The 69254-nt window shown below is 57.3% G+C and overlaps 2 protein-coding genes and 1 non-coding gene across 5 annotated transcripts in view; 1 reads left to right on the forward strand and 2 right to left on the reverse strand.

Annotated features, from left to right (window-relative positions):
* Positions 1-259: 259 nt before the first annotated feature.
* Positions 260-23240, reverse strand: FAM131C (family with sequence similarity 131 member C). 2 transcript variants are annotated; one of them, XM_070379137.1, is made up of 7 exons: positions 23099-23240; positions 6844-6947; positions 5435-5470; positions 5129-5222; positions 2784-2969; positions 2243-2353; positions 260-1052 (listed from the first exon to the last, which is right to left on the reverse strand). In XM_070379137.1, exons 1-7 carry the CDS (start codon positions 23118-23120, stop codon positions 808-810), a joined length of 798 nt encoding a protein of 265 aa, XP_070235238.1. In that variant the 5' UTR covers positions 23121-23240; the 3' UTR covers positions 260-807. The 2 variants fall into 2 exon arrangements, with proteins under 2 accessions (XP_070235238.1, XP_070235244.1); XM_070379143.1 differs by lacking the exon at positions 23099-23240 and adding an exon at positions 19089-19214.
* LOC138985074 (U6 spliceosomal RNA) lies at positions 13411-13517 on the forward strand. The gene has a single exon (XR_011462319.1). It is a non-coding gene; the product is annotated as a U6 spliceosomal RNA (small nuclear RNA).
* A 41376-nt stretch (positions 23241-64616) lies between the features above and the next one.
* EPHA2 (EPH receptor A2) overlaps positions 64617-69254 on the reverse strand; it is a 26753-nt gene continuing 22115 nt past the window's right edge. For both annotated transcript variants that reach the window (XM_070381796.1, XM_070381805.1), the window contains exon 17: positions 64617-65580. In XM_070381796.1, the coding sequence (XP_070237897.1) occupies positions 65475-65580 (106 nt within the window). In that variant the 3' untranslated portion in view covers positions 64617-65474. The remainder of the gene's footprint in view (positions 65581-69254) is intronic.

A 69254-nucleotide genomic window follows, 5' to 3' on the forward strand; every position in this document is an offset into this window, starting at 1 on the left:
CCAGCTACCTCCACTCCAGCCTCAGCCTCCTCCTTGGCTGAGCCGGGGCTGACAAAGCAGGGTCCCCAGGTGGGGTTCCTCAGAGTCCACAGAGCCTTAAGTCTCCTCCATGGGGACCATCCTGGCCACCAGCAGCAGGGTGACCAGCAGTCTTTGTGTTGAGGGGTCAGGGCCCTCTCCCGTGAGCTGGGAGCCGAAGGACGTGCCATCCCCTGCAGAGACCAGGCCAAGGTCATCCATGGAGAATCCACCACTTTAATGTCTGCTGAGAACCTTCCTGGAGGTGGAGGCGGGTGTGAGGAGGGGAAGCAGGGCCCCAGGGAGTGGATCTGGAGAGTGAGGGGCCAACAAACACCCCGAGACAGAGTCCTGTGAAGAGCGCTGAGCAGCAGGGGTCAGCGCCCCGAGAAGCAGGGGTCAGCACCCCGAGGAGCCACCGCCTCTGATGGGGCCGGAGCGCAGGCAGAGGGCGGAGGGCTGAGCCTGGGGCTGAGCGGGGTCCCCACGCCCTTGCGTGGCTGTCGGCTCCTCTGGGCAGTCTGCCCGGGTGTCTGCTGAGAGTCCTCGAGCCTGCCCATGGCAGACACCCTTCAGGGAAGGCGCCCTCCTGAGCCAGGTAGAGAGGGGGAAGGGGATCACGGCTCCCACGGGGGAGGCGGGGGAGGTCCGGGAGGCACAGAGTGTCCACAGGAGTGCCGCCCCAACCCCATGCCTGCCCCGAGGGGTCACAAAACGCCCACCCAGCGCCCGGGGTCCTGATGGCTCCGGGCTGCCTGCCGGGCCACAGCGGGAGCGGCCTGGCCCTCCTCAGTTGTAGAACACCTCGTCCTCCTCCTCAGAGGGCAGGCCACCGTCCCCGGAGCGGAGGGGGCCCTGCGGTCTGGCCCCCGCCTCAGGCCCCAGGGACCCCGGGAGCCGCGGCCGGAGCTGCCATCCGGGGCTGGGGGGCTCGTCAGGGGAGGGCCAGGCGTCGGGGGAGGAGAAGGCCAGAAGACTGTCATCCTGCGAGCGGACACTCAGAAGGCTGTCCTGGAGGTAGACGCTCCCCAGGTCTGCAAAAGCAACGGGGGGTTGGGGGTGAGGATGGAGCTGGGAAGGCCCTGCCCCTTGCCCTCCCCGGGGTAGGAGGTGGGGGCCAGCGGCAGAGGACCTGCCTCGGAATCCTGCTTTATCAGCACCAAGCTGTGTGGCCTCGGTCATGTCACTGACCCTCTGAGCCTGTTTCTCCCTGGGTGATGGCGTGGTGGTGGCAGTGAGCAGCATGGTTAACAACAGACTCTGCAGCCAGCCTGCTGGCCTCAAATCCTTCTGTGCTCTGAGAACTGGGCTGACCAGTGCTCTCCCCAGGCCTCCGCCCCTCCCCTCACTCATGTCAGGAGGAGGAGCACACAGTGGGTCTGCCAGCTCCACCCAGGACCCAGGCTCCCTGAAGCCCTCAGGGGTAACGGGGTATCTACAAAGGTGACTGATGGTGCCTGAGGTTGAGGTTCAGATCCTGATGCCTTCAGCTTGTGTAATCTGAGGCTTCCCTGGAGTCTCAGCTGGAAAGAACCGCCTGCAGTGTGGGAGACCCGGGTTCCATCCCTGGGTTGAGAAGATCCCCTGGAGGAGGGCATGACAACCCACTCCAGTAATCTTGCCTAGAGAATCCCATGGACAGAGGAGCCTGGAGGGCTACAGTCCATGGGGCCACATAGAGTCGGACACGACTGAGCGATTAGCACACAGCACAGTCTGAGGCCAGTCTCCTTTTGGCCACGCCATGCAGCATGCAGGGCCTTAGTTCCCGACCAGGGGTCAAAGCCGTGTCCCCTGTAGTGAAAACGCAGAGTTTTAACCACCAGGGAAGTGTCTGAGGCAAGTCTCCCAATGCCTCAGTTTCCCCTATTTGTGAAATGGAGATAATAGCCGCCCTGCTTCTCAGAGTATCACAGGATAAATTGAAATAACACGTGTAAAGCGCCTGGCACAGCGAGCACCTGATGCACGTTGTCTGCCGCCTACTTACTGTCATCTCTCCGTCCCTCATCTGACCTATCGCCTGCCTCTCGATCTGTCATCCCCTTTATGCTCATGGCGCTCTAGGGCAATGGGCAGGGCAAGGGTCACCAGCCCCCTTTTTCAGATGAAGAAAACCTAAGGCTGAGGGTCGGGGGGCTTCTCTGAGGCCCCAGGACACAGGTAGCAGAGCAGGCCTGCACGCCGGCTCCGCGGCATCCCCCCCCCGGCCCCCAGGCCGTACCCTGGAGCTGCAGGATGTCCGCGGGGCCGCTCTCCGGGCCCAGCTCTCCATCGTCCAACGAGGACCAGACGCTCAGTGTGGCCTCCGTGATGGCAAACTGCTCGGCAACCCCTGTGGGGATGGACCCAGCTCAGCAGGGGCGCAGAGGGTACGGGTGGGTGGGCACCACATGCTGGCTCTCGAGGCTGCCCATCCATGGCCCGGGGGATCGGAGTTCCCATCAATGCCCCCACGCTCAGCACTGTAATTCCCTGCTCAGACCAGTGGTAAAGACCCCGCCTGCCAATGCAGGAGACATAAGAGATGCAGGTTCAAACCCTGGGTCGGAAAGATCCCCTGGAGAAGGAAATGGCAACCCACTCGGTATTCTTGCCTGGAAAATCCCATGGACAGAGGAGCCTGACGGGCTACAGTCCATGGGGTCACAGAGAACTGGACATGACTGAAGCAACTGAGCATGCCCCGACAACACACGGGGTACCCCGGGGCCTCTCAAGACCAGACCCGGCCAGTCCGTCCCCCAGCTCCCGCCCCTGCTGACCTGCGGCAAAGCGGGCCTCCCGAAGCTCATCCGGGAGGCGGCAGTAATGCTCCTCGGCGGCGGCCGGGGGCAGCTCCCAGCCCGCCCGCTGCGCGCTCCAGCCCTTCCACTCGATGAGGTGGGCCACGCGGCCGCGGGCCATGGCCGTGGGCTTTGTGATGTGGTCCTTGATGCTCTGCACCACTCCTGTGGAGATTGAGGGCGGCTGAGTCAGCCCCAGCCCTCCCAGAACCTCCAGCCGGTCCAGTGCCCTGTACCCCATGTCCCTCCAGAGCCGTGTCCTCAGAGTCCCACCCGCAGTGCCCGTACCCTCCCCGTTCCTCACGCCCCGCCTGCCCACACCCTCCCACACCCCGAGGTCCCCTTGCACAGACCTTCCCCACCCACCTGCAGGCCCCACGTCCTCCCAGCGGTCTGCTCCCAGGCAGTGTTCCCGCCCGCCTGGCCCTTCCTCTCCAGACCTGCCACACCCCTTGCTCTCTTCTGACCAAGTTCACACCCGTTTGCTCAAGGAGATTCACTTGTGGATCCTTCAAGACCCACCAGCTGTCCCTTCCTCCAGCAGTTAACAAGCTAGGGGACAGCATCTTCTGTGCCTAGACACTGCCTGCTCTTCCCAGGGTGAGGCCTGCAGCAGGCAGAGCCGGCTTCCTGGAAGAGGTGGGCTGGAGGCAGGCTTTGAAGGCAGTTTGGGTTGGATAAAAAGAGGCAAGGCTGGAGGCTATTTCAGAGCTGAGAAGAGGATAAAGGCATAGAGGAGTCTGGGTGGTTCCGGGACCACCAGGGGGCAGCCACAGGGCAACATGGGAACAGGTGGCACAAGAGCCTGGGAAGCTCAACACGGTCCAGCCTGGGGCGGACCAGCCCTGTCCTTACGGCAACGGCTCGGTGACAGCAGGAGAGCAGCACAGGGCGGACCCACTGTTGAGGGAGAATGTCCTCAGGGAGGACTTAGGGCCAAGGGTGGGCCTTAGGGGCCACCGAAGGGGGTCAGTGAGGGACCGGACAGGGTGGGGAGATGGGGAGCAGGGCTTGGGGGGCTCTGGGGAGCAGGCTGATGGACAACATGTTGTCAAGGACGATCCCCAGTATCTCCTCGAACCCAGGCTGAGAACACAGATCTGCGGATCACTGGTCCCAGAAAGCAGGACATGAGGAAAAGCAATATTTAGGAAAGAAAGGCGACCTCCCTGGTGGTCCAGCGGCTAAGACTCCACGTTCCCAATGCAGGGGGTCCAGGTTCAATCCCCAGTAAGGGAACTAGATCTCACATGCAACAGCTGAGCTTCCTCACGACCCAACTAAGAACTGGCACAGCCAAACAGATAGATACATAATTAAAAATAATAATTCAAAAAAAGCTAATGTTAACTTGCTTTAGAAAAAGGAAGGAAGGAAGGAAGGAAGGCAGGCATCCATGAAGGAAGCTGAGACAAAAGTCTGGGAGAGTTTCTCAGGCTCCTCCATCCAAGTGACAACATCTGGGAGAGATGAAGGCAGGAAAGAAGGTGGGGGCCCCCAGGTTGGGGAGCTCTGGCAACCGGAGGACGTTTCTGGAGGGGGTGGTTCAGTGGCCCCCGAGGGGCAGGTGAGGCAGAGGGAAGGGATTTCGGGTGGAGGAAATGGGGGGCACTTCGGGGGGGCTGCGAGGGGCTGAGGATGTAGCAGCCTGTGAGCAGAGCCAGCTGAGCAGAGCCCCGAAGGCCCCGCGCCAGGGCGACCACCCCCTGCTGCTGCGGGCACCACGGGAGCACACCTGTGCTCACACCTGCACCCTCGGGAGCCTTGCCCTTGGCTGACGGGAACGGCCTCACCCAGAGAGGCCCGGAAGCTGGAGTCCTCCCGAGTGGCAGCCGACACTGACGGAAGGAGGAGCCGTGTGAAATCAGCCACGGCCTCAGAACCGCGGGTTCTGTGGGTCAGGCTGGGAGAGAAGAGACCTACAAGCAGCCCTCCGCAGAGCCCCGCCCCGAGCCCCGCCCCTGTCCTGCCCCCCTCGCTCCCTGAAGGGTTCCTTCGAGAACAACCCCTCGGTGAATCCCCGGCACAGTGCCCCTCTCGGCTCTGCTTCTAGGGAACCCATCACAAGTTGGCTGCTTTCATGTGCTGCAGAGAGGCAGGGAGACCACCGGGGAGACACCCAGAACTTCAGGAGAACCCAGCACTGAACCCCCCGAGGGGCAGGAACCCCCAAGTCCTGCAGAGCCCCGCACGGAGCCGGGCGCTTAGAAAACTCTTGCGTCCAACAGGGCTGCAGTCCCTCCAGCTGCCATTCTGCCCTGACCTTCCCACCGCCAGTGGCCAGGGTTAGATTCCCAGGGCAGGAGGGGGCAGCCGGAGCTCACCCACGAGGGACGAGGTGGCCAGGGCTGCCACGCTGTAGTTGCTGCAGCAGGACCTGGAGTCGGGCAGGTGGCCATTGGTGGTCTGGAAGCACCTCTGTAGGAAGGGGAGAGGGTGAGCGGGGGTAGACGGGCGAGATGGCTGCCCACCCCTCCCACCCCACTACCCACCCTGCCCAGGTCCTGGGCAGTCCTGCCGACCCCCACAGGACCTTCCCCAGCCCTGTGTCCATCAGACCCCCCAGGGCTGGCAGCGCTGTGTGTCCAAGCTGGGGCTAGCCAGACTGCAGGAGGGGCGAGCGCACTCACCTGCCAAGGATCCCAACAGAAATCCATCCGTTTGTCCTGCAACAAGAGGGGGAAAAAGGAACAGGCTGGGCCAGGCACGCTGTGCCGGCAGAAGGCACAGCTCCTGCAGCCCCAGGAGGCGGTGCTCCCTGACTGAGCAGGGGTCTGCCTGCTCCTGGGGCATGCCCTCCTGTCCCCTGGCACGCAGAGAGAAGCGGGTGGGTACGGGGCGACCATGACTATGCAGGAGAGACAGCGGCGTGGGGGACCGAGCAGGCCTGGGCTCAGACTGTGACTCTGCCGCTTCTCCTGGACATCCCTGGGCTAGTCACCTCACATCGCAGAGCCTTACTCTGCGCCTCTGTAAGCTGGGACAGTGCCGTTCATCCCACAGGCTGTGGGGAAGCATAAACGCCATAATGTAGGCGAAGGGCCGGCACAACACTGAGCACGTGCTGTGTGGGTTCTCTCTGTATACATATGTACACACACACACCAGTTCTTTACCACTGAGCTTCCCAGGTGGCTCAGTGGTAAAGACTCCGCCTGCCGGTGCAGGAGATGCGGGTTCAATCACTGGGTCAGGAAGGTCCCTTGAAGGAGGGCATGGCAACCCACTCCAGTATTCTTGCCTGGGAAATCCCACGGGTGGAGGAGCCTGGCAGGCTATGGTCCATGGTGTCAAAAAGAGTCAGATACGACTTACAGATTAAACAACATAAGTACGTGCTAAGTAGCTTCAGTCATGTCTGACTCTTTGCGACCCTATGGACTGTAGCCCACCAGGCTCCACTGTCCATGGGATTCTTCAGGCAGGAGCACTGGAGTGGGTCGCCAGGCCCTTCTCCAGGGGATCTTCCAGACCCAGGAATCAAACCCGCGTCTCTTACGTCTACTTGTATTGGCAAGCAGGTTCTTTACCACTAGCGCCACTTGGCAATCGTGTGTGTGTGTGTGTGTGTGTGTGTGTATACACTTGTTTATGATATACATATCATATATATATATTTGTGACATATATATCAACTTGTCCGTTCAGGCCACAGCTTCTGGGGCAAAGGTCAAAATTGTGCACCAGATTTGAGGCCCCTAGCAAGTTCGGCTTGATCTGTCTGAACTGAGGACTCATTCCTTTACTCCCCAGCCTGCAGTGCAGGCGGCCAAGGAGTCGTGGGCTCGTAACAATATCTTTTCTGCAGGACTGAGTGAATCTGGGTGGGAGGCCCTTCATGATGGGACTCTTATCTATATAGACCAGGTTCAGTGCCTGGATGCCCCGCTCCATTCAGAGCTTCATCAGCTGAATACAACCCTGGGTGGCCTGACCCTGCAGGAAGGAGCCAGGCCCAGCGGGGAGAGAATGAGGCTGAAACAGTTTCTGCTTCCAGGGCACAGCCCAGGAACCAGGGGGACGAGGCATGACCAGTTACCTTGCCAGTGACATGGTCTGGAGCCACGATGGAGGGCAAGTCTGGGTTCAGGGGGGCCATGCCCTGGGGCATGGGGCAGTCCTTGTGGGCACTTGTGAGCAAATCTGGAAAAAAGGAAGACACGAGCCCACAGCTCTGTTGATTACGAAGCCCATTCAGGCCAGTTCAGAGAGATGGCGTTACTTTATTATTACATCATCTCATCGAAAACAGACTCAGGGGCTTCCCTGGTGATCCAGTGGTTAAGAGTCTGCCTTGCCATGCAGGGGATGTAGGTTCAATCCCTGATAACAGAACTAAGATCCCACACACCCTGGAGTAACTAAGCTGGCGCAGTGCAGCGAAAGATCCTGCGTGCCGCAAGTAAGACCCGACACAGCCAAATAAATAAAATTTTAAAAAAAGAAAAAGAAAACAGACTCAGGCCCACAGCAGGTGAGGAGTCCAGCCAGATCCCACCAGTGGGATTTTCCCGACCTCTCCTCGTTACTCCATTTTTACTACCTGTAGTCCTCACACTCCCGCGACTCCTTGACCTCACGGAGACCTCCAATCCGTTTGTTCGCCTGTCTTTTGTAAGACACTCATGTCCCCGCTTCCCTCCAGGCCCAGCCTAGACTCCTTGGCATATCCTTAAAGGTCTCCTTTGCAGATGTCCTTGACTCGCCTCTCTTAACCCTGTTTTGGCCTAACCCTCCGCCCGCTTTGTGGGGACCCTCAGAGCTGCTGGCTGCCAGGGAAAGTCACGGGTGTCAAGTTAAATCAGTGCCCACCGGTCTACCCAGGGATCCCTCTACATGTCTCTGATTCCTGAGAGTTTGCATCCTGTGAGGCTGACCACTTGCTCCTCTTCCCTTCTCGAACTTTCACACTGACACCCCTGTGGGTTCCTGCACCCTACTGCCGGCTCCTCTCCGGCTCTCAGTGCAATCCAGGAGCCTTTGGCAGGTATCACCCATTCTCTCCGCCTCAAATCACTGCCCCGCCCGCATGCCACACCGTCCACTTTCCCTCTTGTGACAAAGGAAGAACCGTCCGCCCAGTCCAAGCCCAGCCCGTCCACTGGGGTCTTGTGCCTGCCCTCCTCTGGGGCCCCGTGCTCTCTCTTCCCATGTTGTCCGAGTCTCTCTCCCCAGAGTCGGCCCACCGGTGTGGCTGCGCTGCCTCTGGGCTCAAGGGCTCTTGCCGGCATCGCCTCTCCTGTCTCCTGCTGTGTGGGGTCCCCTCACCACTGGGCTGGCCCCCAGCCCCTCCCGTCCTGGCAACCCAAGCCTCTCCACCCTTGGAAGACATTCTCCCAACCCCTGTCCCTCCGCTCCTTGCTTACGCCTCTGACCCCAACTTAGAGCTGTCTCCAGCCTCTACTCCCCGTCTTCTCCTGTTCTCCTGCACCGGTTCCAACCAGCCTTCCTTGAGACAGCCCTTGGCAAGTGGCCAGAAAGCTCAGAGGGAACCTCCGGCCGGTCCTCAGCGGCCCCCCAGCAGGCACGAGGGCGCCCCCCCTGTAGCCGCACCCTCTCCTGACCCCCCACCTCCACGGCCGCTCCTCTTCCTCCTCCTCTGCTCAACCCCGAAGCCGACCCACCGCTCATCCCGGGCCCCTTCTCACCTCCCGTCTCCCCTCTGCCAGGAGGTCTCACCCCTGCGGCTGACACCCACATTTATGCCTCCAGCCCCGACTTTGCTGGAGCTCCTGACTGAATTTCCAGCTCCCTACATGGTTGCCGACTAAGCATCTCAAGCAAACGCAGGCAAAACGGAATTTGTGAGCCATAATCCATCTTCCTTTCCTTCCCCAGCTTTAGAAAATGATGCGATGGTCCACCCAGCTGTCCCAGTGAAAAACCCAGGCACTTTCTTGGAGTCCTGCTTCCCCAACTCTTTCCACCAAGCCCAGCCATCAACCAGCATGTCCCCGGGCCCTCTCTCTGACCTCCGCCCCAGATTTAGCCCTCTCCATCAGCACAGCTGCTCTCGCTTTGCCCCGCGAGAGCTGTCACCTTCCTCCTCCCTCCCCTGCTGGGCCATCCATTCTCCACCAGCAGCACGGGACGTCACACCCCTGGTCAGGCTGTCTCCATCTGCCCGGCTCCCTCCCTTCCATCACCTTTAGGGACAGAGCCAGCCCCAGCCTCGCAGCCTGGGGGCCTCCAGCCGGCCCACTCTGACCGCAGTCCCTGGCCCGCGCCCGCGCTCACTGTCCTCGGCACTCTGCTCAGTGCTGCTCTTCAAATGGCCAGGCCTGCTCTTCATCCTTGCTGTCCCCCCCATGCCTGGAACACTCGTTCCCCAGATCCTCCGGAACCTCATCATCCAGCGCTCAGCTCAAGAGAGGCCGTCCCTGGCCACCTCCCTGTCCCCGTGTCAGCCACCAGTCACCCCCCACAGTCATCACCCCGATATTTGTGTTTATTTAAGTGTCCAGCCTCTCCCCCCACAACAAATGTAAGCGCCGCGAGAGTGGAGCCCATGGCAGCTCTGCTTGGGGCTCTGCGTCCACAGCACCTGCATTTAGTAGGTGCTCTGTAAACACCCGGGGGATGACGTCTACCGTCTGGTAAAAGTACTTACATGTGGGAGGGCCGGATCAGCCCGCCACTGACGAATCATCAGGGCCTACCACATACTAGGTTCACAGTCGCTGTTGAGGGAGTGAACACCTTGAACCAAGCAACTAGAATTGCTGGACTGAATCCTTGGTCTAACTAAGAGGAATCCTCCAATCCCCCAGGATGACAGGGAACACTCTGTCCGATTAATGTGCTACTTGCTCTTCTATTCACTGAACGGTATTAGCTGAGCAACTGCTATGCGGCACCACTGCTCTGAGTCCTCCCCAGCGACTCAGATGGCCAAGAACCTGCCCACAGTGTGGGAGACCTGGGCTCAGGAAGTCCTGAGGTCAGGAGTCCTGAGGTCAGGAAGATCCCCTGGAAAAGGGAATGGCTACCCACTCCAGTATTCTTGCCTGGAGAATTCCATGAACTGAGGAGCCTGGGGGGCTACAGTGCATGGGGTCACAAAGAGTTGGACACGGCTGAGCGACTTCACTTTTACTTTCTTTCACTGGTGTCCGGTGGTTAAAACTGCACTTCCACTGCAAGGGGCGTGGGTTTGATCCCTGGCTGGGAAACTAAGATCCCGTATGTTGTGCAGCATGATCCAAAAAAAAAAAAAAAGAGATGATTTCTCTGCCCTCGTGGAGCTGACATTCTAGTGAGAGAGACAGACAGTTAACCCAGAACTCACAAGCTCTGAGAGCTGCTCAGAGCTGAAATCTGGGTATCCAGAAAAGTCCAGTTATATGAAGAGCTGTAGACTGCTCATTCATTCATTCACCCATGTAGCCATTTATTCCTTCAGCCACTAAGCACCCATCTCCTGGATGTCTACACTGTGCAGGCACCTGGGGACCGAGGTGGGACCAGCTCTGTCCCTGCCCTCAGGGAGCTCACAGTTACATGCAGGAAGCCCTGCAAAGCCCCTCACTCAAACCCAAGGCTGAGCGGCAGGAACGCCAGCACCCGCCGACTGCTGTTCTCTTCACCCTCCTGTCCGGGCATGACGGCAGAGTCCTCACTGTGACCTAGAGAAGGGGCTCCGTGGTCAGCCTGGCAAGTGAGGAAACCCAGGGCAGGTGGGGGTGGGGGGAGGTCACAGCCCCAGGCACACGGCCCGGCATGGGCGGTCAGGACCTGAACCCTGCGGGTCTAATCCCAAGGCTCCTCCTCTCACAAAGCACAGGAGGAGTTGTGATGATTTTCGGTGGGGACTAGGGGCTGCATGGTAGCGCTGATGGGGCAGCTGGCCAGGAGGGGGTGTCTGGAGGTGGACGGTTTGGGTGGGCACAGAGATGGTGGGGAGGGGAGGGGTATGATGGGGAGGGGTATGGTGGGGAGGGGAGGGGTGAGGTGGGCGGGGAGGTGTTGAGGCGAGTGGGGAGGGGTTGAGGCTAGTGGGGAGGGATGGTGGGCGGAAGGGAGGGGGGAGGGGGGCGGGGAGGGATGGTGGGGAGGGGAGGGGTGAGGTGGGAGGGGAGGGGTGAGGTGGGAGGGGAGGGGAGGGGGGTGAGGAGGGAGGGGAGGCGGGGGTGAGGCGGGCGGGGCTTGCGCCAAGCCACGGAGTCTGGAAGGAGCGTCTGGGGCGATGCCGGGAGGGGAGCCTCTGTAGGACGCTCGTCCCGGCCTCCACCGTCCTGCCCTGGGCACTGCTCCCATCACCCTTTCTGGCTGGGAGCCGCCTGGACAGAAGCAGACGAACGGATGGCGTGGACACAGATGCGGCTTCCTGGAGGAGGCGGAGGCCAGAGAGGGTCTGAGGCTGGAGATGGGAGGCGCCAGGCAACCCCAAAGGCAGGGCTGGGCGGAGGAGAGTGGGCAGAACTGGAGACAGAGCTCGGGGTTAACGAGGAGGGAAAGCAGGCAGCGGAGGCTGTGGGCGCCCCACCCAGCCCCCCAGGCCCCGTGGACCCCCTCTGCTTCTGTCGCCCACAGTCCCGCCCCGCGGGCTGCGCTTCCACCAGGCAGCTCCTGAGGCTCTTCCTAGACGGTTGCCCAAGGGCGACTGGGCTGAAACTAGCCAAGAAGCGATGCTGCTCCCAGCGGAGCAGCCCTCGCCCGTGAGTGGAGGGGCGGGGCCCCAGGTACTTTATTTCGGGTGGGAAAACTCTGAGCTTCACTCTCATCCGAGTCCCCGGTGGGATCAGGCTGAAACCACCCCTGCAAGACGGCGGACATCTCTCCTGGCTGCGTCTCCTCCGCCCCGCTCTCTCCACTTCTGCACTGGTTTCCTCTGGAAGGTTCCCTTCACATTCCAGTCGCACCCAAATCCCAGTTTCAGGGTCGGCTCCCAAGGAACTGCCCTGAAGACAGCTGGCTGAGGCTCTGGTGCCAGACTGTCCAGTTCAAATCCCTTTATTCCCGTGAGCCCTGAACAAGTGACTTCACCTGTCCTAGGCTCCACTTCCGTATCTGTAAAACGGGCAACTGAGGGAGGTGGTTCTCATTCCTCAGGAATTGTCTACTAGGATCCAAAGCTGAGACCCAGGAGGCTTTCAGGGCCCCGCTTTTGAAGAAAACCACTCAAGAGGGTGGACGTGGAGTGGAGGGAGCGAACACCCTCTTCAAAGCGGCTGAAACCAGCTCTGCCACCCCAGCCGTCAACCCCCTTCTGACTCTTATTGTTCAGTCACTCAGTCGTGTCCAACTCCTTCGGACCCCATGGACTGCAACACACCAGGCTTCCTGTCCTTCACTGTCTCCCAGAGTTTGCTCAAACTCATGTCCATTGAGTCGGTGATGCCACCCAACCGTCTCATCCTCTGTCATCCCCTTCTCCTCCTGCCTTCAATCTTTCCCAGCATCAGAGCCTCTTCCAAGGAGTCAGCTCGTCACATCAGGTGGCCAAAGCATTGGAGCTTCAGCTTCAGCATCAGTCTTTCCAATGAATATTGAGGACTGATTTCCTTTAGGATGGACTGGTTTGATCTCCTTGCTGCCAAGGGACTCTCAGGAGTCTTCAACACCACAGTTTGAAAGCATCAATTCTTTGGCACTGCACATTCTTTATGGAGAATCACATAAAGAATGAAAATCACACCCATACATGACTACTGGCAAAACCATAGCTTTGACTGTACGGACCTTTGTCGGCAAAGTGATTATCTCTGCTTTTGAATATGCTGTGTAGGTTTGTCACAGTTCCTGCCCCCCCCACCACAAGGAGCAAGCGTCTTCTGACTCTACCCATTTCTCCCCACAGGCTGAATGAGGGGATGTCACGGACTCACTTGCAGAGATCTGGGAAGCCTGCAGAGGAGAGCCCACCACATCTGCCCACTTCACCCCTTCCTGCTTGGATGTCCACGACTGGGGCAGGGGCAGCCTGCCCTCCCACCTCCAGTAAGGCAAGGTTTGTGTTGTCACGGGTCAGGCAGACACAGAGAGAGGGGCCAGGTGTGAGTCTTGCTGGTGCCCCCTAAGAGGGCCGCTTGCAGGCAATGGGACCCTAGCCCCAAGAGGATGGAAGGTGGACCACTGTAGGGAGAAAAGCGAGTTGAACGGGGGATGAAGAGGTCAGAGCAGATCAGATCTCCCATGATGGGCCCACCCTCTCCCACTGCCATGGGCTTGGAGAATCTCCCGTGCTAACCTGGGAGACCCTGGCTGCCACCCACCCCCAGCCCTCCTCTGCCCCCTCACTCCAGGTGTTCCTGCCTCGGATCCTGTGAGCCGGCCGCTCTTTCCTCCACCTGGGACTCTCTCCCCATCCACACAGTTCACGCCTCACTCCGCCCAGGTCTCTGCTCAGATGCTATAACCTCAGTGAGGCCTCCCCAACTGTCTCATTTAACAGGACACCCACGCCTCTCCAGCCCCTCATCCTGTTTTACACCCATCACTCCACAAAGCGTGTGTCTGTTTCCTTGTTCACGGATTCCCCTAAAACACGCACTCTGGGAGGGCTGGGACTCTGTCTGTTTTATTTGCCACAATGGCCCTAGCACCTGCCCAGGGCCTGGCACACTGTAGGTGCTCGTTAAATATTCAATGTAAGAAGGAAGGAATGGTGCTCGCTTCGGCAGCACATATACTAAAATTGGAATGATACAGAGAAGATTAGCATGGCCCCTGCACAAGGATGACATGCAAACTCGTGAAGCATTCCATATTTTTAAGACAGCCTTCAGAATGGGAGAAAATAATAGCAAATGAAGCAAATGACAAACAACTAATCTCAAAAATATACAAGCAACTCCTACAGCTCAATTCCAGAAAAATAAATGACCCAATCAAAAAATGGGCCAAAGAACTAAATAGACATTTCTCCAAAGAAGACATACAGATGGCTAACAAACACATGAAAAGATGCTCAACATCACTCATTATCAGAGAAATGCAAGTCAAAACCACTATGAGGTACCATTTCACACCAGTCAGAATGGCTGCGATCCAAAAGTCTACAAGTAATAAATGCTGGAGAGGGTGTGGAGAAAAGGGAACCCTCTTACACTGTTGGTGGGAATGCAAACTAGTACAGCCACTATGGAGAACAGTGTGGAGATTCCTTAAAAAACTGGAAATAGAACTGCCATACAACCCAGCAATCCCACAGCTGGGCATACACACTGAGGAAACCAGAAGGGAAAGAGACACGTGTACCCCAATGTTCATCGCAGCACTGTTTATAATAGCCAGGACATGGAAGCAACCTAGATGTCCATCAGCAGATGAATGGATAAGAAAGCTGTGGTACATATACACAATGGAGTATTACTCAGCCATTAAAAAGAATTCATTTGAATCAGTCCTAATGAGGTGGATGAAACTGGAGCCTATTATACAGAGTGAAGTAAGCCAGAAGGAAAAACACCAATACAGTATACTAACGCATATATATGGAATTTAGAAAGATGGTAACAATAACCCGGTGTACGAGACAGCAAAAGAGACACTGATGTATAGAACAGTCTTATGGACTCTGTGGGAGAGGGAGAGGGTGGGATGATTTGGGAGAATGGCATTGAAACATGTAAAATATCATGTATGAAACGAGATGCCAGTCCAGGTTCGATGCACGATACTGGATGCTTGGGGCTAGTGCACTGGGACGACCCAGAGGGATGGTATGGGGAGGGAGGAGGGAGGAGGGTTCAGGATGGGGAACACATGTATACCTGTGGCGGATTCATTATGACATTTGGCAAAACTAATACAATTATGTAAAGTTTAAAAATAAAATTAAATTTAAAAAAAAAAAGAAGGAAGGAATGAACATTTGGGTGCCAACCACACAGAGGAGTCACCAGTGAGCCAGGGGTAGCCGAGGGAGACTGTTCGAGCTCCAGATAGATACAAATACAAAATGGTCTCTGCCCCATTTTTTCTCAAGTTTTTTGTGCCCGACTCCAGCATGCCGCAGGAGAATGGGACCCAAAGGAGAGAGGGGCCAGCAGAGCAAAGAGCAGACCATGACCCTTGGGTACGGCCAGCCAAGCGCCAAAGAATTGATGCTTTCAAACTGTGGTGCTGGAGAAGACGCTTGAGAGTCCCTTGGAATACAAGATCAAACCAGTCAATCCTAAAGGAAATCAGTCTTGAATATTCACTGGAAGGACTGATGCTGAAGCTGAAACTCCAAATCTTTGGCCACCTGATGCAAAGAGCTGACTCATTGGAAAACACTCTGATGTTGGGAAAGATTGAAGGTGGGAGGAGAAGGGAATGACAGAGGATGAGATGGTTGGATGGCATCACTGACTTGATGGACGTGAGTTTGAGCAAGCTCTGGGAGTTGGTGAAGGACAGGGAAGCCTGGCGTGCTGCAGTCCATGGGGTCGCAAAGAGTCAGATACAACTTAGCAACAGAACAACAACAAGCCTCAGCCACAGGGGATGAGGGGAGGGTCAGATGGGACGGGAGAGGAAAGCTGTCATCCAAACTGGATGGACTGACTTGTGTCCAGAAGGGGCGAGAGGGTTCTGTGATCTGCCCAAAGGGGGTTACGGGCTGGCAGGTCGGGGCGCTTCAGTGAGACTGTCTGGGGCAGGGACCGGAGAAAAGGGGAGTGGAGTCAGGTGAGGTTCCAGCCCTGGATCCAGAGCTCAGTGACCCGGGTGCTAGGAGCAGTGGGGCAGTGCGGGGCCATGAGCATGGGGCCGTGTGCCCCGGGGCGTGCAACGCACTGTGCTCCTTACCCTCAGCTCTGGCCGTGTGACCCTGGGCAGATCTTGTGCCTCACTGGGCCTCAGACTTTCCAGTGTACAGACGCCACGTTCCAGGCCCTTCAGAGTTGGTGTTCAAACCAGGCGGAGGGCAGGGGGAAACCTTCAGTGGGTCAAGCAAGCAATTTCCTAGGTCGTATTTTAAAAGAATGAAACAGAATGGTGTAGAACAGAAAAACATCAGAACCCACTGCACAATCAGGCTAAGCCTTATTTCGTGAAGCCTCTTTTGAATTGCAAAGACACCTGTGTGTATACAGTGAGGATTTTCTGTGTGTGTGTCCTGGGTTATGACACAAAGCACATTTATTCTTACGGGCCCAGTCAAAAAAGTTTGAAAGGACCTCTGAGGGTCCTGCACCCACCAGCCGGGGCCTCCAATGTTCAGGCCGGGTGACACTGGCTACCAGCTGCCCCGGGAACTCCCGAGGGTGCAGGGCTCCCTCCAGGCCCCTGCCCGTTGCCAGAAGCTGCTTGGAAACTGGGACCACAGAGTGGAAACGAGGGGAGATGGCAAGTAATGCTGAAGCCTGGAGGAGATGGGACTCGGACAAGACTATCTGTCGACGTGGTGCAGTCCTGGACTCCTGCTCCCAGCCCCTCCCTAGCTTTCCTACCCCCCAGCTCAGGAGGGGTGCAGGCGCCTCTGCCAAAGCCGCCTTCTCCCCTCAAGGACTCTGGCCCCGTGATGGCACAGGCTGGTTGCCATGGAGACATCAGGTAATGAACCAGCCCCGAGGGAAATCACAGGCTGCTCTTCGCCCAGCTGGGACCAGAGGCCACATCACCACAGGCAACTGGAAAAACACAGCGTTTCATGCAGGCGGGGGCTGGGGGACAGCCTGCGGAGACCCCCAGCCTGCGCTCCTGGGGTGTCTTCCTCTCACCCGGGAGCCGTGGGGCACCCGCTCTTTCCCAGTGCACAGCCCACTCCCCTGAACCCAGAGTCTGAGGTCCCTTCTCTGACTGCCCTTCCACCACGGGCCAGGCGCAGAACAGGCCCCGGTCACTGTGGCAGCAGGGCCTTCTGGCCCTGCAGGGTGGAGCCATCCTCTCCTTCCGTCCCCCCCACCCCCTGCCTCCACCAGAGCTGCTCAGCACGCCAAGGATGCCCCCTGCCTTCCCACGCCGGCTCCTGAGTCCGCCCACGTCCAGCCACGCAGGCAGCTGCTCCCGATGCTTCACCCTCTTGCGGCAAAGCTCCCACACTGGTCCTCTCTGCTCGTGCCCGGGGTGAGGCCGCCACGTAACCCTCCAGACTCCTCTCTCTGCCTTCCAGGCCCTGAGCTGGGCCTTGGCGCCCCTGCCCATCAGTCAGTGCCTGCCATCTGCCCGGGTCCCACGCCCTGGGGGGCACACTGGTCCCAGGCTTCACCCTGCTCCAGCTCAGCAGCCCAGAGAGGGTGAGGCTCCTCTCGAAAACACACAGGATCTGAGACACAACCAAGCCCGAAGGCCCTTGTGACGCTTTCCCTGGGCCGTCTCGGGCCTCCCCCATGCGTCTCAGGGCCCCAGGACTGAGCGCACAGGGCGGACCGCGGCCACCGCCGGCCATGACATGCCAGGCTCCAGCCCCGCCCTGGAGATAGCATGGCAGGCACAGCCTTCCCCCCAGGGGCCTGCCCCGAGCACGAATCCCGGCCCCTCACTCCCTGGGCTGGTGTGCCTGCGCGACAAGAGCCCAACTTCTCTGAACACCCTGCTCTAGCCTCACCTCCTCCACGCAGCCTGCCTAGATCAGCCTCGGCTGCATCAGGCTGTTACCTAACCAGCAACCCTACTCAGCGTAGTCTGGTGTACAGTGATTTCCTTACACTGGTGACTGAACACTTCCTCTGCTAGGCCTTGCCATCCGTTATCTCCCACTTTATCTTAACAACAGCCCGTCGGGGAATTCCCTGACAGTCCAGGGTTAGGGCTCAGTGCTTGCACTGCTGGGGGCCCAGGTTCAATCCCTGGTCAGAGAACTGAGATCCTGCAAGCCAGGTGGCCAAAAGAGAGTCAGAGAGGGAAACAACAGCTCGACAAATCGGGCACTATTACGCCCATTTTCAAGCTGATTCAAGCTGGTTTTAGAAAAGGCAGAGGAACCAGAGATCAAATTGCCAACAACCGCTGGATCATGGAAAAAGCAAGACAGTTTCAGAAAAACATCTATTTCTGCTTTATTGACTATGCCAAAGCCTTTGACTGTGTGGATCACAATAAACTGTGGAAAATTCTTCAAGAGATGGGAATAGCAGACCACCTGACCTGCCTCTTGAGAAACCTGTATGCAGGTCAGGAAGCAACAGTTAGAACTGGACGTGGAACAACAGACTGGTTCCAAATAGGAAAAGAAGTACGTCAAGGCTGTATATTGTCACCCTGCTTATTTAACTTAAATGCAGAGTCCATCATGAGAAATGCTGGGCTGGAAGAAGCACAAGCTGGAATCAAGATTGCTGGGAGAAATATCAATAACCTCAGATATGCAGATGACACCACCCTTATGGCAGAAAGTGAAGAGGAACTAAACAGCCTCTTGATGAAAGTGAAAAAGGAGAGTGAAAAAGTTGGCTTTAAGCTCAACATTCAGAAAACTAAGATCATGGCATCTGGTCCCATCACTTCATGGCAAATAGATGTGGAAACAGTGGCAGACTTTATTTTTCTGGGCTCCAAAATCACTGCAGATGGTGATTGCAGCCATGAAATTAAAAGACGCTTACCCCTTGGAAGGAAAGTTATGACCAACCTAGATAGCATATTCAAAAGCAGAGACATTACTTTGCCAACAAAGGTCCATCTAGTCAAGGCTATGATTTTTCCAGTGGTCATATATGGATGTGAGAGTTGGACTGTGAAGAAAGCTGAGCGCCGAAGAATTGATGCTTTTGAACTGTGGTGTTGGAGAAGACTTTTGAGAGTCCCTTGGACTGCAAGGAGATCCAACCAGTCCATTCTGAAGGAGATCAGCCCTGGGATTTCTTTGGAAGGACTGATGCTGAAGCTGAAACTCCAGTACTTTGGCCACCTCATACGAAGAGTTGACTCATTGGAAAAGACTCTGATGCTGGGAGGGATTGGGGGCAGGAGGAGAAGGGGACGACAGAGGATGAGATGGCTGGATGGCATCACTGACTCGATGGACGTGAGTCTGAGTGAATTCCGGGAGTTGGTGATGGACAGAGAGGCCTGGCGTGCTGTGGTTCATGGGGTTGCAAAGAGTTGGACACGACTGAGCGACTGAACTGAACACCCATTTACTTCCCTGGTGGCTCAAACAGTAAACCGTCTGCCTACAATGCAGGAGACCCGGGTTCGATTCCTGGGTCAGGAATATCTCTTGGAGAAGGAAATGGCACCCCACTCCAGCATTCTTGCCTGGAGAATCTCCATGGACAGAGGAGCCTGGCAGGCTACAGTCCATGGGGTCACAAAGAGTCAAACACAACTGCACAGCTTCACTCACTCACTCACTCACTCACACCCATTTTACATATGGGGAAACTGAGGCTCAGAGAGGTTCAGGGCACCTACTCGTAAGTGGCAGAAATGAGGCTGAAGCCTGGGCCAGTCAGACCCCAGAGCGTGTGCCGTGCCTGCTGGCCAGTGCTGAGCTCCTGAGCGGCTCCTCAGGCTGTTTGTCCCAGTGTGTGTGTCCTGCCTCCCCTGGAGACAAAGCTGCAAGGACAAGGTTGCGTTTCCGCATCAGACTGTGAGCCTCTAAGGGCAGGGTCCCATCCACCCCTTCCTCAGTCCCCCCACGGTGCCCAGAGGGACTCTGCTCATGGGCCTGGGGTGCTGGGGATGGGGGGGCACAGTCAGGAGTCAGAGCACTGGGGGTAGGGGGATGGGGGGTCACAGTCAGGGGTCAGAGCACTGGAGGTGGGGATGGGGGGTCACAGTCAGGAAGGAGTCAGAGCACTGCGGGTGGGGATGGGGGGTCACAGTCAGGGGTCAGAGCGCTGCGGGTGCTGGGGGTTCTCCGGTCGGCCCCTTAGAGCTTGCAGCCCCTCCCAGGCATCATCAGATACTTGACCTTCCAGAAGGAACTCCCCAGTCTCACAACTCACAGCTCCCAGGGCACTGGACCCAGGGTGGGGCCAGGAGGGTGACGGGTGGTCTGGAGCAGTGGGCAGGGGCAGGCAGAGAGTTTCAGCCCCAGGGGCAGGAGATGGGCCCGGAGAGACCTGGAGCTGGATCAAGGCGGGCAGACACAGATCGCTCGGTACAGACCGTCGCTGCGGGTGGCAGCAAAGCCAAAGCGGACGCCGACATGGGCGTTTTCCAGAGCTGACTGCCTCAAGCACGGGCCACCTGCCCGGCACCCTTTCAAGTGGGGACCCGAGAAAGCAAAAGGCAGGGCTGCTTTGCTCAGGCTCCAAGATCAGGCAGTCCTGGATTCAAATCCTGCCTCTCTGGGTCCTGCCTGTGTGACCTCAGCCAAGACCCTTCCCATCTCTGAGCCCGACACCCCCCTTTCGGGGTTGAATGGGGTCTAACAAGGTCAGGAGAGTGAAGCCCCAGCCAGCTCAGGATAAGCACTCAAGACAACACAAAACAGCTCTGAGGAAAGGCGTTTGGTGCCTCCATCTGGGCCCAATCACTTTCCCCACGTCCTCAGCCTCTCAGGCGTGTCTTTTCCTACAAGGCGGGATGCTGCTCAAAGCCCCTGTAGCTTCCCCTGTCCCAGCCAAGAGGATCTGGATTAGCTGTCTGCACAGAAGGGTAATAATAAAAATTAAAAACTAAAGTGACAGCTAACACTTAGAGGGCTGGCTACATGCCAGGTAGCGGTCTGAGTGCTTTACATGAATTAAGTCATTTAATCCCCTCCTAGTATCCCTGGTGGTTCAGCTGGTAAAGAATCTCCTGTAATGCAGGAGACCTGGGTTCAATCCCTAGGTTGGGAAGATCACTGGAGAAGGGAATGGCAACCTACTCCAGTATTCTTGCCTGGAGAACTCCACAGACTGAAGAGCCTGGCGGGCTACAGTCCATGAGGTCAAAGAGTCGGACACGACTGAGAGGCTCTCACTTTCACTTTCAGTCCCCCTAAGACATCCATAGCAGTATTATTCCCATTTTAGAGATGAGAACACTGAGATACATACACAGGTTAAGTAACTTGCTGAGGTGGCAGAGCAGGCTGGCCGGCTCCAAAGTTCACACTCGGGCCTGGCTCGAGGGGGCTAACTGCTGCCCAGGGCTGGGCAGCGAGGCTCTCTCAGCTGTGGCCCGAAGCCTGGGCTTTGGCTGGGCAGCGGCAGTCGCCTGCGGGCTCTGGGTGTCTATGGGCAGCAGCAGGATGCAGTCTCTGGCCTGGCTTCGGGCTGCGAGTTTGGCACGTGGAGTACGGGGGGCTGTTGTTAGCAATGGGGGCGGGTGTGGAGACTCCCAGGGCTTCCCAGGTGGCGCCAGTGGTAAAGAACCCGCCTGCCAATGCAGGAGACATTAAGAGATGTGGGTTCAATTCCTGGGTCAGGAAGATCCCTTGGAGGAGGGCATGGCTACCCACTCCAGTGTTCCTGCCTGGAGAATCCCGTGGACAGAGGAGCCTGGAGGGCTACAGCCAGTAGGGTTGCACAGAGTCAGACACGACTGAGTGACTTAGCACGTGGAGACTCAGAGGCTCTTGGAAGCCAGAGGCCGGGGGCTGGAGAGGAGCAGGCCAGGCCAGCCCTGGGTCCAACGGCTGGCTGTGTATTACAGAGAACAAGGGCGCAGGTTCCGAAGCCAGCATGACCACGTTCAAGCCTTGCTTCTGCTCTTTCTTAACCATGCAGCCCCAGACTCTGTTTCCCTGTCTGTAAAATGAGGGCTGTGCTAGTACAGACCCCGGACTGGCGAGTTGAGCCTGGAACATTCCCTGGTGAGCCAAGCGCACTCTGGGAGGAGCAGTGACAGCTAGAGGGGCAGGTGGCCTCCACTCAGGGGTTCAGACCCCCAGAACCAGAGTAATGGGACGATGGTTGTCCTCTGCTCAAGGGGGCTCACACTTTCTGTACCTGCATCCAACTTGCCTGCAGGCATGTTGGCACTGGGAGTGGGCAGACCCCCTCAGGAGGGTACAAGGTCAGGATACACAACGAGGAGCCCAAGCCATTGCAGGAAGGGTGGAGACCTCAGGGTGACCTCACACAGAGGGCACTGCAGAGGGTCCCAGCACCAGCTACAGGGGCGTCAGAGGACTCGAGCCCCCGCCCCAGTCCTGACAGCACCACCCTGGTCTGCGGCTAATGGGCAAGTCCCCTGGGGCCGGGCCTCCGGCACCTGGCTCAGGACGGCCGAGTGTGCGGGAGGGCCACAGGAAAGGGAACCCCAGGACCCCAACACCAGGAGCCTGCCCAGCCTTCCGGGCTTCTGCAGACACACCAAGAGCCTGCCGGTTCTAAAGAAACTTAAGTACTCTCCACTCTAAACAGTACCTTCCCCTCTGGCCAGGCTGGAGGTCTCAGAGCTGACACTGTGCTGGGCTCACCACCTCTCGGCACCCAGCGTGTACACAGTGGCTGGCACACAGTAGGTGTCAGGCTGACGTCCGTTTAATGAATGAACCAAAGAACCTCACCCAGCCCGGCCCCCACGCACGATCCCACCCTCCTGAGACATCCTGAGCGGCTTACCCGAAGCCCAGGGGCCTGGTGAGCAGAGTGCCCAGGCGGCACCCTTTCCCCACCGCCTCCCACGGCGGGTCCCCTGGAGCCGGCCCAGCCCCTTCCCAATGCCTGGTTACCCCTCCACACCTGAGGAGGGCTGGGGTGCGTGATGAGGCGGCAGTCCCCCAAGGCCGTGCCTGGGGTCACTGGGTTTGGCTTCATACCGCAGAGTGGGAGCCAGGGTCTGTGCCCCCTCCCCTCAGCCCAGCTGCTCCAGCTGCGGGGTGAAGGGACCAGGCGCAGCCTCCCACACCTGCCCACCCCTTCCCTGCCCACCCCACCGCCCCCCAGGGCAGCTCCGGGGGCTCCCTGCTCCACCCCGGGGACAGCCAGGGGTCAGGCACCGGCGGGCAGCAGAGATCCGGGTGGAGACACAGGCCGCAGCTTCCTGGGGGCCCGGCCGCCTGTCCCCACCTGTCCCCGGACCAGGCTGGGGGTGGGGTGAGGCGCCGGCAGGAGGGAAGGGGGCCTTCTTTAGACCCTGTTCATCCCACTAACCCCTGCCGTGGGTGTTCAGGCAGTCTGAAGACAGGGAGTGGGGTTCGCGGACAGCGGTGGGCCCTGCGTCTCGGGGGGCGTGGGAACGGGGGTCGGCTTGCGCCGCGAGTGCCCCGAGTCCCTCCGGAGAGGCCGGGGGCGCTCAGACGCTCCGTGTCCCCCGCCCCAGGTAGGGGTGTGCGCCGCCGGGAAGAGAGAGACCCGGCTCCCGCCGCCTGCTGGGGTGTGGATGCATGCGGGGCACCGCGTCCCCGGGGCGCCGGTGGGGTGCGGCCGCCGGGAAGGGCAGGTGGTTCCCCCACCCCCGCCCAGACCCCTCGGAGCGGCTGAGGGACTGCGCGCGACCCCGGCGCGGGGCCCCTTCCCCCGGCACGGCCCCGGCCCCCTCACCTCGCGACACGCAGGAGCCCATCACGGGGCCGCGGGGCCGGGCCGCCGGGCGCTCATGTCTCCGCGGGCGCGGGGCCCACGCGCGGCGCCGGCGCGGACGAGCGGGGAGGGGTCGGGCCCGCGGCTCCCGCCGCCGCCCGGGCGTCCGGATCGCGCCGCCCGCTAGCCTGGCACCGCCCCGGCGCGGTCAGCGCGGGCGGGGCCGAGCCCCGGCGGCCGCGCACCTGTGGCCGCGCGGCGGGGCGGTGCTGAGCGCGGAGGCGGAGCTGCGCTGGGGACCCGGGCCCTCCGGCCGCCGGGCGCGGGGTGAAAGGCAGGGACGGGCGGCGGGGGCGGGGAGGCTCCAGCGTCCGGCCAGCCGGGCGGAGCGCAGGACCGGCAGTGCACCGCTTTGCAGGGAAGAAACAGGCGGTCACACGCCTTGCCCAGGGCTCCTGCGCGGGGAGGGACCGCGACTTTTGCCCGTCAGCCCCTCACTGGGGGTCGATGGGCCAGGCCGGGGTTGTAGACCGTGGGGATGGTGAGCCGTAGGTCAGGGTCAGGGCCTGCGTTCCCCTCCGCGTGAGGGCGGGTGACCGGGGCCCCTCTAGTCACTCACAGTCACCCTCTCACATGCCCACCCGTGAATACACGTGGGTACAGTTGCACGTGTGAACATATGCTTCACCCACACGCTCACTACCGCGCACTCCCACATCCTCACACTCCATCCACACGCAGTCGTGCTCAGACACCCCAGCTCCCCAGCCCGCGGTCCCACACAGCCCTCAGGCACCGAGCGCTCACTGTCGCCTCCTTCCATCTCCATCCATCCTGACACCTCCGTGTGCGCCAGGCAGGGCAGATGGCACGGTGCCCCTTTTATGAGTGAGCAGGCCAGGTGCCCTTGTGCCCGCCCAGCAGGGCTCTGAGGGATGAAGGCAGCTGGGGTGGCTGTGTGGTGGGGCTCAGGGCCTGCAGCCAGGCAGGATCCGGGCCTGGGGTGGGCACTGCCGCCTCCTCTTTCCTCAGGCCTGGCGCCTTCTCCGGAGAAAAGTCCTGGTGGGGAGCGACCCCAGCCAGGGGTGTCCACCGCTGGTGAGAACGTGGGCTCAGCTCACACCCACTGCATTGCTTCCCTTCTCTGAGCCTCAGGGTTTTTGCTTGTTAACTGGGGTAGAAGTCTTACCTCACGGGATTGCTGCAAGGATCCGTGAGGTAATGTGTGCAAAATGACTAAGCCGTAGTAGGTACCTAGAGCTAAAAATAGCAGTGATGGTGAACACAGGTGTGCGGCATTTCCTCACGCAGTGGGAATGCTGAGGAAACTCCATTCAGCGGACGCGTGCGAAGCACCTACAAGGTGCCAGCGTGACCACAACAGACACGCTGGTCCTGGAGCCCAGCACGGCCCTTGGACTGGGCTGCTCCAGGCCGCCATGCCTTGCCTGCCTCAGACCCCCAGCCTGCCGCCGAGCCTGCTCTGGAGGGGAGCTCTGACCCGCCGTGCGCCATGTGCCCTCGCCCTTCCGCCTGCAGCCAGGCCCCTTCTGTGCTCTGCGGCCCAGGCTGGGAGGGGGGGGTCCTTTCTCTTCCTCCCCATGCTCCGGCTGGAGGGAGGGCTGTGACTCACCCTGACGCAGGACGCTGGGTCACAGCCTCGGAGGCTCCCTGCTGGTGGCCCACCGCTCTGGGGGGAGCGGGGGTGCCAGACTCACGGGGGAGGGTGCCTGGGGAGCCCACGGCACCCCTTCAGCCTGAGACAGAGGCCCGCGGGGAGGCTGGGCAGTGTGCCACCCCAGGTCGCTTGCTCCCAGCCAGAGACATGTCCAGGGTGGGGCTCTGGCCAGCCCAGCCTCAGCATTCACGCTGGTCAGCTCTCCACTGACTGCTGCTCTCCTTGTCCAGATGGACGCTCAGAGAGGGGCAGGGGCCTGCCCAAGGTCACAAAGCCAGCTGGTAGCCGAGTGAGGACTGGAACGCAGGCCTGCTGCCCGTCAGCCCAGCCCTGGCCCTCGGCTGAAACTGGGCCTCAGGGGGTGGGCCGCCCCCAGCACACCCACATTCACCTTCCCAGTCCTTGGAATTCTGCTGAAGCGGACGATTCCCCAACAGCGCCAAGATGTGTGGCTGTCCTTCCCCCGGGGCAGGCTGTCCTTTTCCGGCTCAGCCCAGAGCCCATCTGCCTGGTGACTTTCCACCCCCCACCCCCAGCCGTGCATGGGGGAGGGGGCTCCTGGTGGGAGAGGGGCCAGAGGAGCATGCCAGCTGTGCTCTCCCGACATGGTGTGGGGGGTCCAGCCAGCACCCCTCTGCGTGGCCTGCCCCGCTGCTCCTGGTGGACAGTGAACATCCACCATGCTCAGTGCCTGGCCCTGGGCGGGCGCTGGAGCATGGAGAGGAGACACTGCGGCGTTTGGTGGGAGAGAGGTCAACCAACGGGAGGTTAGGGATGAGTCGGACTCAGTCCCCGCCCAGTCCCAGGAGGGGGAACGGCGCAGTGCGGGGGAGCCACGTGCATAAGTAAGGGGCACCCCACGCCAGCGAGGGGTGGTCGGGGGAGAGCTGCTTCTGCCAAGGGTCAGGAGGACGGTGTCAAGGCAAGGGTGAGCCCGCAGTGGAAGTTTGAAGGTTAAGAGGGATGTTGGCATGCAGAGATGAAGGAGGGCTCCATGTCCACAAAGACTCGGAGGCAGGGTGCTGACGGGCCCACAGGGACTGGCATCTCTGACACCCAGGGTCCAGTGGGGGAGGATGAGACTTCAGACTGGAGGTGCCCACCTCCCAGCCTCAGACATGTCCTCAACACCGGTTTTCTCAGGAAAGACAGAGCTGGATAAGCGGAAAGAGGACAGAACCTGAGACTTCTCCGAGGCCACACATCCAGAAAGCGGTTGCAGCCAGGGCTGTCTGATTTCACTCTCCTTCATCCTGCAGATACTCCCAGAGACCTACTATGTACCCGGAGCTGTGGGGTGGTGATAGAGACACATTCCCTGGGGAGGGAGAACAGATTGGTGGGGGAGGTTGGCATTAACCTGATAACGGCCCAGGCAAATTGAGACCCACCGCCCTGGAAGGTTCTAGACAAGAGCTCTTGAGAGGGTGGAAGAGGAGGACTTGATATGGCCTCTCAGGTGGATGGAGCGTCCAGCGGAGGTGACAGTGATAAGTGCACAGATGGAAGGTGTGTGGGACCCGGCCTGGCAGAGACCGGCATGGGCAATGGTGTGGAGAAGGGAGGAAGGGTCCGACTCTCAGCAGGACGAGTCTGTTTCTTCTTCTGCGAGCTGGCCTTCCAGCTCTTCTCCCGCCACGCTCAGCTGCAACGGCTGTGCGCCACTGGCCTCCCTGACCTAGCTATTTCCGCGTGTGGCTCCCCTTGCCCTGCACCGTGCCCTCCCTGCCAGGCCTGTGTGGCTGGCGCGCAGAGGGTGAGCTGGTGGGGTGGCAGAGCTGGCCAGGCCGTGGGCCCGGATCCCCAGGTGCCGGGATCTCGTCTTCATCCAGAGGGCCTTGGGAAGCCCCATCCTCCTTCTCCGTCTGCAAGCCAGCCTCCCTTCCAGTCACCCCTGGGGCGCGGGCTGGGGGTGTCGAGGCCCGGATGAGGCCCCCAGTACAGCTCCTTGTCTCTCTGGAGGCCCAGCCTGACCCAGGCGTCCTGAGGACCAGGGCTGGGGGCCTTTCTGAGACGCCTGGGCAAAAAGCCCACAGCTGACCTCAGACGGTGCCTGCTCTGCAATCCAGCGTCGGGCAGGCGGCTTCCAGCCAGAGTGGGGTGCCTAGTGAGAGCTCCGCCTCCTCCCTCATGACTGGGTGGGGCCGGAAGACGGAAAAGGGTAAGTCCGCACCGGGCTCCCAGGTGGCAGAGGAGCTGCTGCGGTGGGCGCCGGTGATACTCGGGTGAGGCCGGCCCTGGCCCAGTGAGTGAGCGCGGTTCACTGAGCTCATCTCTAAAGTGCCCGGCCCAGGCCTGGCCTACAGTAGCTGCTCCATGACAGGACCCGTTTCTCAGGGCTCCGAGGCTGGTACCCTGACTCTGCCGGCGGGAGGAGGCCCCTGCAGGGACAAAGGCGGGTTAAGGCCCCCCTGAGATGCGCCTCCGGGCCGTGTGTGTCATGCGCTATCTGACCACCAGGGGGCAGCCTGAGACAGCCTCATTCTTCACGGCTGTCATTAACCTTCCAAGGCCAATTTACCTGGAAAGTACGGGAGCTTAGCGACTCGGACTCACCCACTGCGTGAGGTTGTGCGTGGTGTGTTCTGCACGAGGGGGCCCAGCCAAGCAGAAGGACACGGAAACCCTGCCTGTGCTCTGGTCAGCAAGCCCTGGGCTCTGGCACGGGCTGGGTCTGCCCTAGTAAGGGCTGCCCTTTTTTTTTTTTTTTGGCTCTGCTGGGTCTTGGTTGTAGCATGTGACGTCTTAGTTGTGGCATGTGGAATCTAGTTCCCTGACCAGGGAGCGAACCCAGGCCCCCTGCATTGGGAGCACAGAGTCTCAGCCACTGGACCACCAGGGAGTCCCAGGGTGCCTTTTTATTAGCACAAAGTTACCCCCCTTCCATGCCTCAGAATACAAGGCTGCATTGACCAGATTTGCACACAGTCTTCATTTAGGCCAGCAACACTCCTGAGCTCACGTTACCTGGTCCTGATTCCCACTGTACAGATGTGGACACCGAGGCCTGGGAAGCCAACCAAGGCCATTTAGGAGCACAGCTGGGCCTGGAACCCTGCAGCTGGAGGAACTGCCTGCTCCACCTGGAGGCTTCAGGTGCCAGGGACTTCCTCTGGAGGTCAGGCCCTGCCTAGGGGTCCCGGAGACCAGCCTTTCAGGGAAGTGAGAGGAAAGGCCGCAAGCTGACCTCAGAGTTTTGCACTCTCAGCTCCAGGCTCGAGATTGGGGGGGGCTTCCAGCTGGACTGAGATGACAGGTCGGAGTCCCTCCAGGCGACCAGGGGGACTAGACGGGGGAGGGACAGGGAATACGGCCCCAGTCTGATGGAGGAGGATCAGTTACAGCTCGGGGCACTGAGGGGGCACCAGCGGGTGAGGTGTCTCCTGCATCAGGACAGCTGTCCTCAGCTGTTTCAGGGGCCGTTCTCATGGGCATCAGAGGCACACCCCCAGTGTGGGAGAGCCTCCTGATTTCAGGGGGCCGTTGGTGTGGGCTTGGGGGGCAGGTGGGTATGTTTGGGTTAATAACAACAACAATGATACTCATGGCAGCTGAGGCCTTCCCGTATGCCAGCTGCTGTACTGAGACCCTCCCAGTCCTGTCCTGTTTAACTAATCCTTCCAGTAACCTTACAAGATGGGCCCGAGCTGTGGCCGTGCTGGGGCAGGCGGGAGACTCCAGGCGCGTCCCGAAGTCTGCCCCTATTCCCGCCTCTGGACATTTGCACAGACTGTGCTTTTCCCTCGATTAGTTCAGGTCCCCTGTATCCATCCCTCGAGTCTCAGCCGCAGAGACCTTCCCTGTGTCCCTCCTTATTCATGTCTTCGTCAAATATTGATCAAATCAGCATCAGCAATGTGCTGTCTGCTCAGATAATGGTATACAGTTGAGAGTAATCAGACAGGTCCCAGCTGTCTTGGAGTTTAAGAGTAGGTGTCAGCAAACTATGATCCATGGGCCAAATCTGGCCCTTGGCCATCGTTTTAAAATAAAGTTTTGTGGAAACACATCTGTGCTCATTTGTTTATGTATGGCCGTCCTGCCTGACAGCAGCACAATTGTGTTCTTGCAGCAGAAATGCCATGGCTCTCAAAGCTAAAAATATTTGCTACCTGGCCCTTTGCAGAAAAAGTTTGCTGACACTTGGTTTAGAGTCTGGCAGAGAAGGCAGATAAGAACAAGTCACTGGAATAAATAAATTGACAAATGGTGAGACGTGCGAGGAGGGGCACCGCAAGGGTCAGGAGTTGAGACGCAGGGTGAGACAGTCACCACTTCCTCCCTCCCGCCCTTGATTCTCTGAGCAGTCGGTGGGGGCAGGACATGGGCAGCACATCCACGCACTGGCCTGTGCTGTGTCTACGGCAGGCGTGGGGTCCTACTGAAATGTGCGCTGAGGGGTCACCGCCTTCTCTCTCACCTCACCAGACCTCAGCCGGTCATGACTGTCCCCCATCTCCCTGTCCCCTGGGAGGCAGGCAGAGCGAGAAGCGGGGTGGGTTTTACACCCAGGACAACAGAGGCTCGTTGCGTTTAATGACTTGGCCGAGTCTAGCTGAGGTGCAGGCAGAGATCTTGATGTCGTGGGAAAGCCCTGGACAGTATTTAGGACCCCAGGGCTCTAGCCCAGGTATCACTTGGGTAAGCCTGTTCCCCTCTGGGCCTCAGTTTGTTCATCTGTAGCTGAGAAGGTTGGAGAAAAGAGCTCTTCTCTGGATCTGCAGCAGCACGCTGGGGCTCGCCCCATATGTCTCCAGGCCTTGGTCTGTCTCTGTAAAGTGGGCAGAGAAATGCTGAGCCCTCCCACACTCCTGAGGCTGGGCCCTGGCCAGGGAGATCACAGATGGGAAAGTGCTTTGAGCTTGCTGGAAGAAAGGGCCTCTATAAACCCAGAGGGTTCCTAGGGCGGTGGGGCCTGGCCTGAGCCGGGGGTCCCGGGGCAGCGTTCGCTGTGACCAGCAGGGGGCGCTGTGGGGAAGCGGAGACCGAACTCGCCCTGTCCGTCTGAGCGCGGACCTGCACCGCGCAGCGGGGACGCGTGAAAGGGGCCTGAGAGACCCCCGACCTCGCGATGGGGCAGCGGTGGGCACTTGAAGCGAGCGATGGGCAGCGTGGCAGGGCCGGGCAGGGGTAGTGACCCCCCGAGCCGGGGGCCCAGGAGAAACCAGGAGGTCGGCGGTCTGGGCTGGACTGCCAGGCGGAGACTGTAGAGAAGCGTCTGGGCTGTCTGGACTTGAATCCTGGCTGTGCCACCCGCAGGCAAGTTGCCTCTCCGGGCCTCGTGCTCCTCGCCTGTAAAACGGGAGTAATAATTGCACCCGCTTCACACAGCTGCTGTGAGAACGAAAGAGCTAGCCGCGGGTGACACCTGAGAGCAGGTCGTGACTTGGGCCAGCCTCTTACACGTTGCTGTTGTGACCCAGTCTGGACAGTTTGCACCTCGACCGGTGAAGCCACGAGGGGTTTGCATCCACTTAGGAGCAGAGCGGTGAGGACAGGCTGAGGACCCGCCTCCTGGAGAGGAAAGAGGCTGCCTGAGGCGGGCAGGAGCACAGAGTGGGGAGGAGGGACGTGGGGAGGCAGGAGGGTCGAGGAAAGAGCAGCTGGGGGCCCAGTGCGGCAGCCCCAGACTCGGCTCCCTGCTGAGTCACCCCTCCCAGCTCCCTCCCCAGCTGTGTGCTCCTGGGCATGCCCTTGGGCCTCTCTGAGCCTCAGTCTCCTTCTCTGTAAAATGGGGTAATAGCTTCTGCATCACAGAGCTGCAGGATTCCTTAAGACAGCCTGGCTCTGGGGTGCCCGCCTCTTCCACTGTGACCCCTCCAGTCCCATAATGGGGTGGGTCTGGCTTTGGCCCCACAGCCTCCCAGGTTGTTTATCTAGAAAACCAGCTAAAGAGGAAAACCCCCAACACAAACACAGCCCAGCTGGTCTCTGCAGCCCTGCCCAGCCCTGCCCTGCCCACTCCTGCCTTTGCGGCCCAAGAAGCAGGTGGGGTGAGTCGGGGGAGAAACAGACACTCTGGGAGTGTTTCTTCCCAGTGCAGGGAGTGGCAGTAACCAGGTCAGGGTAGAGCTGACAGAGGGGCCCCCAGGACTCAGCTGACGGGTGAGACGCTCCTGTTCCAGCTGGCAGGACAGTGGGCAGCAGAACCCACTGGGAAGCAGGTTCAACATGCAGGTCCCAGGACCCTGCTCCTGTCCTCCCACAGGCCCTACCACCCAGGTCCCAATTCCCTAGATTCGCGATGACCTCGGCCCTGGGCCGTCCGACGGAGGAGGCCCAGCAAGGCCTGCTGGGAGAGGCAGAAGCTGATCTGGGGAGAGGCTTGTGGTGGCGTGAGAGCGAGTGGCTCTGGGGCAGGGTCTGTCTGAGGACCGAGGGCTCTTCCAGCAGGCCTGGATGCCTGAGGCGGTGGCAACCATGAGATAAGGAAGTCAAAAGTGCAGGGAGGCAGAGGGGAAGGAACAGGCATGCAGAGGGACGGCAAGTCAATCCTGTTAACAATTATTAAAGTCCTCAGGATCCTGCACCTCCCTGGGTGGAGGTTCCCATACATGTTGTCCTTCTGGTCCTAAAAGCTTAGGAGCTTCCCAAGTGGCTGAGTGGTAAAGAATCCGCCTGCTCATGCGGGAGACACGGGTTCGATTCCTGGATGGGGAAGATCCCTTGGAGGAGGGCACAGAAACCCACTCCAGTACTCTTGCCTGGAGAATCCCATGGACAGAGGAGCCTGGTGGGCTACAGGCCATGGGATTGAAAGAGTCTGACACATCTTACCAACTAAACAACAACTGACCTAGGGAGCGGGGGTTATTTTAAGGACCTTCGTACGGCTGAGGAAACTCAGACATGAGTGCCGGAATCCTGCGTGCCATCTGCCCAGGAGAGCAGGGCGGCCACACTCCACGTCAGGAGGAGAAGACCGGAGGCAAGAGGCGAGGATGCATCGCTGGGGCTTCGTCCAGGGCTGATCCTTCTGGGGACCCTGAGCTTTAGAGTTGAGTGGCTGACGGGGGACAGGATGCAGGTCATGGCTGACCATCACCAGGGTCCATTCTAATCCTGGAGGGCTGGTGAGGAGGCAGGGGCGTTGTCAGGCTCTGGACACTGAGCCTGAGGAGGGGGAGACATGCCGTGGGGGATACATGCCGTGGGGACCGTAGCTACGACCCCTGCCTTCAGGGAAGCCTCAGCGTCCAGGCGGAAAGCTGTCTCCTCATCCACAGACACCTGCCCTGCTCTGAGGAAGACCCTCCCTGGGGCCCGATCTCCCAGGAACCCCCTGTGCAGACCCTGATCCTCGGCAGAGTCAGGCCAGGGGGCTCTGGGGTCCATCCTGGAGCGCTGTCACCTGGAGAGTGTGGCCACATCCCCTCTCCCGGCCACTGGGAGGCTCTGGTTCATGGTCAGGCCCTGGGGCCTAGGCTCCGGGTCACAAAGCCGGGTCCAAACCCAGAGACAAGGGATTGTCGAGGCTGAGGGTCCTGTGGAGGGGAAGACAGGCGGGGGTCAGGAGTTAACTGCAAGATGCTGGGCTCCCAGGCTTGGAAACCCCCTGGCTGGGGACTTGTCACACGGTTCTTGGTCCCAAGGTGGCGGGTTCCGTCTGCCCCTGCGGCCGTTTTCAGCTTTCATTTCTCCCTTCCGCCTCAATTCACTTCCGTTTTCAGTTCCGCTTCCAACGTCGCCCTAACCCTCTGTCCCACTGCCCCCCGGGGTCCGCAGACTCGGGTCACCGCAGGCCAGGTCCCTCTGATCGGATCTGGACCAACATGCCTCTCGTGCTCAACCCATCTGGGCTGGGTGCCTTCTGGGGGGAGGAGGGGGAGACACGGGCTGAGCGTGGGGCTGGCGTGGGGCTGGCGCGGGGCGCAGACCTCTGAGCAGCAGGAGAAGCTCTGGGAGGCCGGACCACGGAAGGGTGCCGGCCGCGGAGCGGGGCTGGACCGCGGAGGGGGAGCGGGGCCGCGGGGCCGCGGAGCGGGGCTCAGTGTGGCTGTGCGCTCGCCGGGCGCCAGCTTCTGCGGTGTTCGTGAGGACGCACACTCGGGGCTCACGGAGCGTTTCTCTTATCATCGTGGGAGAGGGGCCTCCCGTGACCTTGTCTCACCCCTCACTTCTCACCAGGGCACCCGAGGCTCGGAGAGGGCGTCGCCTGTCCCAGGTCGCCGCGCTAAGCACTGGCGGGCACGCCTCCCCGGGTGGGTCCCGCGCGGCAGGCCTCATTGTGTGCTCCCGGCAGGAAACCGCTGTGCTCAGCAGCCCGGCCCGAGAGGAGGAACGAGCCTGGCTACGTGACCCGCAGCCCTGAGGCTGAGCCGGGCCCAGGCCGGAAAGCAACCTGCGGGGGGCGGCCGGGCACGTGGGGTGGGCCCTGGGGCGGAGGCCTCCCTACCGGGAGGTGGAGTTACACGGAAATGAGCCCTCGCCGCCCTGCCCCTCAAGCCTACCTGCCAGGAGGCAGCTGGTCGGCTCGTTGCTCCCTGGAAGGGGACCTGCCTGGGGAGGAGAGGGCCGGGGGTGTCCAGCAGGGCCGGTGCGCGCCTGCGCCGCAGGGAGCTTTTCACAGGCTGCCCACCCGCTCACCAGCTCTGGTTTCCAGGGGCCTAGGGGTCTCCAGGGGGAGGACTCAGCCCTGGGCGGGGCCCTGCTGGACTGCCCAGGTGGGACCCAGAGCATGTGAGGGGTCTCCTGGCGACTCATGGGGAACTGCTGCCCCCCTCACTCTGGACGCAGGGCCGGGAGGAGGCACCAAGCCCAGCTGGCTCGTGGCCTGGCCAGTCACCACTGGGAGGGCGCTAGGAGCCAGCACGTCACCAGGAAGCGCAGCGGAGCCGCTGATGGTTCAGCAGAGGGGCGGGAGATTGTCCAGATGTGGCTTCTGAAAGGGGTAGACTGGAGGCCGCAGGTTGGGTGGCAGCGGGGGTCTGGAAAAGGGGCGGCGGGGCTTAGCAGAGGCTGAGTGAGTGGGGGTGGACGTGGGGCACCAGAGTGGGTTCCCTGGGGTCCACTCCCAGCTCCTCCTCCGAGGCTGTGTGCTGATGGCGCCTTAAGTCCCTGCACCTTGCTCTTTGCCCCTAAAAGGAAAGTGAGGTCAGAACTGGGCCAAAACAGAACCCCTCCCCCTCTCTCTCTGGATGCCCCAGCATCAGTGCCCCGGACAGAGGATGCCTAGACCAGGGCTACAGAAGCCCAAGGAAGCAGGGAACGTGCACAGGATGGAGGCAGGGCTCTGGCCTGGACAGCAGAGGGGCTGGGAGGAGGCGGTGTCCCCTGGGGCAAGGACTGAGAAGCCGAGGCCATCCTTGCGAGCAGAACCTTAGCTGGGGGTGGGGGGCCTGGGTGCCAGTCCGTGTCACTAGGGAGCCAGCCGTGCAGCTGGGACCCTTTGCTGCAGAAAATGAAAGTCGGGAAGGTGGCTGGAAGGAAACCCCTGTCTGGATGGTGAGACACCCCTCCGAGGGGGCCAGCTGCAGCCCAGGACCGCACTGCAGGTCTGTTCTCCTGCAGCTGCCACACGTCCAGGCCCCGACCCAAGCCCCTGCCTCCCTCCTCTGCCCTCTGAGAGCAACAGGAGTGGCCACGGGCCTCCCTTCTCCCAGCTCACCGCGTGTCTCCCTGGACTCTCTAAGCCCTAGCTTCCTTGACTGTCAAATGGGGCTATAATGACGCTTGCCTCAGAGAGCTGACGAGAGGAATAAATTAAACCATGCGTGGCAGATACAAATTGCCTGGCACAGCTGGCTGATGTGAAGGCTCATCGGTAAGACCCTGATGCTGGGAAAGATGGAGGGCAAGAAAAGGGGATGGCAGAGGATGAGATGGCTGGATGGCATCACCGACTCGATGGACATGAGTTTGGGTAAACTCCGGGAGTTGGTGATGGACAGGGAGGCTTGGCGTGCTGCAGTCCATGGGGTCACAAAGAGTCGGACATGACTGAGCGACTGAACAACAACAATCTGACCGCTGGTGTGACATCATATGGCCTCACATGGGCCCTGAGAGGCAGATACACTTTGCCCATCATACAGAAGAGGAAAACTGAGGCTCAGAGAGGTTGAAGAGGTTTGCTGCACAGTTCTGACCAAGCAGCTCCCAAGCCTGGTTCTTTCCATGACTATGCCTGGGACGTGGAAGGGAACAGGTGGGTGGGTGGGTTTGGAACGGGATCCACGTGCCCTCCAGCTGGTGTCAGGAGAGGGGACCGGACTCCCAGCCCCTCCTCCGTGTCTGCTGGACTGTCTCCCCACTGCTGTCCAAGGCTGGCCCTGAGACGGCTCCGGTCAGCAACGGCAAGCCTCTCTGCTGAGCCAGCGCCCCCCTGACTATTCCGGCTCTCTTGGGCCTCACTTGCATCTTTCCTGCATGAGCTGCGGCCTGTTTCCTGCTCACCTGCCTCTGGGCCAGCAGCTAGCAGCTGCCCTTGTAGAGATGCACCCCCCACCCCAAGTCCATGGGTGCGGAAGAGAGGCCACCAGCTCCTCCCGTGGGATTGCCTTGCCGGCCCAGGGCGCCTGAGGCACTACCCGCCTCCCCCCACAAGAGGATCTGCAGCTCCTTAGACTCAGAGGAGTTGCCGTCGGCCCACGTCAGAAAGCAGGCGGTGAGAAAAATCAGACGCTCAGTTGTAAGCGGGGGCCTAGAGTCCTCCTCCGCTGCCACCACTCCTGGCCCAGACCCAGCAGGGTCAGAGCGCTGGTGCCGATGGAGCTGCCGGCCACCTCTCCTGACACACCTGGCCAGGTGAGCAGGCAGCGAAGCCAAGAGCCAGCTCACTGCCTGGGTGTAAACAGCAGCCCGGTGGGAAACTGGCAGCCGCCTCCGCTGCCCTCTCCCCAGCCCTCTCCCCGGAGCCCCGCCCTGGGAGAAGAGGGTGCCCCGACTCGTTAGAGGAGTTCTGTCCGTCCCTCACCTGTACCCGTCCTGGGTGGGGTTGGGGGTGAGCGGGGGGCCCACAGAGACTCTCTATGCTCTAGGCCTGCACCTAGCCCACGTCTTCCCTGCGCTGGTGCCGGGAAGGCGCCAGGCTCTCGGGATCCCAGGCCCCCACCTCCTCCACTGCGGCCCGCCTGCCTCTGCCACTGGCTCCCCAGGCCACGGAGCAGGACAAGGGCCATCTGGGCGCTGGGTCACACCTGAAAGGGGGCCCCTGGCCCCTGCCTCCACCAGCTGAGAGCTGTGTCCTTTGGAAGGAGGGGTGCGGCTCCAAGGTTTCCAGGACGAGGAGGAAAACCAGTCTCCACGGACCACTGAGACCCAAGGCCCTGCCCTTGGCACACACGATCTGGGAGACAGGCGTTGCCACCCCCACTTCAAAAATGGGGATGCTCAGGTGAGACTGGTGGCTGCCTGGGGGATTGGACTCTCTCTCACTTGTCCGTCCCTGTCTTCCCAATGCCTGCCACGCGGCAAGAGCTCAAGTGACGCTTGTGGAGTGAATGAAGGAGGTTCAGAGAAGGCGAGCAACCCGGCCACGGACACACAGCCAGAAGGTCGCTCTTCTGAGCGTCGACCCCAGCTATTTCAAATCCCCAGCCCAGGCTGTTCCTGAGACCCACCCACCACTGTGGGGGCACCACACGGACAGAAGTGCAGGGGTTCCTCCCCAGGTGCCAGAGCCCCATCACCACACGTGCACACCCCACACGACCCTCAGTGGGGCCCAGCTGTGGAGGCCCCATCTGCCACACCACTGAGGCCCTGCAATGGGCCTTCCCTTCTGCCACCTCTGGCAGATACACATGCTTCCTCCGGGACTGGCCTCATGCCCTCCTCTGTCACCACCCTCCTCCACAACCGGGAGAGGGCAGGACAGGGCATGCCGTCTTCCACCCCCACACCCGGCACCCTCACAGCCTCCCAGGCCCCGGTAAGCGATTGCCACCACTGCTCTGCAGAAGGCCAGGGAAGGCGCCCCCATAGGGCACAGATTTAGGCCCAAGAACAGGCAGCATCCAGACCACGGTGCAGCCAGGTGGAGCTGGTACCTGGGCAGATCTGGGGCACCTGGGCTCTCTTCAGGGAAACCCTGAGATGTGGGGTCGCCACTCCCACCCCGCTTACCACATGGTCCAGCCCCAGGAAGCAGCTGAGCACGCAGACCGCAGGGGCCAGGCCCTCCTCCTGCTTGGTGAGCCCCAGACCTGCTCGGCTACCAGCTGGCATCTCAGGTCCCTGGGACTCCCTCCCCCGAGCAGGCTAAACCTGGAACGTGCCTCTTCTCCTTCTTTCCCACCAACTGAGGGCCCGCAAGGCCGGGGTGGTCAGGAGAGGCAGGGGCCCCTGGGAAGAATAGATGGCATGCGCCAGACCGTGCTTGAGACACTCCACACAGATTTTCAGTGAACCTCACAGCAACCCTGGGAGATAGTAGTTAATCTTACAGACCAACCTTCTTCCCATTTTCTAGAGAGGTAAACTGAGTTCTTGGAAGAAAAGCTATGGCCAACCTAGACAGCGTATTAAAAAGCAGAGACATTACTTTGCCAACAAAGGTCCGTATAGTCAAGGCTATGGTTTTTTCCCAGTGGTCATGTATGGATGTGAGAGTTGGACTATAAAGAAAGCTGAGCACTGAAGAATTGATGCTTTTGAACTGTAGTGTTGGAGAAGACTCTTGAGAGTCCCTTGGACAGCAAGGAGATCCAACCAGTCCATCCTAAAGGAGATCAGTCCTGAATATTCATTGGAAGGACTAATGCTGAAGCTGAAACTCCAACACTTTGGCCCCTGATGTGAAGAGCAGACTCATTAGAAAAGACCCCGATGCTGGGAAAGATTGAAGGCAGAGAAGGGCATGACAGAGGATGAAATGGTTGGATGGCATCACTGACTCGATGGACATGAGTTTGAGCAAACTCCAGGAGTTGGTGATGGACAAGGAAGCCTGGCATGCTGCAGTCCATGGGGTCGCAGAGAGTCGGCCATGACTGAGTGACTGGACTCAACCGAGACTGAGTCCAGAGGGTGAAGGCTCTCGCCCAAGGCTCCCCTCCCTGGCATACAGTAGGCATTCGCTAAGTAGTCGTGGGTGGATGCTCCCCTCCCTGGCATACAGTAGGCATTCGCTAAGTACTCGTGGGTGGATGCAGTTGGAAGGAGGAAGGTGATCTAAGAGCTTGAACAGAGGTAGATTCTGAACCCAGGCCTGACTCCAGAGGCTCTTGGCTTCTCTCTCAGCTGAACTTCTCTGCGGCCTTGGGGCCCACAGACAAGGCACAGCTGACATTTATCCAGTTACAGGTCTCCTGTGTGAGGTGGCCGGCGTTCCCAGGCTCCACGCTGAGAAAGAGAAACGCAGCCCCTACACACAGCCGGGAGCGGCCCGACCCCCCAGCCTGGGCCCCCGTGCACTCCCGTTAAGCAGAAGCAGTTTCATAGATCACCAGCATCAGACAGGGCCCCTCGAGGACCATGAGGGATCAAGACAAAAATCAAGACCACTCGATAATCAAGTCTGAACGCAGACAAAAGATGAATGTGATCCAAACCACAAAAATGACCAAACATCCCAGCTGAGTGAGTGACGACTGTTTCTTTGCTGATCACAGCTTGAGCTTCAATTCATCCCTCTTTACTTCCAGATTAAAACCATTAGGGCACCCCGCCACACAGTCACCCCCGCTTCCGGATGCATCCAGCCCAGAGTGAAACTCCACTCCCTCGAGCCCTTCCCCGAGCTCCTAACAGCAGCCGGAGCCCTCCCCAAGCCCTGCTCAGCTGCTTCTCACAGAGCCGCCCCTCAGCACCCACCCTCGTTGCCACAAGCAGTAGCCAGTGTTGTTCAGCTGTGTTTCTGGGGCTCTTTGCCTGGGAGGCGCTGACAGAGGCCTAGAGAGGCTGCACAGGACCTGTTTGTTCAGCGCGTTTTGTGGTTGGCCCTGGAGCTGTGGGCCAGGAAGGTGTCAGCCTCTGATGAAATGTCACGGGGTGGGATGGGGCCTGTCAGCCCCATCTGTTCCCAGGAGGCCGAGTTTCAGGCTCTGGAGCTGGAGAATGGTTAACTCCTCGGTTAACTCCTGCGGTCCCGTCCAGCGCAGCCCGAGTGTGAGCCTTGAGGCCCCCCCATCATGGGGCCGTCTGAGGAGGGGATGGGAGAAGAGGCAGGGCACCTGGGTTCAGCTCTTGCCTCTGCCCCTCATTTGCATGTGACCTGAGCCTCAGTTTATCCATCTGGACAATGGGATGGGGTGGGATAAAGGAGTCCCTCCTCAGGTAGGGTCACTTTCCCAGCTCCCTGCAATAAGCCTTCAGCGGTCAGGACAGAGACCTCCCCTTCGCCCCTTCAGCTCCTGGTTCCTGAGGGTTAACCAACCTTCCCTTCCAGGCTTGGGCCCACATCAAGGGGGACGTAGGGGCAAGAAAGGGGCTGGGGGTCCCGTATGTGTCCAGTCGCTGCTCCCCTGGCTGCACAGAGAGCATCACTGGAGCCTGCTCTGAAGGCTCAGGCCTCCTCTGCACCCCGTCACCCCGTCACCCCGTCACTCAGGTTCCCGAGCACGGGGATCCTGTCCAAGGCAAACAGATGGGAGGACGGAGCCGGAGGTGGCGCAGGAAGGGCCTCGGGGCTGAGCAGAGGGCGCCCTGGCAGCCGCGGTTGAGGGAGCCGGCTCTGTGGCTTCATTCAGCCTTGCATCCGGCTTCTCCCGTTCCGCCCCCAGCAGGAGCAGAGGAGGAGGCTGGAGCCCAGGACTGAGGCGAGCCAAGGACGGCGACCTTTCCTGAAAGAGACTGCGTGGCGCTGATGATCAAGGGTGTTTGCTTTCCCTCAAGCAAGGGGCCTCTCATCTTTATAGGCCCATCTCTGGGGGGAGGTGGGAAGAGGGGACCCATAAAGGCAGTCGGGGTGCCGTGGCCACCTCCCAGCTTCCCTCTGCCCCCCCACCCCCACCCCAACCTCCAGGCTGATTCACCGGCTCTGCTCAGCACCTTCACAGACGTGTTTGCTGGATAATTGCTACACATCCTTCAGGCCTCAGTTTAAATATCACTTCCTCTTGGAAGCCTCCCCTGCTTGAATCTCCTTGCAATGTACTCCGTGGCTCCTGCTTCCTCCTCCCAACCCAGATCCCACTGTGTTGCTACCAACTTCTCATCACCCTCCTGGAGGGTAAGGGGCAGCCTCTGTGTTGGTCACAGCTGAGTCCCCGGGCTTGGAACGGGCCTGGCAGACTGTGAGTACCACACACATGTTTGATGGTAAATAAGCACAGGCGTGGGGATGTGGACTCCAGGGACCAGGCCTGCGAGCAAGGGACCGTGAGTTGGGAGAGCCCACAGTGGCCACATTCCGAGTAGGGCGTGGAGGGTAGGCGTGCCCGGGATGAGGCGGGAGGGGTTGTCACCTGGACGCAGCCTGCCGCCGTGCTCAGTCGCTCAGTGCTGTCCCACTCTTTGGAATCCCACAGACTGTAGCCCGCCAGGCCCCTCTGTCCATGGACTTCTCCAGGCAAGGATACTGGAGTGGGTTGCCAGGCCCTCCTCCAGGGGATCTTCCCGACTCAGGGATCAAACCCAGGTGTCCCGTGTTGCAGGCGGACTCTTTACCGTCTGAGCCGCCAGAACACAGCCTGGGCAAGGGCAGAGAAATGCCAGTGGAGGCAGAAGGGCAGAGACTTCTACACGAGGGCTCCTGGGATGTGTAATTTGGAACAACCCTCCTCTGAAGACAACCAGAGTCCTAGATCCAATTCAAAAAGATCATCTTCTTAAGACCATCGAACAATTAACAAGGATTCCGAGGACTTCCCTGGTGGTCGAGTGGTTAAGACTCCATGCTCCCAGTGCAGGGGGCCTGGGTTCAACCCCTGGTCAGGAAATGAAGACCCCACATGCCCCGTGGTACAGCCAAAAATAAATAAATTTTTAAAAAGAAAGAAAGAGAAAAGAATTCCAAAGTAAGAATCTAGCAGAAGGCAAAAATCCAGAGGGGAAAGCCCAGTCTGGAGGTCCTGTTTGCCCTGAAGGTAACTGCCAATCTGGAAGAATCAGCTTTGAAACTGAGCTCTTGTGACGGCCTCAGGGGAGGCAGGGAAAGAGGAAGAAAAAAAGGGAAACCTAGCTTTTTGCCCAAGACGGGGAGCCTGATACCCCACATCTTTAAGCAGAACATCCTCAGAATGAGGTGGACCAGAAGAAAACCCAGGCTTGAGCCCCAGCACCAGGATGACTCAGGAAACTCAAGACCTGCGTGGCGGCGGCCGTGGGTTAGCAGTGTCTCCAGGGGCTGGTAGAAACTAACGACGCGCTCATCTAGCCAGAGACGCCATCGTCTTAGGCCTCGTGTCATTTCACAGATAATTTTCAAATTATAATCTTAGTCATTTCAAATTATTTCAAATTTTCAAATACAGTGAGTTGAACACAGTCAGGGATAACTGGGTACATAAGGAAATAAGACAAAATGAGCAGCAACAGAAGGCGCTGCAAATAATCGTCATGGAAAATGCTGGAGGCGCTAACTGGCGCTAAGGCGGAACGTGCATCGCAATATATAAATGTATCCAACCAGCATCTGGCACACCTTAAACCTGCATGATGGTATATGTCAATTATATTTCAATAAATTCTTAAAACTATGGCAGACACAGACCACAGTGACTTCAGATATTGAAATTTTCAAAAATTATGGCTTCAGAATTACAGGTTCAAAGAGCCTCATGGACAAACTCATTCTAGAATTCATTTGGAAATTCAAGGGACCCAGACTAGGAAAAAAAAAAAATCTTGAAAAATAACAAATTTAGAAAACTCACACTTCCTAACCTCAAAACTTACTACAAGGCCACAGTAATCCAGACTGTGTAATACTGGCATAAGGACAGACAGTCAGACCTACGGAATAGCACTAAAAGCCCGGAAATAAACCCGCACACTATGGCCGATTGGTTTTTGACAAGGGCGCCAAGAAGGTGCAATGGGGCAATAGCTTTCTCGACAAATAAAGGTGGGACGACTGCATTTTCCCTGCGGAAGAATGGAGGTGGACTTCTGTTTGACCCCGCGTTCCACATACACCATTCCCTCAAAATGGTCCAAAGTTTTAAATCTAAGAGCTAGAATTACAAAACTCTTAGAAGTAAACAAGACTAGGGAATTCCCTGGCGTCCGCTGGTTGGGACTTTGAGCTTTCAGAGCAGGGGGCACGGGTGTGATCCCTGGTTGGGGAAGTAACGTCGCACAAGCCGCGTGACGAGGCCACAAAGAAGAAGAAGAAGACAAGTGTGAATCTGTGTGACCTTGGATATTCGACGATGGTTTCTTAGAAATGACGACTCAGCACAAGCAAAGCGAAAATAGAGAAACTGGACTTCATCAACATTTAAAACCTTTATACTTCAAAGGATACCATTGAAAAGGTGAAAAGACAACCCACAGGATGGGAAAAAAAAGTATCTGCAATTCAGATATCTGATAAGGGCCTACTGTTTAGAATATATAAAGAATTCTTCCCTGTTGATGTTTGACAGAAAACAACAAAATTATCCTTCAAGTAAAAATAAATAAATTTAAAAAAAAGAATTCTTACAGCACAAGAGTAAAATCGACAAACAACCCATTTAAAAAATGAGCAAGGGAAGTGAATGGGTATTTCTGCAAAGACATATGAATGGCCAACAAGTACACGATACGCAACATCATTAGTCATTGGGAAAACGTAAGTCAAAACTACCAGGAGACGCCAGTTACACCCACTGAGACGGTTACAATAAAAAAGACAGACATTAACAAGGGCTGCAAGCCTTTAGAGAATCTGGAATCTTCATACATGGCTGGTAAGAATATGAACTGGTGCAATCACTTTGGAAAAGAGTTTGGCAATTCCACAGAAAGCTAAATGTGACCCAGCCGTGCCGATCCAGCAGAAATACCCAAGAGAATAAAAAACATGTTTACACAAAACTTCTACATGAATGTTTATAGCCGCATTATTCATAATATCCAAGAAGTGGAAACAACCCAAAGGGTATAGTCATACAATGGAATATTATTCAGCCACGAAAAGGAACATAATACTGATACCACTGTGAATGACCCTTGAAAACATTATGTTAAATGAAAGATGCCAAATGCAAAACTGTGCATTCCCATTTTTTATGAAATGTCCCAAATAGGGAAAGTCGTAGAGATAGAAAGTAGTTTATGCAGTGCTTACTCACTCAGTCGTGTCCGACTCTTTGTGACCCCATGGACTGTAGCCCACCAGCCTCCTCTGTCCATGGGATTCTTCAGGCAAGAACACTGGAGTGGGTTGCCATGCCCTCCTCCAGGGGATCTTCCCAACGCAGGGACTGAACCCAGGTCTTCCGCATCCAGGCAGATTCTTCACTGTCTGAGCCACCACGGAAGTGGTACATAAATCCCAGCAATATTTTCCTTTGGCTCTGTTTCCCTAAAGCAAGGGAAATAACAGCAAAAATAAACAAATGGGACCTACGTGCTAAGTCGCTTCAGTCATGTTCGACTCTTTATGACCCTACGAACCATAGCCCACCAGGCTCCTCTGTCCATGGGATTCTCCATGCAAGAATCCTGGAGTGGGTTGCCATGCCCTCCTCCAGGGGACCTTCCCCGCCCAGGGATGGAGCCTGAGTCTTGCGTCTAACCTGCATTGGCAGCGGGCTCTCTACCACCAGTGCCCACCTGGGAAAACCAAGGGGGACATATTAACCCTATAAAAGATGGACAGGGAAAACGAAACAGTGACAAACTGTATTTTATTGGGCTCCAAAATCACTGTGGACATCCAGGAAATTAAAAGACTCTTGGTCCCTGGAAGAAAAGCAATGACAAACCTAGACAGCATATTAACAAAGCAGAGACGTTCCTTTGCAACAAAGGTCCATCCAGTCAAAGCTATGATTTTTCCAATAATCATGTATGGATGTGAGAGTTGAACTATAAAGCTGAGCGCCAAAGAATTGATGCTTTTGAACTGTGGTGTTGGAGAAGACTCTTGAGAGTCCCTTGGACTGCAAGGAGATCCAAGCAGTCCATCCTAAAGGAAGTCAGTCCTGAGTATTCATTGGAAGGACTGATGCTGAAGCTGAAGCTCCGGTAGTTTGGCCACCTGATGTGAAGAGCTGACTTTGGAAAAGACCCTGACCCTGGGAAAGATTGAGGGCAGGAGGAGAAGGGGAGTGACAGAGGATGAGATGGCTGCATGGCATCACTGAGTCAATGGACATGAGTTTGAGCTGACTGCAGGAGACAGTGGGGGCCAGAGAAGCCTGACGTGATGCAGTCCACGAGGTCACACAGAGTCAGACATGACTGAGAGACTGGACAACAAAACATAAGAGCTTTTGCAGAGCAAGGTTTTGTTGAACATCAACAAAGCGAAAATGTCAACTTACTGAATGGGAGAAAATATTTGCAAATGATATGACAGATAAGGAGTTAATATCCAAAATATATAAACAGCTCATACAGCTCAACATCAAAAAAAGAGAAGCCTGATTTAGACAGAACTATTAGATGTTCTTCCAAAGAGGAAGTGCAGATGGCCAACCGCACGTGAAAAGATGCTCATCCTTGGGGAAATGAACGTCAAAACCGCAATGAGATGTCACCTCACTCCTTTCAGAATGATGGTCATCAAACAGAGCACAAAAAGCAAATGTTGGCGAGAATGTGGAGAGAAGGGAACCCTCACATACTGTTGGTTGGAATGTAAATTGGTGCAGCCAATGTGGAGAATGGTAGGGAGGTTTCTCAAAATGCTAAAAATAGAATTATCAGATGATCCAGCAATTCGACTCCTAGGTATATATCAAGAAAAAAATTAAACCACTAATTCGTAAAGATATATGCATCCCAATGTTCATTATAGCATTATTCACAGTACAGTTGCCAAGATTTGGAAGCAACCTAGATGCCCATCAACAGATGACTGTGTTCAAGAAGATGTGATGTGTGTATATGTGTGTGTATATGTATGCACAGTGGAATACCACTCGGCCATAAAGAAGAAAGGGACTTTGCCATTTGCAACGACACAGACGGACTCAGAGGTTCGTTGGTGCTGGTTTAGTCGCTAAGTCGTGTCCGACTCTTGCGACCCCATGGACTGTAGCCTGCGAGGCTCCTCTGTCCATAGGATTTCTCAGGCAAGAACACCAGAGTGGGCTGCCATTTCCTTCTCCAGGGGCTCTTCCTGACCCAGGGACTGAGCCCTGGCCTCCTGCACTGGCCGGTGGTCTCTCCACCCCTGAGCCAGCAGGGACGCGCTCTGCAGGATATTATGCTAAATGAAACGCGTCAGACAGAGAGGGACAATACCGTATGGTACCACCCACATATGGAGTCTGAAACATGCACAGGGCCTCCCCTGGCGGTCCAGTGGTTAAGACTCCATGCTCCCAATGCGGCTGGCAGGGGCTTCACCCCTGTTTGGGGAACTAAGATTCCATATGCTGCGTGGCTCAGCCTAAAAAAAAAAAAAAAATAGTGAATATAACAAAAAAGAAAGACTCACAGATGCAGAGCAAAAACTAGCGGTTACCAGATGGGGGGAGGGCAATTTAGAAATAGGGGAGTAAAAGATACAAACTATTATGTATAAAATAAACTATAAAGATATATTGTATAACACACGGAATGTAACCAATACTTTATAGTAACTATAAACGGAGTTTAAAAATTGTGAACCATTATATTGTATACCCATATTATATAATGTTGTATATCAACTATACTTCAATTTAAAAATTTAACAATAAAAAAGAAGATGGATTAGTGGTTGCCGGGGTGGAGGATGAGGGAGACTGACAGGCACAAAGTCTCATTTGGGGGCGATGAGCGTGTCCTGGGATTGACAGTGTTGATGGCTGCACAGTCTGTGAATGTGCTAAAAACGACAAATCGTATATTTTTAAATGGTGAACTTTATAGTATGCAAATTACATCTCAGATTTTTAAAAGAGCCTCAGAGACAAGGCTAGCTAAGAACGGCTAACGTCTGTGACGCAGTAACCACCGTGTCAGACCCGTTCTAAGTGCTTCACGTACAGTAACTCACTGGTGCCTCCCAGCGCTCCCGTAGGTAGGTACTGTTACTCCTCTGTTTTACTGATAACAACTGAGATGGAGAAAGGTCTGTTGCTTAAGGTCGTCCAAGTCACTGGGCTCAGACGGGAACCCGGGGCCCGGAGAGGGTGATGACATGCCCAGCTCACACAGCAATCCGATGCAGAGTCACAACCCGATGCAGAGTCACAACCCGATGCAGAGTTAGGACTAGAGCCCGGGGCCCGCTGCCTGCTTTCCTTCAGGAGCCTTCAGAATCATGTCTTACTGGGTTACGCGTTGCGTTGCTATTAGGAGTCTATGTGCCCCTGGAAGCCCCAGGAGAGTTTTTGCAAAGAATTAAAAAAAGAATAGCTCCCGAGGCTGTAACACTTACCACAAGCCTGGCGTTACACTCAGCCCTGTGTGCCTCACCCCAGTGAAACCTCCAAACCCCTGTTTATCGTCCCTCTTCTTATTGTTGCAAAACTGGGGGCTCAGAAAGATGCTGAGACTTTCCCAAGATCACACAGCCAGTCAGTGATGAAGCACAGTATTAACCAGCCCTGTGGGATTAGCAGCCACGATTTAACCCGCGACAAGAAAAGAACGCATGAACGAAGGAATGAGCTTCCCAGGGGGCACAGTGGTAAAGAGCCCACCTGCCATGCAGGAGACACAGGAGACGTGGGTACGATCCCTGGGTTGGGAAGGTCCCCTGGAGGAGGGCATGGCAGCCCACTCCAGGATTCTTGCCTGGGAAATCCCATGGACAGAGGAGCCTGGCAGGCTGCAGTCCACGGGGCCGTCAAGTTTTGCACACAGCCGAGCACAGCACCACTGGCAGAGCGCAGGCCCAGGGTGTCGCTCGGTCGGCACCGCAGATGCCGGCGGAGGGACAGGTGGCACCGCGGATGCCGGCGGAGGGGACGGGTGGCACCGCGGATGCCGGCGGAGGGGCGGGACCGGGGAAAGCAGCGTGGGGGAAACGGGCAGGACAGCACAGCTGCTGGAGAACTCAGGAGGCACCAGAGCCAGGCACACAGGGCCCAGGAGTACAGAGAAGGGCCGGGCAGTGGGCTCGGGACCGAAGGGCTTCCTGCCAGGAATCTGGGCGGCAAGTAGCTCTGGGCAGCCTTCCAAGTTCCTCTCCCCACCCCGCCCAACACACCGGGTGCCCCAGCCTGCTGCAGAGGGCTTCCTCCTCCCGTGCCATGGTGGCCCCTCGTGGTTACAGCTCTTCCTTAGAGACTGCCAACTGGGCAGGGAGGTCCCCGTGGGGGGCTTGTGCACAACGCCCGGACTCAGCCCGTGCTCAGCCCCCTGCCCTGCCAGGCAGACAGGGGGATCCCTCCTCTCCAGGCCCAGGAGCGCCTGGCAGAGTCGCCGGGCACCCAGGCCAGTGCACGTGCCCCCAGTGTGGTGACTGCGGCGGGGGAGCCCCTGGGGTGGAGCCCTCCGCTGTGGGTCCCCAAGTCTCCCCACTGTCAGGAGCTGCCCAGAGGAGCTGTTTCTCCCTGCTGACTGGGAGATAAAGGCGCCCTGACTGCCTCCTTGTCAAAACCTCCACTCCACTGACAGCAGCTTCCCAAACGTGGGGGGCAAGCGGACGGCGGGGGAGGCTCTCTCAGGGAGAGACAGGCATGCGTCCTTGTGAGCAGGTCACACAGCCGATGAGGCTGCAGAGAGGCTTTAGCGCGGCGCTGCTCGGGCTGGACTCGGAAGCCAGCCTGCCGGGTTCCCATCCAGCTCAGGCACCAGCTAGCTGTGTTCCTTTGGCCAAGTCACTGGATATCCCTGAGCCTCGGTTTCCTCTTCTGTGAACTGGGCACTGCAGTGCTGCCTACGACATAGGACTGAGCTATGCAATGTTCTCAAAACAGCCCGTTGCTCTAGTTGAGTTCTGAATCTTATCACCCAGTGCTCAGAGCCTGGATCCCGCTGGGAGCCAAAGTTCCCAGCCTTCATGGAGCTCACAGCCAAGCAGAGGGTAAACAAACTATAAATAAGGACCTGAATAAATAAATAAGATCTTCATGATTTGGGGTAAATGCTGGTAGGGAAATACTCAAGAGGTTTACAGTGGAGAGTGCAGGAGGGTGTGGGGATGTCAACCACTCTAAGAAGAGCATGAACGAGCCGGTTCTGGAAGGATAAGAATGCAAGCAGCTATGTGATGATCTGGGGAGAATGAATTCCAAATAGAGCCGAGTGCAAGGCAGCTGCAAAGGCCCTGAGGTGGGCACTGAGATGGCACAGCTGGAAACACGAGGGGGTGGGTACTCTAGTGCAGGTCAGTCGCTCAGGCAGGCCTGACTCTCTGTGACCCCACGGACTGCAGCACCCCAGGCCTCCCTGTCCACCACCAACTCCCGGAATTGCTCAAACTCATGCCCATTGAGTTGGTGATGCCATCCAACCATCTCATCCTCTGTTGCCCACTTCTCTTCCTGCCTTCAATCTTTCCCAACATCAGGGTCTTTTCAAATAGGTCAGTTCTTCACATCAGGTGGCCAAACTCAGCTTCAGCATCAGTCCTTTCAATGAATATTCAGGACTGATCTCCTTCAGAATGGACTGGTTAGATCTCCTTGCAGTCCAAGGGACTCTCAAGAGTCTTCTCCAACACCACAGTTCAAAAGCATCAATTCTTCAGCGCTCAGCTTTCTTCACAGTCCAACTCTCACATCCATACATGACCACAGGAAAAACCATAGCTTTGACTAGATGGATCTTTGTTGGCAAAGTAACGTCTCTGCTTTTTAATATGGTGTTTAGATTGGTCATAACTTTTCTTCCAAGGAGTAAGCATCTTTTAATTTCATGGCTGCAATCACCATCTGCAGTGATTTTGGAGTCCAAAAAAATAAAGTCTGACACTGTTTCCACTGTTTCCTCATCTATTTGCCATGAAGTGATGGGACCAGATGCCATGATCTTAGTTTTCTGAATGTTGAGTTTTAAGCCAACTTTTTCACTCCCCTCTTTCACTTTCATCGAGAGGCTCTTTAGTTCTTCTTCACTTTCTGCCATAAGGGTGGTGTCATCTGCATATATGAGGTTATTGATATTTCTCCCAGCTATCTTGATTCCAGCTTGTGCTTCTTACAGCCCAGCATTTCCCATGATGTACTCTGCATAGAAGTAAATAAGCAGGGTGACAGTATACAGTCTTGACGTATTCCTTTCCCGATTTGGAACCAGTCTGTTGTTTCATGTCCAGTTCTAACTGTTGCTTCCTGACCTGCATACAGATTTCTTAGGAGGCAGGTCAGGTGGTCTGGTATTCTCATCTCTTTCAGAATTTTCCACAGTTTATTGTGATCCACACAGTCAAAGGCTTTGGCATAGTCAATAGAGCAGAAATAGATGTTTTTCTGGAATTCTGTTTCTTTTTCGATGATCCAGCGGATGTTGGCAATTTGGTTTCTGGTTACTCTGCCTTTTCTAAATCCAGCTTGAGCATCTGGAAGTTCACGGTTCACATATTGCTAAAGCCTGGCTTGGAGAATTTTGAGCATTACTTTGCTAGTGTGTGAGATGAGTGCAATTGTGTGGTAGTTTGAGCATTCTTTGGCATTGCCTTCCTTTGGGATTGGAATGAAAACTGACCTTTTCCAGTCCTGTGGCCACTGCTGAGTTTTCCAAATTGGCTGGCCTATTGAGTGCAGCACTTTCACAGCATCATCTTTCAGGATTTGAAATAGCTCAACTGGAATTCCATCACCTCCACTAGCTTTGTTTGTAGTGATGCTTCGTAAGGCCCACCTGACTTCACATTCCTGGATGTCTAGCTCTAGGTGAGTGATCACATCATCATGATTATCTGGGTCGTGAAGATCTTTTTTGTATAGTTCCTCTGTGTATTTTTGCCACCTCTTCTTAATATCTTCTGCTTCTGTTAGGTCCATACCATTTCTGTCCTTTATTGTGCCCATCTTTGCATGAAATGTTCCCTTGGTATCTCTAATATTCTTGAAGAGATCTCTAGTCCTTCCCATTCTGTTGTTTTCCTCTATTTCTTTGCATTGATCACTGAGGAAGGCCTCTTATCTCTCCTTGCTATTCTTTGGAACTCTGCATTCAGCTGGGTGTATCTTTCTTTCCTTTTCTCCTTTGCCTTTCACTTCTCTTCTTTTCTCAGCTATTTGTAAGGCCTCCTCAGACAGCCATTTTGCCTTTTTGCATTTCTCTTGGGGATGGTCTTGATCACTGCCTCCTGTATGATGTCACGAACCTCTGTCCATAGTTCTTCAGACACTCTATCAGATCTAATCCCTTGAATCTATTTGTCACTTCCATTGTATAATCGTAAGGGATTCGATTTAGGTTATATCTGAATGGTCTACTGGTTTTCCCTACTTTCTTCAATTTAAGTCTGAATTTGGCAATAAGGAGCTCATGATCTGAGCCACAGTCAGTTCCCGGTCTTGTTTTTGCTGGTTGTATAGAGCTTCTCCATCTTTGGCTGCAAAGAATATAATCAGTCTGATTGTGGTGTTGACCATCTGGTGATGTCCATGTGTAGAGTCTTCTCTTGTGTTGCTGGAAGAGGGTGTTTGCTATGACCAGTGCATTGTCTTGGCAAAACTCTATTAGCCTTTGCCCTGCTTCATTCTGTACCCCAAGGCCAAATTTGCCTGTTACTCCAGGTGTTTCTTGACTTCCTACTTTTGCGTTCCAGTCCCCGGTGATGAAAAGCACGTCTTTTGGGTGTGAGTTCTAGAAGGTCTTGCACGTCTTCATAGAACTGTTCAGCTTCTTCTCAGTCACACGGGGTGTCCTGTAGGATGTTGAGCATCTCTGGCCTTTACCAGTAGACACCAGCGACACACACACACCCCAGCTGCACAAGCAAATGTGTCTCAGACGTCATCAGGTGTCCCATGGGGAGAGTCACAACGCCTGAGAGCCGTGGGGTTAGGGCGAGTGCAGTGAGCAGGCCCGAGGCCCGCGGCACCCAGTAAGCCGCTTTAAGAGCTGGGTGATGAGAGGTCAGAGCGGGACGAAGCTGTGGCTGCTGAGAAGCGGCTGCCTGGTGCCTGCCTCGCCCTGCCAGGATCCGGGACAGACCCAGCTCTGCACCCGCCTCCCGAGCAGTCTCTGTGCCGCTCCTGCTTCTGAGCGGCCCCTCCTGCCCTCCCGCGCTCTCAGGGTCACCCTGGGGCCACGCCCTGACCGCCTGGCCTCTGGTCTCACCCCTTTAGGTGGGCCACACCATGCAACGTGCAGGTGAGGAGTGATCTCAGACCCCCAACCAAAAGCAGACGTAAGGGGTCCTCGCCGGGCCCCTACTCAGGGGGGCACGGGCAGAAGCTGCCTGGACGGTGGCCCCCTTCCCTCTGGGGTGCCCCTCCTCCCGCCTCCAGTCTCAGCTCCCTCTTTCTCAGATTCGCCCTCCTCCTGGGCATGACTCGTCTACCCCGCACCATCCCGACCCCTCCAGCGTCCTGTCCGTCTGTCCGCCTCCCACCCCAGCCCTCTGGCTCCGTCCATCCTTCTCTCTCTCCCTTTCTGCCTTGGTCTCCTTCCCCCCCTCAGCACCCCCCTCCCCTCCCCTCCCCTCAAACGTCTGTCTTTCCTCCCCAGTGGCTCCAGTGGTTTGGACAGGCTCAGCTCCCTTCTGCCCAGATGACCTCACTTCCCCACCACACGCGTGCACACACACTCACTGTCACACACAGACACAACCCCCCCACACACACACACATGTACTCACCCTGGTCTCTGGCTGGGTTTCACCCCTAATCTGAGGGCCCAGCCCCAGCATTGGGTGACCTGGTCTGGCTGGAGGCATCGCTCCGGCCCTGCCTGGTAGCTGCCTAGAGGCTCCCCGACCCCCACCCAGCACCCTCCAGCTGGGGCTGCCAGGGAGCAGGCTCCCAGTAGGCCCGGCCCAGGACGGACGCTGCCTTCTGCAGAAGGGCCAGCCCCAGCCTGGGCGCTGGGGCTCTGAGTGCAGCCGGCTGAGCCTCCAACACCTCAGGTGGCCTTAAATGAGTGCCTCAGTTTCTCCCTCTGTACAAAGGACCTTGGTGTCTGCCTAACACGACTGCTGGGAGGAGGAAACATGCTCATTCAGCCCCGTGCCTGGCACACAGCGGGCACTTGCAGGGACAGGCACGGGGATTCTGGGGACAGCTTCCCTCCTGCGGGCCCCCACTCCAGTCTAAGCCCTGGGCACCTCTGTCGGCAGCCCCCCACTGGCGGCCTGTCTCCAGGAGAACTTCCCGGCAGACTTGGGGGGTCGGAGAGAAGGGGGAGCAGGCCTGCTGCCTTCTAATTTAGATTCCTGGGTTTATGGCAGGAAGCGCAGGGAGGCTGATGCTGTAATTAAGGCGATTCCTGAGGCTGCGGCAGGAGGCAGGGAGCAGAGCCCACGCGGGGCTGCCCCCACCTCTGTCTCCTTTCCTGCCAGAAGTCCCAACCTCAGGCTGTCAGCAAGCTCCGAGGCCTTAATCCCCTGCTGCTGGGCTCTGCTTTGCAGCCTGGGAAACCAGAGACGAGTAGCCACACCCCAAGGGTCACACAGCACTCAGGGATGACTGCGTGCCCTTGGGGCCCCCTCTGCCAGCTGCGGTCCAGCCCCAGGGCACAGGGAGCATCCAGACACGTGGCTCCTGTGTTCTCCACCCCCCTCCCCTGGTCCCCAGGCCTCTTCTTCCCCGAGCCCTGCTGCCCACACATTCCTGAGGTGTCTGGGCAGAATCTGCCCAGGGCTATGGCAAGAGGGCAGACCCCACCGCGGGGGTCAAGACCAGGGCAGCAGCCTGGACCTGAAGGCCCCCCCTCCACTACCCAGTCAGGCCTGCCCTCGCTGAGTCCTCGGGCCGTCCTGGGCGCTGCGGTGGCAGGGAGGGCACCCAGGGCTCGGCATCTCTGACCGCCCCTCCTACCGCGGGACCGGGACCAGAGTGCACACTCTCACTGCTCCCCACTGGGAGCCTCGGGAGGCTCCTTGCCGCACCTCAGTGTCCCCACCTGGACAGAGGGGAGTCAGCCCTCCTCCTGCCCTTGGCTGGGCTCAGATTGAGCTCCCATCAGAGCTTGCGTGGCCTCATCGGCCCATCCTCCATGCGGGCCCAGCCCGACCAGGCTCCGAGGCCTCAGAACCTCTTGCGCATTCTGGGCCTTTGTGTCCTCCTTGGTAGACATAAGAGGCTTTTGGACAAAGTCAGGAGCTCAGACCCTGGGACCTTACATGCCGACACCGATTCAGAGAATGGGGGGGGCAGGCAGGCGTGGGTGGGGCTGTGACTTCCTGCTTTGCCAAGTTAGGGTATTTTTAAAAACATCATCAAGTACAAAGTCACAGGAACGACGGGGTGAGGCGGCGCTCACCCTCTGGAGCCCGTCTTCCTTCCCAGGCTACTGCAGGCATCCACGGCCCAGGCTGGACCGGCCATAGGTTCTGAACAGGGCTCAGGCCTGCTAGCCCAGGGCTAGGCTGTTCTGGGGGGCGTGTGTGTGTGAGAGAGAGAGATGGCAGGCAGGGGAGGCTGCTCAGGGGCAGGGGTGGCATGTCCGTAGCACAGAGGGTCCTTGCTGCCCCAGAGGCTCAGGGCAGAGCCCGTGCCCAGCCTGGGCCCCACGGAGTGAGCACTGGGTCTGGGTAACAGATATGGATGGGGCAGGGGCGGGAGGGGTGCCAGGCATTCCTCAGGCCTGGGAGAAAGAGGACTTTGTTGTCCGAAACCAAGCTACCCCTGGCCTCCTTGCACGCCTGGGCACTCTGCCAAGGATGGAGAGACCCACTGGGAGGCAGCAGGGTGGAGTGCAGACCTCTCCTGGAGGGGCTGTCCCCCCCCCACCTAGGTGTCCCCACACAGGTCCTTCAAAGGATGCAGATGCCAGCTGGGGAGGATTGAAACCCCAGGAGAGATGGCTGTGGGGCTGGGGGGCCAGGATTGGAGGAGTCCCTGCCCCCTCCCCGTCTGGGGCAGCGTCCTGGGCGCCCACACTGTCTCATCCAGCCGTCAGGACAGCCCTGTGAGAGGGACACTGAGTCCCAGCGTCCTGGGTGCCACACTGTCTCGTCCAGCCATCAGGACAGCCCTGTGAGGGGACACTGAGTCCAGTTCACGGTTGCTGCTCAGTCGCTCAGTCGTGTCCGACTCTCTGTGACCCCAAGGACTGCAGCACACCAGGCTTCCCTGTCCTTCACTATCTCCAGGAGTGTACTCAAATTCATGTCCACCTAGTCGATGATGCCATCCAGCCATCTCATCCTCTGCCCTCAATCTTTCCCAACATCAGGGTCTTTTCCAATGAGTCAGGTCTTTGCATCAGGTGGCCAAATATTGGAGCTTCAGCTTCAGCAGTAGCCTTTCCAGTAAATATTCCACTTTATGGCTGTGTAAACAGAGGCTCAGTGAGGGGAGAGCCTGTACATCAGTGGCAGAGGAGGAACTGCAAACCCAAAGCTTGAGCCTCAGGAGGCCCGCCCCCCTCCCTCAGGTACCCCCGAGTCCCTGTAGGAAGCGGCCAGGCCTGCGGTTGGCTCTGGGCACCACAGCCCAGGGTTTCAGGGATCAGATGAGCAGTCCACGGCCCAGGCCAGGGTGCGATCAGTGGGTGCTCAGAGCTGCTCACTGACGCTGCTGGGTGGCCAGTCCTGCCCTCTCTCGGCCCGGTCCCCACCTGTGGCCGAGGCCGCTTCCCTGGTCTGTGTTCCGGGCACTTTCCCTTCTGACTCCAGCCCCCCCGCCCCCTCTCCCCGCCCTGGGGCCTCTCCCCGCCCCGGAGCCTCTCCCCCTGTCTCAAGGCTGCCTGTCCCATGAGGGGTCCAGGAGCTTCTGTCTCTGGCCTCTCATCATAGGTGGTGGCCTTGGATCTAGGGCAGGAGGTGTAGGACCTTGGGTCTCTTTATCTCTGCTGTCCTACTTGCTGGGAGTCCAATGAGCACGGCTGGGCGTGGGGGACAGCAACCAGCCCCGGGGGCAGCGGGGCCTCCAGCCTGACCCGAGGCCTGCAGGGGGAGGCGGCCTCTGGAATGCACAGCCCCTCTCTGCTGGCCCTCCGCACGGGGACTCGCCTCAGACGGGGCTAGAACACAAAGCGCCTGCCTTTGTCCACAGCCGTACTTAATAGGATTGGGCGGCGGCCTCTGGAGGGGGCGCCTCAGCCTCCACAATGGGGCCCGTGACATCACGCTGCCCCCCGCTGTGATGTCAGAGCCCCCACAATGGGCCTTCCCAGACAGATGGCCAGGGATGGGGGGGCCGGGGCACCTGCCACTCAGTCCTGTTCTGAGAGCAGGCCCTGCAGGGCCAGGCAGGCCGCAGCTCTGGTCTCACAAATGGCAGGCAAAAAAAAAAAAAAAAAAATTGAATTTTCTCTTTTTAAGAGTCGATGCTTAGCTGGTTTTTTTGTTTTCACAAGGGGGTAGCAGAACGCTGAAAAAACTGAAGTTGACATTTTTCTTGCCCATCCCCCCACCCCCAAGTTCAGAGCCTCTGAGCTGCTCCTTGGTACCCAGGCTCGGGGTCAAAATGCCACCCTGAGAACAGCAGCAGCGGCCTCGGTCAGACACCGCCACACTGGCCTTCCTCCGGCTTCTGGGTCAGCGTCCACATTCTTCCCCTGTCACTTCAGCCTTCGAGTCAGCTTAGAAACTGCCTCCTCCAGGAAGCCTTCCCCGACCCACTCCAGAATGAACACGTTGCTCCTTCTCTGGGTCATAGCAGGTTGGACTTCTGAGTATTCTTTTTGCCATGAGCTACGATGCATGGGGTCTGTGAGGGGACCACCTGGATCCTCTCTCCGCCCACGCTTTCCCTGGCACCAAGATCCAGTCATTGATCCCGACGTGGTGAGCCACCTCCAGGTCTCAGGCCTCGTGGGACTGGCTGCCAGGCAGGAAGGCATGTCTGCGACAGATAATTATCACATGTGAGCCTGTGACTGCAAAGACTCAAAAGTGCGTGAAGGAGAGATGGTGGGGGTGGGGGGTCGTGGTGGGTGAGCTAAAAGCTCAGAGGAAGCTGATGGCTAGTGCCAAGGGTCTTGGGGAAAGTCCCAGGCAGCAGGTGGCACAGAGTGGGCCCCAGAGGAAGCCTAGCCTCGGTCACTGGGACCCCCGGCCGTGGGCAGCAGGGCTCGGGGCAAGATGCCGGATTCCCGTTCTAACTCTGCACCTTCTGGCCCTGGGGCTTTGGGCAAAGCTTTTCCTTCCCAAGTGGCTCAGTGGTAAAGAATCCGCTGCCAACGCAGGAGATGTAAGAGACGTGGGCTCAATCTCGGTTGGGAAGATCCCCTGGAGGAGGGTGGCAACCCACTCCAGTCTTCTTGCCTGGAAGATCCCATGGACAGAGGAGCCTGGCGGAATACGGTCCAGAGGGTCGCAAAGAGTCGGACACGACCGAGCACACACTTCTCTTCTATGAACCTCGTGGTAGGGTGACCGACTGAGTGGCCATCCGGGGGGTTGCCGAGAGTGGAAAGGGGCACTTTGCTAATCACACAGGACACGTGAGCTAAACCGGGTCCTGGACAAACGGGGTACGCAGCCCCCCACGGGGTAGATGGAAGCTGTGCCAGTTCACGGGGTTCTGGAAGAAACGAAGGGACTGCGGCTGCCGGGAGCAGCGGTCGGGGCTGCAGGGCCCCGCCTCCGAATGCCATTCCAGCCCCGCTGTGGTCCGTGTGCCGAAACCACATGGGAGAGTGGGGCTGAGTTTTGCCAAATCCGTTGGTTCTGGAGGTCCCTGAGAGGCTGGAGAGCTTGAGTTGGCCTGGAGCAGTGAGTGCCGTTTCCGCAAGCATAAACAAGGGGGGTCCGTGCAGCGACAGGGAGGGCTCGGGTGAGCCCTGAGGACAGGCTGGGGGTCTGGGGAGAGGCCCAGTGGATCTCTCGTGCGGATTTGGCGTGTAACCACCTGGGGTCTACCGGGCTACCTGGCCCCAGAGGCCTGGTCCCGGGGGGAGGGACCCTCCGCCCAGCAGGGGACCTAGTCACACAGCTGCCTGGCTGCCAGACCAGAGTGGAAACTGCATCCGACCGTCCAGACTCCCGAGGCCGCCGGGGAATGTGATGAGGCTGCTGAAACGGGGCCCCCGGCAGGGGACGCGGCCGCGGCTTCCCAGAAACCCCAGCTCTGCCGACAGAGAAGAGCTGACAAGGTTTGCATTGGCAAGCCAGACTCCGGGGGGCTGGAGTGGGGCCCGCCGCCTGGAGCTGCGTGGGAGCGGGTACCAGGAGTGGGGGGCAACCTGTGGTGGGTGGCAGGAGCCCCCAGGATTTCCGCAGGCCCTCCCCATGACAAGTGGACAGACCAAGAGCCAGTGCCCTCGAAGGACACGGTTCCTACAGCAAGGTCATCAAGAGATGACCCACCAGAGCCCCTCTTCCTCTCCCAGTCAAGGGTCTTCCTGCTTCCTAGGACCCTCCACAACCTCCCCAGATGTCACTCAGCAGCAGGCAGTGGGATGAGATGGCCCTTGTCTTATATTCTCTCTGTCACCTCCTGGCTGTGGGCTCTTGGTCTGATACCATAACCTCACTGAGCCTCAGTGTCCCCATCTGGAAAATGGGGATAATCCATACTTTGCAGGGTCACTGTGATCCTTCAGTAAGACAACATGGGTCTTAGGCTTGGCATGCTGACTGGCACATAGTAGGTGCTCAGAAATGCTCGATCCCTTATCCTTTCCTGACAGCATGGTTCTGGGCAGCCTGCAGGAGCTGGGGCCGTCTGCATAGCACGTCTCCCAGACACAACCCACATTGAGGGATCTTGAATAATCTGGCTCCATATGACTCCCCTAGCTTCCCTGGTGGCTCAAAGGGTAAAAAATCTGCCTGAAATGCAGAAGACCCGGGTTCGATCCCAAGGTTGAGAAGAGCCCCTGGAGAAGGGAATGGCAGCCCACTCCAGCATTCTTGCCTGGAGAATTCCATGGACTGAGCAGTCGATGGTGTCATAGAGTCAGACAGGCCTGAGCGACAAACACACGTGGACCCACTGGGCCCCCAGGTCCCCGAAGCCTGGCCTCTCGCTTCTTCACTCTTTGTTTATTGAGCAGATGTTTCTTGAGGGTCTACTGTGCTGGCCACTGCTCTGAGGAGGGGAAGATGGAGGCATGTTGATATGGACAAAGGCAGAGAAGGCCAGAGCTGAGAATGCAAGCACTTTACACACCGCAGGCACCCAGCCTCTGTTCTCGCAGCATCTACAGTGCACCAAGCCCCATCCTCAGCCCTGGGGCCACAGCAAGAGGTCGGGAGTGGTGGGGCATTCCTCCATGGTTTACTAATTAACTAGGAAATGCAAGCCCAGTGCCTGGTGATACTGTTTTGACTTGCCACTCAGACCGAGAGCAGCAGGGAAAGAGGGCAGCTTCCCACCCAGCACCCTCATAATTGCTGCCTTGGCCTCCTTCAGGGCTTTGCTGGGTGCATCAAAGGGTGCCAAGGCCCCTGCAGCTCAGAGCCCAGGGAGGGCAGCGGGCTGCAGGCCCACTTCCCAGCTGAGATGACTGAGGCCAGAGATGAAGGTTCTCTCTGGGAATGAGAGCAGGGCTGGCATCACAGGGCTGCTGATGGCATGATAACCAGAGGCTGGGATGGCATCAGAGCCAGGGTAGGGCTTGTCCTGGTCAAACGGGGGAGATGCAGGCCTTGGTCTCAGAGGCCTGCAGTGCGGAGGGCAAGGGCAGGCCCTTCTGGGGACCCCTCTCTGCCCTTCATCCGGCGGACTCCCACAGGACCTTGGCTTCAACGTGGGTGGCTCCTCTTCCTAAGAAGCCTGCCTGAGTCTTCCAGGCTGGGTCCGGCGCCCGGTTCAGGCCCCACGACACCCAGCTCCTCCACTTCTCAGCCAGGATCCCTGTCTTGCCACTGTTGCCTCAGCCTGACTCAGCTCCATGAGGGCAGAGGAGGACCTGTCATCCCTATGGCCCCAGTGCCCAGCCTCGCCCAGGGCAGGAGGAAACTGCAAACCATCCCCATCCTTCCCTTCCTCCCTCCAGTGTGGGTGCCTGGAGTGTGGAATGCTATGGCATTGGAGACCTCGGGCAGGTTCTGTGGCCTCGTTGCCCCAGACCCAGTGTTCTCAAGCATCTCTAGGGAGATGACCATCATAGCAGAGAGAGGAGAATGTCCTGTCTTGGCTGTTGAAGGTAGCGAATGGAAAACCATTTTATCAAGGCCCCAACTACCTGGGCTTGAGTCCTGCTCTTTCTATGCTTGAGCTGATGGCTCTGATGAGTTCCTTAACTTCCCTCTGTCCCATTGTTCAATCTGTAAGTTGAACGGTTCTATGAAGACCTACAAGATCTTCTAGAACTAACACCTAAAAAAGATGTCCTTTTCATCATAGGGGACTGGAATGTAAAAGTAGGAAGTCAAGAGACACCTGGAGTAACAGGCAAATTTGGCCTTGGAATATGGAATGAAGCAGGGCAAAGGCTAACAGAGCTTTGCCAAGAGAACACACTGGTCATAGCAAACATCCTCTTCCAACAACACAAGAGAAGACTCTACACATGGCCATCACCAGATGGTCAATACCAAAATCAGACTGATTATATTTTTGTAGCCAAAGATGGAGAAGCTCTATACAGTCACCAAAAACAAGACCGGGAGCTGACTGTGGCTCAGATCATCAACTCCTTATTGCCAAATTCAGACTTAAATTGAAGAAAGTAGGGAAAACCATCAGATCATTCAGGTATGAACTAAATCAAATCCCTTACAATTATACAGTGGAAGTGACAAATAGATTCAAGGGATTAGATCTGATAGACCGAGTGCCTGAAGAACTATGGACGGAGGTTCGTGATATTGTACAGGAGGCAGTGATCAAGACCATCCCCAAGAAAAAGAAATGCAAAAAGCAAAATGGCTGTCTGGACAGGCCTTATAAATAGCTGTGAAAGGAAGAGAAGAGAAAAGCAAAGGAGAAAAGGAAAGATATAAGCATCTGAATGCAGAGTTCCAAAGAATAGCAAGGAGAGATAAGAAAGCCTTCCTCAGTGATCAATGCAAAGAAATAGAGGAAAACAACAGAATGGGAAAGACTAGAGAGCTCTTCAAGAAAATTAGAGCTACCAAGGGAACATTTCATGCAAAGATGGGCTCAATAAAGGACAGAAATGGTATGGACTTAACAGAAGCAGAAGATATTAAGAAGAGGTGGCAAGAATACACAGAAGAACTATACAAAAAAGATCTTTACGACCCAGATAATCATGATGATGTGATCACTCACCTAGAGCCAGACATCCAGGAATGTGAAGTCAGGTGGGCCTTAGGAAGCATCACTACAAACAAAGCTAGTGGAGGTGGTGGAATTCCAGTTGAGCTATTTCAAATCCTGAAAGATGATGCTGTGAAAGTGCTGCACTCAATAGGCCAGCCAATTTGGAAAACTCAGCAGTGGCCACAGGACTGGAAAAGGTCAGTTTTCATTCCAATCCCAAAGAAAGGCAATGCCAAAGAATGCTCAAACTACCACACAATTGCACTCATCTCACACGTTAGTAAAGTAATGCTCAAAATTCTCCAAGCCAGGCTTCAACAATATGTGAACCATGAACTTCTAGATGTTTAAGCTGGTTTTAGAAAAGGCAGAGGAACCAGAGATCAAATTACCATCTGTTGGATCATCGAAAAAGCAAGAGAGTTCCAGAAAAACATCTATTTCTGCTTTACTGACTATGCCAAAGCCTCTGACTGTGTGGATCACAACAAAGTGTGGAAAATTCTTCAAGAGATGGGAATACCAGACCAACTGACCTGCCTCCTGAGAAATGTGTATGCAGGTCAGGAAGCAACAGTTAGAACTGGACATGAAACAACAGACTGGTTCCAAATCGGGAAAGGAGTTCGTCAAGGCTGTATATTGTCACCCTGCTTATTTACTTCTATGCAGAGTACATCATGGGAAATGCTGGGCTGGAAGAAGCACAAGCTGGAATCAAGATTTCCAGGAGAAATATCAATAACCTCAGATACACAGATGATACTACCCTTTTGGCTGGCAGAAAGTGAAGAAGAACTAAAGAGCCTCTTGATGAAAGTAAAAGAGGGGAGTGAAAAAGTTGGCTTAAAATTCAACATTCAGAAAACTAAGATCATGGCATCTGGTCCCATCACTTCATGGCAAATAGATGGGAAAAGAATGGAAACAGGGACAGACTTAATTTTTTTGGGCTCCAAAATCACTGCAGACAGTGACTGCAGCCATGATATTAAAAGATGTTTGCTCCTTGGAAGAAAAGCTATAATCAACCTAGACAGCACATTAAAAAACAGAGACATTACTTCTCCAACAAAGGTCTGTCTAGTCAAAGCTATAGTTTTTCCAGTGGTCATGTATGGATGTGAGAGTTGGGCTGTAAAGAAAGCTAAGCACCGAAGAATTGATGGTGTTAAACTGTGGTGTTGGAGAAGACTCTTGAGAGTCCTTAGGACTACAGTGAGATCAAATAGTCCATCCTGAAGCAAATCAGTCCTGAATAGTCACTGGAAGAACTGATACTGAAGCTGAGACTCCAGTACTTTGTCCACCTGATATGAAGAACGGACTCATTGGAAAAGACCCTGATGCTGGGAAAGATTGAAGGATGGAGGAGAAGGGGTCGACAGAGGATAAGATGGTTGGATGGCATCACCGACTCAATGGGCATGAGTTTGAGTAAGCTCCCGGAGTTGGTGATAGACAGGGAGGCCTGGCGTGCTGCAGTCCATGGGGTCGCAAAGAGTCGGACACGACTGAGCGACTGAACTGAACTGATGGGCAAAACCCTGGAGCAGCGGGCGGCGCCCGGTAACTTCTGTTTGGTTGCTGACACCCGATCAGATTCCAGACACGTATCCCTGTTGTTCTGAGTTTGCTGGTTCCATTGGTGACTCTAACTTGATTGTGGTAGTATTTGTCAGGTTTCTCTACCGTAAAATTGTTTTCTTTTTCTTTATTTTTAAACCTTTTTATTTTTTTATTTTTTTATTTATTAAATAAATAAATATATAAATATTATATATATATAAACCTTTTTTATACTTCCTTTCTTTGGAAGATTTCACTAGGTTCATTCAGTCCACAGTCAAAGCAGTGGGGAATTAAGCTCCACCTCCCAGAGGGGGGAAACCTACATGAATTATTCAGAATTCTTCTGTAACGAAGATTTGTCTAGTCTGCCCCATTTATTTATTTCTTCAATCATTACATCAGTGTGGACTCATGGATATGCGTTTTTATGCGTTGGATTATAATCCAATTGTGTTATTTGTTCTGTTGCTCATCCTGGCCTAGGTTTGGCCACTGGGATCTCTTTCAGGTTGGCTCCTGTACTGATACCCCATCTGTTGGTTTGTTGTTTGTTTAGCATTTCCTTACTCTCGAGCACTCCAAGATGCTCCGGGCTCGTCTATTGTTTTCCCTGCCTCAGCCCCGGAATCGATCATTTCCCTAGGAGTTCTTGTTCATATTATTAGACAGGGTGTGTAGGAACCAAGACCTAGAGGGCGAATGTGCTTCTTGCTGCCAGGGTGTCACTACTTCCAGGCTCTCTAGGGGGAGAACTAGATTTGCTTTAATATAAAAAACTAAGTTTCCAGGGCTTCCCTGGTGGTCCAGTGGTTAAGACTCTAGATTCTACTGCAGGTGTGGGTTTGATCCCTGGTTGGAGAACTAAGATCCCACGTGTCACATGTCACGTGGTGTGGAAAAAACAAAACAAAATGAAGTTTCCCCTCTTGCCCATTGTGGGGCCTGTTGGAGGCTCCAGACAGCTGCCTCCTGGCCTTTGAGCACAGACTCCACCCTGTGGCCCACAGTCAGGCTGCGCAGTCTCATGCGCCCTTGGAGGGCCTTATGCCCACAGGGGCTCTGAGACAGAGAGTGGGGAACACATGCAGCCAGCTTCCCCCACGCTGAGCCAGTCTTGCTCCCCAGCAGGGCCACTGGGCGCTGAGCGGCTCTGGAGATTGGACTCGGCCCGGCCTCCACGCTGCGGCAGGCCTGCTCCCTGCCAGACCAGCAGCTCTGTCAGCGGTGCTGGCAGTAGCCATAACCCAGTAACAGAGCCCTGGGGGCAAGCCGGGGCCGGCCAGGCAGGGGTCAGCTCGCCGGAAGGCTCGGTCCGCCGCCTGTCTCAGCACACCCAGGCGGCCGGCGCTCAGGAGTGCGAGGCCTGGGGCACTGGCCCCTGCGCCCCTCACCTTTCCCACGCCCAGTTCAGCCCAGCCGTGCAGGAGACACTGGCGCTCAGTGGGCCAGCGCCCAGAACCGGCTCCCCACGGAGGCAGGGCGGCAGGGCCGAGTGGGCAGCTTGAGGCCCCACGGCAAGCTGAGTGGCCTCCCACATTTGCCAGAATGTCTCCTGTCTCCCCTAGTTCTAGGCTGGGAGTCAAGAGGCCTGGGCCTCTGTAGCGCTGACTTCTGTTTGGGGCACAGCAATCACGTCTCACCCTGCTTAACATCTTCCCTGGCTCCCCGTTGCCCTCAGCTTAAAATCCCCACTGCTGGACCTCTTCCCTGGAGATCTCTTCGGCACTCTGCGTCACGCCCTAATGACGCCAAATCGCTTGTGGTTCCTGCTTGCACAATCCCAGTTTCACACCTCCACAATTTACCCTGCCCGCATCACCCTTTCCCACTGCTTCACTGGTTAATCCCTACTTGTGCCTGAGCTCTTAGCTCTGGATGACCTCCTCCAGGAAGACTTCCTCCTGTGCCCTGGATCACTTCTGCCCATTTGATCCTGCCTCTGATGCCCGGGGTATGACACCTTCCTAAGGCCCGCCAAGAATGGCCTCTGGTGTCCTGGGCAGTGGCCTGGTATAGTGCAGAAGGCTTGGGCTGGGACCAGGGCTGTGACTCCAAGGCCCCTTCTCCTCCCTGCTGCGTGACTTAGGGCAAGTCACTGCACATCTCTGAGCCTGAGTCTCCCCTCTGTGGGAAAAGCACCTAACTGGGATGCAAGGCCTTGCTTTCAAGTCTGGCCTCTGCCTCTTAAGTCGCCGTGGCCTTGGGCAAGCCCCTTCCCTGGGCCCAGCCTCAGTTTTCTTCTTCTGTAAAACGGGGCTGCCCAGGAAACTCGAAACTCGGGAGTGCTAAGGCTCCAACAAGCCCAAACTTGTGAAAAGCTTTTGTAAACCTCAGAGCCCGACATGGATGAAGAATTTATTTCAACAGCTCTGCGGAGATGTGTGGGAGGGAGGCTGATGGCTGGGCTAAGTGCCCTCCCGGCCGTGCCCCCCGCCCTGCCCCATCAGGCCCCCCCGCCGCCCCCACCCTCCCCCATCATCCCCCACGGCCCCCACCCTGGCCCATCACCCCCTGCCCCCGCCCTCCCCCATCGCCCCCCCGCCCCCTCCCCCATCGCCCCCTGCCCCCGCCCTCCCCCATCGCCCCCCGCGCCCCCTCCCCCATTGCCCCCTGCCCCCACCCTGGCCCATCGCCCCCCACCCCCTCCCCCATCGCCCCCTGCCCCCGCCCTCCAGAAGCCTTGGGATCAAAGGTGATGAAGGCCTGTTGGCATGGAGGCTGACTCCTGGTCCCCTGCCCACCTCCCGCCCACCGCACTCCCAGGGCTACATGACGTGTGCACTGCATATGAAGCTCTGTCTACTTTCCAGGGTGGGGGTGAGCCCTCCCCACCTCATTTCATGTTTTTAAAGACCCAATTTTATTTTATTTATTTATCTGCAAAACAGTTTTCGACCACATAGCATGTGGGATCTTAAGTTTCCGGACCAGGAATCCAACCCACAGCCCGCATGGGAGGTGAGAACTCTTCACCACCGGACCCTAGGGACGCGCCCGCCCCACCTCAGACGCGGTCTCTCAACCCCACTGCTCCTCTGAAGGCTGAAAAACAAACTCAGTTTGAACAATCTGCAACTTTATTCCAGAGCAGAAATAAGTCGTTTCCTAACAATAAATATAAAAAATAATAAATTAAGGTTCCAAAAAAAAAAAAAAAAAAAAGCCCCAACAGAACAAAATCATTAACACTGACAGAGTAGTAAATGGTGTCTGAGTGGGTCTGGGAATGCCCGAAGCAGGCGCTGTCTGCCCCAAGCCCCAGCCAGGCCCCCCGCTGTACACACATCCTCTCCACAAGGTACAAAATATATATATATATTTTAAAAATCTCCACACAACCAAGCATCCTGCAGGGGTCCCGGGGGAGCAAGAGTTTGGCCCGTGGGGGCTGGGACGGGGCTGGGGGTGGGAGGACCGTGCTGGGTCTTGCCCGCCGAGTGTGGCTCCTCCTCGTCTCGGCATGAGGTCCCTGCTCCTCCTCTGGAAGGCGGGGGTCAGCGAGGCGATGGCCACCGTGGCAGTGGCCTGCGTGGCGATGGTCTGCATGGAGATGGTCAGCAAGGTGATGGTCACTGTGGCGATGGTCACCGTGGCGATGGCCTGCATGGCGATGGTCCGCATGGATGGTCAGCGAGGCGATGGCCCGCGTGTGGGTCCGCAGCCTTGGCGGGGATGCTGGGAACGCGACGGAGTCGCCACGTGCGTGGAGGCCTGGTCAGTCCTTTGTCAGAGAAGAGGCGGTCCCGCCCAGGATCCCTGAGCATCTCCTCAGCTCAGGCCAAGGTATCGTTGAAGATCTCCCTGCAGCAGAGGCCTCAGGATGGTGTCAACAAAGAAAAACTGGAAATAAATACGGTCCCCGGAGGCCCAGCGCGGAAGGAAGCCAGTCCATTTCTTCAAGTATTCTCAGCAGATGGTTTGCGAGGGCTGTCGGGGCTCAGATGGGGACCCCCACCGTGTTCACCTGGTCCTTGAGGCCCAGCAGGCTGTAGGCGATGCGCTTCTGGTGGCCGGGCAGCCGCACCCCAATCCTCTTGATGTCGCTGTGCGGGGTGAGGCAGAGGGGGAGACAGTGAGGGGCTGCTCTGGGGAGGGGGGCAGCCGTGGGAGGGACGGGGGTGAGGAGAGGGGGCGTGGCACCTGGGGGTGGGGGCTTCATAAGGAGGGCCCAGGGCCTGCAAGCCTGCGGACATCAACAAGTTCAGAAATGACAGAGCACTGAGTGCAAGAGGCTTTTTTTTTTTTTTTTTTAATCAAATTGGCACAAAATCCGTATAGTAGATGCTGTTTTTGACCCCATTTTGCAGATTAAAAACCTGAGGCTCAGCAAGGTGAACTGACTTGCCCAGAGGGGCACAGCTGAGAGGTGGAGGAGCTGAACAAGCCAGCTGTGAAGGAAGGCCGTCCCCCCTAGCTGGGTCTGTCCTAAAGGCCCAGCTAAGTCTCCTCCCCAGGCAACACGGATGCCATCGGCAGATGCCAGGGACCCTCGGGGGGACTCTCTCTGCCCCAGGTCTCTTCACAGCCACCGCCTTGTTTCACCCCCACTCCCTCCAAATTCTCATAACAGAGGAAGGACTCAGGAAATCCTTACTGAGGGGCCGTGGGTGCCAGATGCTAAATCGTTTCAGTCGTGTCTTTTTGCGACCCCATGGACTACAGCCCTCCAGACTCCTCTGTCCCTGGGATTCTCCAGGCAAGAACACTGGGGTGGGTTGCCATGCCCCGCTCCAGGGGCTCTTCCTGACCCGGGATCGAACCCGCGTCTCCTGCGTCTCCCGCGTCGGCAGGCGGGTTCTTTACCACTTGTGCCGCCTGGGAAGCCCCCTGAGGGGCCATCAGAGGTTAAAGTCCTGTGGGCCTCTAACAGGAGGGGCTTCCGGGGACCAGATCCGGTGACTAGCTCCCCCTGAGGCAGGGAACCCCGATCTCCCCACCTGTAAAATGAGGCAACTGCCTAACGGGAGGGCGGGAGACCCTGCAAACTGGTGGCAGAGGGGAAGGCAGCATCAGCACTGGCGGAAAGACGTGCCCAGGGGCCCAGGGGCCTCCCCCGCCTCCCCCATGACCCTCCATCCCCTCGTAAACCGCCTACACTCCCAGGAACCCTGGAGCAGACCTTCACTGCTCACGCTGGGAGTTCCCCCCCTTCGCCATCCTCACCCATCAGCCCTAACCCATGAAAACACCCAGATTTTTATGAGCCCTCTCCTGGCTGTAAAGGGAGCTAATTATATGGTGCAAGCAACTCTGGAGATACAACTTTCCCACAGGCTCTGGGAGCCCCTGGAGAAGTGCTGAGCTCGGAAAGGCGGAGGTGTGGGAGGGCAGCCCCGGGACTGCAGCAGGAAGGCCCGAAGTCAGACACCTGGGAGAACTTCCTCACCCACCATGGCAGCACCACTGCTAACCAGCACGGCGGAGGCACTGGAAGAGCATTACTGCTGTCCCCACAGAGCGGCCGACACCTGTGGCCTCTGGCAGACCATCCAGCTTTGTTCCCGCCCCAACCTTAGATTCTGCCTTGGGAGATCCTTGGGCAGGCACCCCCTGGATCAACTGCCATCACAGGCGTGGGGACGCACACGACCGAGGCCACCATTTTCCTGAGCTCTGGCAATGCCAGCCCCCTCCCCGCCGAGGGACTTCAGAGGCCACAACCTCCCCAGTGAGCACCCACTGTGCACTGGCCACGGGAGCCAGGAGACAGGAGGGCAGAGGGAAAGCGGCCTGACCTTTCATCCTCTCAGCAAAGGTCCCCTCAGCATCAAGCTGTGCTGAGGGCACGTGGAGACCAGAAGACCCATCAGCCAGTGCCCCCAGGCCCCGGATGCGGTGGGCCACAGCCCCAACACCACAGAGGCCCTTTGTTGGACTGGGTATTTTTCTGGGGTACAACGCCTATGACTTCCATTAGCTCCTCGAGAATCATTCAGAACCACTCACTAGCCTAGCTAGAATCTCAAGTGACTCCAAAATAGCACGGTGAATGCTCAAGCTGAGAAAAGACAGCCGCTGTGAGGCAGCCACAGGGGCGTCCCAGGTGGCTCGGTGGTAGAGTCTGCCTGCCAAGCAGAAGGCCCGGATTCAATCCCTGGGTCGGGAAGACCCCCTGGAGAAGGAAATGACAACTGGATCCAGTACTCTTACCTGGAAAATCCCACGGACGGAGGAGCCTGGTGGGCTACAGTCCCTGGGGTCGCAGAGAGTCGGACACGACTGACTGAGCACGCAGTGGGACCCCAGGTGACTGAGAAGCCTGCCCCTTGGGACGGGTGACGGATGTGGACTCAGGGCAGGGGAGAGACAGTGGAGCCGAAGTCCACACCCCATCCCAGGAGGGCTGACTTCTGAGAGCAACGCAGAGCCTCCCGCTGGGACCCACAGCATGTGTAGACACAGCCCCAGGGGTTAAAAAGTACTCTGAGGTCCCCCTTTCCCTCATCTAATTGGAGATAAAGATGGAGGCAGCAGCGTGAGTCACACAGGCCCTGGGCCAGAGCACCAGTGAGGCTGAGGGGAGGCGGGGGGAGCGTGCAAGGACTTCCTGCCTTTATCCAGGCCTGCTCAGATCTCAACACACACACCCCCATCGGTCCAAGACAGCCCTGCTCCCGCTCATGGGAAAGAACTGGCCGAGGAGCCCCCGGGGCTATTTCAGGAAGCTTCCAGGAGCTGAGTCTCCTGTAAGCATGTCTCCCTGACCTCAGCTCTGCTCACCCAGCAAAGAGGCTCTACTGTCCTCGGTGGGGCCCCCGGGAGGGCTAAGCAGCCACTCCAGGCTCCCAGGTTACAGGAAGCAGCCGAGAAACCCTGGTATTTGCCCACAGGCTGGGGTGGGAAGCAAGAGAATGGAGAAAAAGGGGAGTGTGACATGGATTAAGCCCCTACTGTGTACCAGGTGGATCATCTGCATTGCACCCAAACAGGGAAATGGAAACCAAGGGTCAAAGATGGAACCTAACCTGACAAAAACCACCTGCTAGGAAGTGGCCAGTGTGGGACTCAAACCCAGGTGTGACTGCAGAGCCCAGGGTCTGGACCCTGCAACCGGCTGGAAACATAAGATACCCATCTCACAAGGCCCTAATGTATAGCACAGGAAACTGTATTCAATGCCCACTGCATTCAAAACCACATGGAAAAGAATACAGAAAAAGAATGTACACACGTACATGACTGAGTCACTCTGCTGTACGGCAGAGACTGGCCCAGCACTGTACATCAACTAAACTTCTATGTAAAAAAAGAAAGACGTCTGTCTCTTTCCTCTGCTTTTCCATGCCTCCCTCCGGTCAGCTGTCTCTGCCTGACTCTCATCCAGGCTGTCCCCTGGGACAGGCCAGGGCTTGCTCTGACAGGCCTTGACCAGCAGGTCAGAAGTCCAGCTGAGCAGTTTTTAGAGGCCTTGGAGAATGTTCAGACAGAGGCCCTAGCCCCAGAACTGTGACCCAGAACTGCAGGGGGCCTGGGTCAGCCCTTCCCATGAGATTCCCAAAACCTCTCAGCCCCAAGGCTCGTTTCCTTCACGACCTTGGACCTGACACAGCTGGGAACTACCACTATTTTTAGAAGCACAAAAGGCCAAGAGGACAGTGTCCTCTCCCTCCCAGGATGGGAAGAGGTGTCTGCGCCAAGGCCGTGTCGGGAAGGGTCCCTGATGCTGCAGCTGGGAGGAGACGAGAGCTCCCGCAGGGCGGAAGCCGGGGCGGGGCCG

The sequence above is a fragment of the Bos mutus genome, chromosome 2, assembly GCF_027580195.1.
Source record: "Bos mutus isolate GX-2022 chromosome 2, NWIPB_WYAK_1.1, whole genome shotgun sequence".
Classification (NCBI taxonomy): Eukaryota; Metazoa; Chordata; class Mammalia; order Artiodactyla; family Bovidae; genus Bos; species Bos mutus.

What these genes read in the sequence shown, in the direction of transcription:
- FAM131C (XM_070379137.1), bottom strand. Translation starts at nt 23,120, where the DNA reads ATGGGCTCCTGCGTGTCGCGAG. An exon ending in CAGACCATGTCACTGGCAAG is followed by an intron (nt 5,471 to 6,843) that starts GTAACTGGTCAT and finishes CTCTTGTTGCAG; the next exon opens with GACAAACGGATGGATTTCTG. An exon ending in GGCCACCTCGTCCCTCGTGG is followed by an intron (nt 2,970 to 5,128) that starts GTGAGCTCCGGC and finishes CAATCTCCACAG; the next exon opens with GAGTGGTGCAGAGCATCAAG.